The 71,806-nt window shown below is 47.7% G+C and overlaps 1 protein-coding gene across 1 annotated transcript; it reads right to left on the reverse strand.

Annotated features, from left to right (window-relative positions):
• Positions 1-4,544: 4,544 nt before the first annotated feature.
• Positions 4,545-55,683, reverse strand: Hk2 (hexokinase 2). Its single transcript, XM_005078290.4, has 18 exons — positions 55,173-55,683; positions 38,302-38,464; positions 27,891-28,039; positions 23,588-23,707; positions 22,776-22,871; positions 21,971-22,070; positions 21,495-21,678; positions 18,096-18,251; positions 16,785-17,018; positions 14,731-15,035; positions 13,471-13,619; positions 13,089-13,208; positions 11,322-11,417; positions 10,874-10,973; positions 10,593-10,776; positions 9,154-9,309; positions 8,390-8,623; positions 4,545-6,866 (listed from the first exon to the last, which is right to left on the reverse strand). The coding sequence occupies exons 1-18, from the start codon at positions 55,233-55,235 to the stop codon at positions 6,722-6,724; spliced, it is 2,754 nt and encodes a 917-aa protein (XP_005078347.1). The 5' UTR covers positions 55,236-55,683; the 3' UTR covers positions 4,545-6,721.
• Positions 55,684-71,806: the final 16,123 nt, after the last annotated feature.

Below are 71,806 nucleotides of genomic sequence, written 5' to 3' on the forward strand. Positions count from 1 at the left end.
AAACTGCTGTGAGTGTGAGGCTAACTATAACATCAGCAGCTTCCAGCCTGGGATACACAGTGACACCCTGTCTAAACACAACCAATGACCCAGTGTTCTTAAAATCAATTACAGCAAGGCTATGAGAAACAGAATCAATTTACAAAAATGTTTAATATTTCTCCTCAACAGTTGAGTGTTTTTGCCCCTAGAGCATGTTTGACTAATTTAGTGAATAAAAATGATAGACTGGGTTGGGTGACGTTGGTGCATGCCTTTAACCCCAGCACTCAGGAAACAAAGGCAGACGGATCTCTGTGAATTTGGGGCTAGCCTGGTCTACAGAGAGAATTCCAGGGCAGCCAGGGCTACACAGAGAAACCCTGTCTTGAAGAACAACAAAAAAGATAGATGGGGGCGGGGCTGGAGAAATGGGATCTTGACAGCAGGCAAGTATGTTCCTGGTGAACCTTTTGTTAAAAGTTCCCCTTGTGATGAAGTTCTCTGCCCTGCACAGCATCAGAAGAACGGGTTTCTCAAGGGCTTCCATAGGGCCCCAGGGGTTAGAGTCCATCATGCCAGGGACAGCATGGCAGTCAAAGAATGAAGCAGAGATCAGGCTTTCAGACTGTAGTCTCAGTGGCCCAACAAAGGCTGTCTCCACAACTGACAGGCCAACACTCTGACAGTTGTTCAGACCTTGGGACTAAATGTCTCAGTAGCCCCAATCCAACACTGGAGTCCTGGGGGACGCCTGGAGAGTTACTGATCTTCAGTCTACACTGGAATCCTGAAGAAGTTGGTTTAACACTGGCTGCAGCAACAGTCTAGATAAACATGTCAGTAAGAGTGGGACAAGCAGGTCAAAGAAAAGACTCCATCTGTAGAGTCCTTTCATGTGGGGCTTCCTGCTTCAAATAATCTAAGAAAACCCCTCACAGGAGTGCCCACAATCTTGGGGTTTAGTTGTTTCCCGATTCAGCAGAGTTAACGACCAAGATTAGCCATTACAAGGGGCTCAAAGCCAAGGTGTTGGTGTAGTCAGAGTTGAGTCAGTGCTTTTCTAGCCATGAGAAAATAGATGGGAAGCAGGGTGTACACAAAATGAGACGTTTGTAACTACCAGACACATGAAATAGATACAAACACAGCAATGTCTGCGGGCCTTTGAAGAGGCACCTACCTACAACTCTAATGACTTGAGTTTGATCCTGGGAACCAGTTGATGGAAGGAGGAAACTGACTCTAAGTTATTCTCTGATCTCCACATGTACACATACACGATACAAATTAACACACAAATGTAAAAGAACCCTGCTTTGGTGGAAGGTAGACAGAGGCCTTTAGCTAACTGTTGTGTACATTTCTGAAACATCACGAGGGCTGAGGACCTACAGTTTAGTGGTAGAGACCATGCCTAGCATTTGCAGGACCCTGCCTTCCATCCATATCATTAGAAAAAGAAAAAGAAAACTCCTACAGAAATAAGGTGGCATCAAGCAGGGCTAAGGCTGCCAATTGGGAGGAAAGAACAAGGAAGGAGAGGCTTAAAGGGGAATGAGAAAACAGAAAAGCAAGAAGGCTTTGTGGAAAGACTAGAAAGTGCTCCGAGCAGGGGGAGGTCCTATATTTCAGCCTTCTGCACCTGGGGCCCAGCTAAAGAAAACAAAACAACAAAGAGACAGAAAGGGGCTGGGTGGGAGTTGGTGGAGGCTGGGAAAGAAGCTGCTTCCAAGCTGTGAGCAGCTTGAGTGTAGTCTGCTTGCTTGAAGGAAAGTCATTTTCCTGGGGTGGGATGGAGGATGTGGCAATGGGCAGGGAGGCAGAGGGTTGGGGGATGGGGGATGGGGGCAGGTGAGGGTGTGCTATCTGGGACCTTGAGAGCCTCACAGCCTGGAAATCTATCCTAAATTACACTAAAAACCGTCCCTGCTCATCCAGTATCAGGGTCTGGGAGGAGCTGTCTGTGCCTACTCTGGAGCCTCCCCCAAGCCCTGTGGGAAGCAACAAGTGTAGCTTTTCTTTCACATTGCCAGAGATGCCAAAGTAACCTAGGAGAGAGGTGCCCACCCTGCTGAGCAGTGTGGCTGAGATTGCAGACAGGACCAAGCCGGCTGCAACCAAGGGCCCAGAGTGGGAAATTGAAGGGAATCTGCTCTGAAAAGCCAGATAGGCTATGGCCTTTGTTGGAGGAAGTGTTACTGGAGGGGAGGCTTCGAGAGTTTTAAGGACTGACACTATTTCTAGTCCTTACTTTCTGCTTCCAGCTTGAGGTTCTGCTTTTGCTCTCAGTGTGGCGTGTTTTTCCTGCTGTTTGTGGTGTTTTATCACAGAATAGAAAGGTAACACAGTATCTCACCACCTACAGGTGGCACATGCATGGAATTCCAGCCCCGGAGAAGTGCAGGCAGGAGGATCACTTCAAGGTCATCCTCACCACCCTTCAGCCAGTGGGATGCACTCCAGAGAACAAAGCTGGGCAGGAGAACAGGATCCATGTGTCCACAACCTGACTCCATCCCTTTGTATAGGATACAAATGTCCCCTTCCTCGTGTGTGTGTGTGTGTGTGTGTGTGTGAGAGAGAGAGAGAGAGAGAGAGAGAGAGAGAGAGAGAGAGAGAGAGAGAGAGAGAGAGAGAGAGAGAGAGAGAGAGAGAGATCACAGGACAACTTGTAAGAATCAGTTCTCTTCTATGGTGGGTTCCAGGCTTGCATAGCAAGCTTTTTCTGTCTGCAGGTCCACCTGCACACCAGGAGAGGGCATCAGATCCCACTATGAATGGTTGTTAGATGCTGGGACTTGAGCTCAGGACCTCTGGAAGTGCAGCAAGTGTTCAACCATTATGCCATCTCTCCAGTTCCATACCAAACTCTTTTATCCACTGAACTATCCTTGTCAACCTTATTACATTTTTAAGACGATGTTTTCAGAAATGTAAAGGCTAGAAAAAAAAATCACTCACACATGCACGCAATCTTAGTTGCCCACCTTGTTTTCTGAGACAGGGTCTCTTAGTGGTCTGGACCTTGCTGAGTAAGCTAGGCTTGCTGACCAATGAACTCCAAGGATCCACCCACGTCTGCCTCCCCAGCTCCAAGATTACAAGTGCATACCACCTGGATCCAGTCTCCCCATTGCTCAGCTCCTCAGCTCTCATGTCACCTCCCTAATCAAGGTCTCATAGTAGCTCACACCTGTACCCCAAGTTCTTGGAAGGACTCGACAGGTTGATTACCAGCCTCATCTACATAGCAAAGTGCAGGCCATCCTGGGATACATAGTAAGAGCCTGCCTATAAATACACCTACTCGGGAGACTGCAAGATCCAAAGCCTGCTTGGGCTGGAGAGAGTTAAGGCTACATTGAGCAACTTAGTGAGAACCAAGTCTCAAGTATAAGAAGACTGGCTGGGTGTTGGTAGCACACGCCTTTAATCCCAGCACTCGGGAGGCAGAGGCAGGCGGATCTCTGTTGAGTTCCAGGCCAGCCTGGTCTACAAAGCGAGTCCCAGGACTGCCTCCAAAGCTACAGAGAAACCCCGTGTCGAAAAACCAAAAAAAAAAAAAAAAAAATATATATATATATATATATAATATATATATATGAAGACTGGGCCAGGTGTTGTGGCACATGGCAGTAACACCAGCACTCGGGAGGCTAAAGCAGGACCAGGAGTTCAAGACCTGCCTGGGCTACACGAGATCCTATAGCAAAGAAGGGTGGGGAGAACAAGAGTTAGGTGACAGGGTTGCTTGGGTGGCCCTGGGTTCAAGTGCTGGGGCACTTTATATATATGTGAAATATTTTAGAAAAAAAACTAAGCTTGCCCAAAACACGTATAGACTTCTACTGTGTGTATAGTCTCTACACAGTGTAGAACCCAGCCTTTTACAGGCAGTTGTGAGGCACCTGGAGCCAGAGGATATATTAAGTTATAGGCTAGTATGAATTATTTTGTTTTATGTAAGTGAGTTGTGTTTTGAATGAGATGTGCCCCATAACCTCAGGCATTTCAATACTTGGTTCCCATTTAGTGGTGCTGATTAGAAGGGCTTAGGAGCTATGGCCTTGGAGGAAGTGTGTTACTGGGGGGAGGCTTCAAGAGTTTTAAGGACTGACACTATTTCTAGTCCTTACTTTCTGCTTTTGCCCTCAGTGTGGCGTGTGGTGTTCCTGCTGTTTGTGGTGTTTCATCACAGAATAGAAAGGTAACACAGTACCTTTCAGACACAGTAACACAGTAGCATTCCAGAACCCATCTCCATGGATACTGAAAGATAATGTTACATTCCAAATGTATTGATCTCATTAATGATCAAGCAGGCTGACCAGAAAGTGCTAACTTGCCCCAAAGATGACCACACTTTTTTTCCAAGACAGGGTTTCTCTGTGGCTTTGGAGGCTGTCCCGAACTAGTTCTTGTAGACCAGGCTGGTCTCAAACTCACAGAGATCCACCTGCCTCTGCCTCCTAAGTGCTGGGGTTAAAGGCGTGTGCCACCAATGCCCGGTGACCACACACTTACAAATGTCCATTTTTAAAGATCCAAACACACACTGACTATTTTGAAAAAAAAGTTAAAATTTATTAATAATAGTTAACATCACATGGTTAATTTGACTAGTTCTCTACTGTACATGGTGACAACACATTCACTAGACTGAGTGTCCAGGGATTTGAGATGAGCCAAAGGTTCACTGGATATCACACAAAGCAGCGTTAGCAGAAGGCTGTCACCCTAGAGCTGGGAGCAGTCAGCCTCGTGCTACGAACACAGCACACTGCCTCACGCTCTGGATTGAACGCCAACAATTCCTTAACAGCTAGTCACACACGCATCTCCACCAAAAAGTGCCCTCTCTCATAGACAGTGCCTGAAGTTTTTAAAGTTTCAAATTTTAGACTCAAAAATTTAGTCAAAAATCCATCTGCACTCCAGGGCTACCCTCTAGTGGTTCACACATCTACAGGCGGCTTCGGCTTTCAAGCCTGAATCAGGTTGGGGGAACAAGGGTGCTACCCCACACAGGCAGTGCCAGCCTGGAACAAATGAAGATCGAACTTCCCTCTGGGCATTTTTGTACCCCATCTTGCTCAACTGTATCCAGGCTTTGCTCTGCACGATGGAAAAATGCACAAAACTTGGGTGTTAGCAATGGTTAAGTTTCTCTTGGTCTTTCTGTTTTGACTCTGTATCCGTCCTATTAGTGTTACAAGGCTGCCCCCTCTTTATTATGTCGTGACCATGTTTAATGTTGGTGGTCAATTTAACATTTTGAGGACAGAAGTGAGCTTCTGGAGTCAGAGGGGACCGTATGCTCCGAGAGCAGAGGACAGGGCTTTCATGACCCCCTGCTCCTCAGAACAGTCTGAAATAAATAGCTCATATAAAAAAGTGAGTTAGCAGCTCAACACAGCTCGATCTGCCAGAGCTGACAGACAACGCCTCTTTAAAACACAAGACAAACCCGAGGCGGAATCTGCTAGGGGGGCGGAAGGTACAACATCCCTGAGGCTTGGTTTGGTTGTTTCGTTGCTTCATTTGGCTTGCTTTGACAATCGGATATAACTGTAGAAACATTTTTGATGGCTTCCTTTAGCTTGCCAAAACCATTTCTTAAAACAATGACTGACCTACAAATTGAGTTTTTTTTTCCTAAGCAGTGAACATTTGAACAAGTCCTTCGGTTTCCTTTGGCTAACATCCTGGGAGATATCACTCAGGAAAGCGGACAGATTGGCCGGCCAGCTACTGTGGTCTCTTCCATCCAGGGGTTAGCCTCCATGTCCACCCCCGCCCCGCACATGTCTCAGACTGTAGAAGAAGGAGAAGCCCAGAGGCTGGAGCTCTGCCATTCACCCCCCATATCTCTCCTCCTCCCTCAGGTGGAGGACGTGTTCCTGGGAGTCAGTCAGTGCCTCCACCTGATATCCTGGACTACACCAATCTACTAACGAGGCTCAGTCATGAGACCCTGGCCAGCTATGTACAGAACAAAAGAACATATAAATACCTTACTTACAATTAACCATTACACGGATGAAGGAGAGGACCTGCTTCACAAACTAAATAAATTTCAAACATAAATTAAACAAACAAACAAAAAAAGAAACCAGTGTTTCCACTTCTGCAAGGGAAAAAAATTTTTAAAAAGCTACCAAAAGCCACCCTCTACCAAGGTCTGTTGTTCATGGCTGACTCATTTAGCCATGTGAGGTAAAGCCACAAACACTTGAAGGAGGCGTTAAACTCTTGGCTTTGGTTTGGATTCTCTATTCCAGGACAGCAAATGTGAGGACCGGCAGGACGATGCTTATGGTTGAGTTGGAGAGGGTTTCAGCCATACAGCCACCCGGGGATGTCCCTCTGCTCCTCCTCCGCTCTCCCAATGTCTGTCTCTCATAAGAGAAGCAATCAAGGAGATGTTCTCCACCTACAAATGTCACATTTAGCTCGAAGATGAGGCAACCATGTCTTCAAGACTATTTCCATCACATAGGATCGTACAGGAAATAGAATTGGGGAGGGACGATCTCGAGGTGACAGGAACAACTGTGAACAATTCCGTACTTTCTGATTCTCAGGAAGGCCAAGGAGTGGGTGCCAAACTCTACAGTAAATATAGAGGCAAAATCGCGGTCTCACAGGGTCCTCTGCCAGGAAATGCCAAGGGGTCCATCCTCATAATTTAAAGCAGGGAAGTGGCCAGGAAGCAGAGAAGTCCGTCTGGTCTCTGGCTCTACCTCTGCCCGGCCTCCCGGATGCGGCAAGCCACCGCGGTGATGAGAGCTGCTCCCTTCCCGCTGCCGTCCTCGGATTCCAGGAAGGACACATCACACTTCGGAGCCAGGTCTCTCACCGTCTCGTGCATGACTTTGGCAAAGCTGGAAAGTGAGAAAGAAGGGACGTGACTGGTTTGTGTCAAGTGAAGCCAGAAAGAAGAATGAAGATGAGAAGCAAACATTTACTTTACGATGTACTGGGAACCGGAAAACTGAGGCTTGAAGGGGCCAGGACCACACCCAAGTCTTACAACATGGTGGCCAATCAAGAGAGTGGAAGACTCAAGTTGGGCACAAATGTCTTTAAGATGCTGGTGAACGCCGGGCGGTGGTGGCGCACGCCTTTAATTCCAGCACTCGGGAGGCAGGCGGATCTCTATGAGTTCGAGGCCGGGCTGGACCGATAGCCTCCAAAACAATACAGAGAAACCCTGTCTCGTAAAAACCAAAAAAAAAAAAAAAAAAAAAAAAAAAAAGATGCTGGTGAACTTTCTTCCAAATAAATCCTGGGATGTAGTTCAGTTGATAGTGTTTGCCAAGCAACATAAGTGAGGTCATTGGGTTTCATCCCCAGCATCACCTGCACATGGTACCCCTTGTCTGTAATCCCAGCAAACAGGAGGTAGAGGCAAGAGAATCAAAAGTTCAAGGTTATTTGGCTATGTACACAGTTGGAGGCCTGTCTGGAGTACAGGAGACTTAGTGCACACAAGTCTTGCAGAGGACCAGGTTTCAGTTCCCAGCACCCACGTGGTGGTTTACAATGGCCTGTAACTCCAGAGGATTCAATGCCATCTTCTGGCCTCCGTAAGCACTATACCCATGTACACAACTGCCCCACACTTCCCACCTCTACCATATGCAAACAATTAAAATAATTTTCAAGGTAAATTATGGGCGATGAGAGCATTTATTGCTTTCAGGAGACAAATTTAATTGCCAGCATCATGTCGGGCTGCTCACAACTGCCTGTAACTCCAGTTCCAGGGAATCAATCTGCCTCCAAGGACACTTCCACTCGGTATAATACACACCCATACACAATCATATGCGTGCTTCATTGTTGTGGGCTATGTGTCCTCTCCTGACTACCCTGCCATCTGAGTGTGACTAAAGACTCGGGCACAGCTGTGCTCCCATAAAACCTTTATTAACGTAAGCCCCAAGTGGCTACTGTGTGACAATCCCTGGATGCCAGGGAAAATTTTGCCTGAATCAGAGTAAGCCTACCAGAATATTCCCTGTTCATAACAGTCAACACAGATTAAACACAGAAACAGCAGTGATGTGATCACTGGAAAACATGATCTCCTCCCTAGCCAAGTGTGCAAGGGGGCACACCCGTCATCCCACCTCAGCTACATAATGCAGTCAAAGTCAACCTGGCTTACACAAATAAGTCCCTGCTTCAAAAGAAAAATGCTATCCAGCCTTGAAAATTTATCAAACTACAACCAACTACACAAAGACTCTCATCTCAAGCCAGCAAAAGGAACCATCACAAGTAATCTCCAAACCATCACCAGTAATCTCCAAAGCAAGCCATTAAACACTCTTGAGTGGCTGAGAGAAGACCAAGAATAGAAATGTACCAGGAGAAGAGGGAAGACAGGGAAGGTACTCACTGAGGATGGAGTTTGTAGAGAGTCCCGTCTACACCCACTGTCACTTTGAGGCTGTCCAGGCCTCGGTTTTCTCTTATCTTGTCCACCACAGCAGCCATGCCTGCGCCACAGAGCTGGGCTGCACGCCGAGCAACCACGGTGCACACCTCCTTGACGATGATGCTGTCATCACATGTGCTCTCCAGTCCCAGGTGGCGTAGGATAGCCCGGACCTGCAGCAGGGCCAGGCAGTCACTGCAGGGGAGGGAGACAATGGTCAGGTGTGCACAGGAAGACCCAGTGGCCGGCCTGGTTCTGTCCAGGAAGGTTCCAGGGGAATGGGGGAAACAGAGCCATGAACAAATGATCTCTTACTCTATTCCAAGGTAGGACATGGCTACCATAAAACTGATGCCCACAGGTGTGGTGAGTCATGCCTATAATGCCATCTTTCAGGAGGCTGAAGCAGGAGGATTGCAAGTTCAAGGGCAACGTTGGCTACATAGTGAGACCTATCTCAAGAAAACCAAAACCAAACTACACTAAAAACAAAGGAAATTCACGTCCTTGAGCAGCCCTGATATTCAGTCAGTACCAGTTTTCATAACCTTTCCCTCATGCGCAGCATGGTTTTTCTGGAGAATGTCAGTCAGGAGTGGTAGTTCACTCTAACTTGACCTCCGTGAGCTACATTCTGCTATCAGAAGAGCTGTGGAAACCCATTGGCTTGTCTACTTGTGAGGAAAAATGAGAACATGGTCCCACCTTCTTCCCCGCATCCTTACCTCTCGATCTGAGAGAGGAACTTAGTTTCAAAGATCCCCCTTGTCTTGAGGCGCTCTGAGATGCGGCCACGGAAGAGCAGCCCTCTCTTAGTGAAATCGATGAGAATGTTACGCACAATCTCGCCCAAGTACATGCCACTGATCATCTTCTCGAATCTGCAATGTAACAGTGTCCACAGAGGTTAGAAGGGGCAAATGTGTCCAGGCAGAAAAGAAAGCAGGGGTTGGCAAAATCCCCTTGTGTGGAAAAAACCACTCCCCAGTCATGTGTGCAACATCCAGGAGTCGTCTCAAACACTCACCAAAATTAACCACCTGACGTTAGACAGCTCATTAGAAGAAATGCACCCACAAACCCAACACCACTTCCAGGGTAGGATGGCTGGGTCTTCCTCCTTAATTTCCACTGGGCAGCTTACACGCTTTCCCTTGGATCTCAAGTAACTGGTGTTAACAGCAGTACCCGCACACACACTTCTGGACCGACTATGACCATGACATGACTTGATTTGAGAGTCTTTGGACTATGCACAATGCCCTTTTAAAAAGCTAAGGGTCCAGGAAGACACTATCACTGCCCTACCTCATTTTGTAGCCTGCTTCCTTCGTTAATGGTACCTGCCTGGCTTGTGGGGTATTTTAGTCCTGGGACCTATAATTTAGCCCAATCATTTGCAAACTGTATTCTAAAGGACCAAGGTCTTGGACTAACTCAGTCTGGTGGCACTGTAGAGGGCATCTCCCTGAGGCATGAGGCTCTGTGACATTGGGGATGCTCATCCATTCTGACAACAGAGGCACGAGGTGCTGAGTAACTGGAGAAAGGCTTCCCTACTGTCAGAGGCACCAACACCGCTTCTTCACCCTGGGAGCTGTAAGCGCTTCTAGCTCCCACTGGTTTTCCCCAGTCTCAGACCTAGCTTCTAACGCATTCTCCTAGACCTTGATGGGGAGTTTGAGAAGAACCTCTTTGAAGGAGAAACCCACTTGGGTCCTGTTGGGGAAGTCCTGTGCATTTGTCAATAAAGACTGTCTGGCCAATAGGAATCTAGATAGGTGGGGCTAGGAATCCAGGAGGATTCTGGGAAGGAGAAACACAAGAGAGTTCGAGATGTAACGCCATTGGGGTAGGAAGCCCGGAAACCTCTCCAGTAAGAGACATGCATAGATTAACAATTATGGGGTAATTACTTAAGTCAGAGCTAGCCAGTAAGAAACAAGCAAGGCCAACAGCTTCATAATTAATACAGCGTCTTGTGTGTTTATTTGGGGACTACAATCCAGCAGAGCCCAGGAGGCTGGCGGGGGATAAACCAAAGCGGCTAGCAAAAGAAAAAGCTTCTCTTAACAGGGCCCCCAAGAGAACAGGCCATGGTGGAGAGCCCAGCCAATCAAGATCCCATTCGGGGATGTACGCCCCAATGCAGGTGAGTGCTTACCTCTGCTTGCCAGGGTTGAGGGAGAGCTCATCCACAGCGACATCAAACTCTGTGCGCAAGTCATCCAGGCAGCCGTTGTCCCCAAAGGCCCCCCACTCCATGTTGACGCACATGCGTCCCTCCTCTCCATCCACCAGCTCCACGTTTCGCATCTCTTCCATGTAGCAGGCATTGCTCCCAGTACCTGTCAATCAGGAGGCACCAACCCTCACTCAGCGCCAGTCTCCCACCCACCCGAGGCCACGCACCCCCATCTTGGGAAGGATAATCGGCGTCCTTACCAACGATGAGGCCAACTTCACAGTGAGGGTCTTCATAGCCACAAGTCATCATAGTCCCAACCGTGTCATTCACCACAGCAACCACATCCAGGTCAAACTCCTGACGGCAGAAGCAGACATCCACAAATTCCAATATCTTCTGTTTAGATACTTCAACGCATGCACGCACACTGACGTCTCTGCCCACTCCTCTCTGCTCTCCCCATTCAACTTCACTTTTGCTCAAAGCCCTTACAGCAGCACTTGCCACCAGATCGTGGGCTTCCGTTTATAGTAAGACTGTTGTGGTCAGCCCCAGTCCCCATGCCCAGTAGTTAAGCAAATACTGCTGAGTGATAGTTAATTTCCCTCCAACAAAGCATGTGCTATTGCCCTGCCTCTGACTACACCAGCCACCTTGGGCACCAGGGGACCAAATGTACCAGGGGACTTGCACTATGTCACCCACCTCTCGCCGGTGAATTGCTTCTTTCAGCAAGGTGACCACATCCTCGCCCTCACAGCCGGATGCCTTGAAGCCTTTTGTCCACTTGAGGAGGATGCTCTGGAATGAATGAATGAATGACACACAGGTACACACAAGGAGGGATAGAGATGGGATCCTGGTCATTCCTGGAGCCCCATTTTGCAAACAGATGGCCCACAAATGGTCCCGAGCTTGCACCTAAGGTGACTTGCTTGCATCATTTAATTCCCACCACCACTGTGTGTACGTCTTAATTTCCAGACTCCAAAGAACAGTGAGCTGGGGATCAACCTAGGAGAGAAGCCACCAAACTCCTCAGAGTCTTCTACAGACCCTTAGACAGAGAGAGGGAGGGAGGGGATGAGTGGTGTTTTCTGTTCGTGTCTGTGTGGATAAAGCTGTGCTGGCAGCACATATGTGGAGGCCGGAGAGGCTGATTGATAGGAGATGTCTTCCCTGTTTGCTGTCCACCTTGGTTTTTTTTAGTATCTGTCATTAAACCTGGAACTCATTAATTATATTGTCTGGCTGCCCAGGGAGTACCCAGATCTGCCTGGCTCTGCTTCCCCTTTGCTGGTGTTACAGGCACATTACTGCGCCCAGCTTATATGGATGCTGGAGATTTGAACTTTCCGAGCCATCACCCAGCCCTTAGAGCTCCCATTTAGCGTGCTCTTCACGAGCCAGCCGGACACAGATGCCCATTGGCTTTGCACATGGGAGAAAGTTTTGTTCCCCGTTGCTCTTTGTGGCAGCCAGCACAAACCAGCACCCTCAAATTCTTTTCCCAAAAGGCTGGAACCATGGCCACCCACATGCATAGTGTCTCCAAGCCTCACTCATGGGCTATGCCCATCACTTGGGTAGTCTATAAACCTGGATGTGTCATACTGTGATCAGATCAAGAGATTCAGAACAAAACAGCCCCGTGGATCCCTGGCTTTTACACCCACACATAGACAAAGGCATGCTTGTCTCCTCCACCCATCTCTCATCTCCAGGTGAGCTGTGTGCCTCTGGCAAAAAAACGTTCAAAACCTCAGATGGTCATCATAATAAGACAACACTGGGTTTCAACAGCCAGGGAGACTTGCCCAAAGCCAGTGGTGAATAAATGTGGCCAGGGACCTCTCTCTGAGCCTCCAGGTCTCCTTAATGTCTACTGAAGCCTCATCAAAAAGATGATGTCATCAGAGTCAACGGCCACAGCTGGTTCCCACTTTGCCTACTCTCTATTTTTACAATTCTAGACTTAAAACACAAGCCTCACAGAACACAAACAGGAAAATTCAGCAGTTACCTAAGACCTTACAGTCCTGATAGGAGCAGTTAACAGTGTCAGGTTCCTCTGATAAAAGTACAAAGACAGTGTCTACTTAGGTACACAAGAACCTGAGTTTGATATTCACCACCCATGTAAAAAGTGGAGGAGGTGGAGGCTGGAGGAGCCTTTTGTAATTAGTGAGCTCCAGGCTAATGAGACCTCGTCCTCAGAACAAGGTGGATACCCTACTTGAACATACATGTGGCACCCCAACACACAAATTAATTAAATTTCAAAATGAGTTGATATTTTTGATTATCACCACACCGTGGCGATTGAGAGGACATCCATCTGCGGTCCCCATCCCACTAAGGTCTCCCCACCTAAGATGACTCACACCCTTCCCTGCCCAACTTTCTCCCCTGGAAACCGAAGTCAGCCTAAGAGTTGAGGCCCACAGGAGCCCTCCCAGAAGGCAGCGCTACCTGGTCCAGGCTGTTCTGCTGGCAGGGGAAGGAGAAGGTGAAGCCCAGGGGTAGAGACACGCCTTTCATGCCCATGTACTCAAGGAAGTCTGCGATGCATTGCACAATGTGGTCAAACAGCTGCAGGAAGAAGGGTATTAGGGAGACCCTGGCCAGAGGGGGCTGCCCCCAAACATTCCACCCAGGAGAAACCAAGCTTAGGCATCACCTAAGAAGCAACTCTGCCAGGGCCCTGAACCCCAGTCCTCCCCAAGCCAGGGGTGAGCAAGAGAAGGGTGATCTTTGAAATCGGGAAGGCCACTGGATACTCCCAGAAGCTCACCCAATTACGACCTCCCCTCTTCCCCGGTGTCACCTCCTTTTCTTTTGCTCCAAGCCTCACCTCTTCCCCAGTGCCGTGCATGACCTCCTGTGGGATGGAGTAGATCTTGTTATGCATCTCCACGCCCCTCCGCTTCCCGTTACGCACGCGCACCAGCAGGACCCGGAAATTTGTTCCTCCAAGATCCAAGGCCAGAAAGTCTCCTTTCTCTGGAAAATGAACCCAGGATGGTAATGAATTGTGGTGATAGTGTATGAGTCTATACACGGTCCCTTCGTTAGGGAAAATGGAGCGTGAGCGCCACCTAGCAGTTAAAGAAGGAAGAACCTCAGGACCAGATCTGAACGGGCCCACCTGACCCCAGAGGCCGGCTCTTTAGAACAAAGATCGGGCATGCCAATACAGTATGCTTAAAACTGTTAAAACGTCTGAGCCAAGACATACACTCTCTGGAAGAGATAAGGAACAGGTGAGGGATTCCTCAAAGAAAACTAAGTCAGGCAGTGTGGCGTGCCTGGAATCAATCCCAGCACTTAGTATATAGAGGCAGGAGGATCGGGCATCCACAGCCAGCCTCAGCTACACTGAATTTAAAGTCAACCTGGGCTATATGCCCCTGAGGCAACCCAAGCCATTTCATTCCCTCATAGATGATCTTAAAGATGTGATTGAATGGAACAAAGCCACACCACTAGGTGACAACTAGGGAACAAACCCTAGTTTCTTCCTCTGGAGCCTGTGCCAACCTTGAAAGACCATCATGGATCCATCAGTAACTTTTTGTATGAGACCAGGCAGGATATACACGTAGACTCAAACAAACATGGTGTTTGTTCTAGAGATGGCTCTCAACCCCAGATTCCTGGGTTTCAATGTTGCCAACTCTGGTTGTACAAACTTGAGCAAGGTTCCTAACTTATCTCAGCTTCAGTTCTTGGCCAAACAGGATATTTTTAATAAACAAAACTGATACAAGTGTTGGCATACATCAATAACCTTGGCACAGGTATTCAAGGTCGTCCTGAGTCACACATAGGGTTGGAGGCCAGCCTGAGCTACACAACACCCATTTCTAAAAGCACATCAAATGGGGCTGGAGAGATAAGAGACCGGATGTTCTTACAGGTCACGGGGTATTTCCTAGCACTCACATCAGAACTGCCTGCAAGGCCACCTCCAGGGGACTGGACACCCTCTGTGGACTCCACCAACTGATGCATGCACCCAGGCACGAAATTTTAAATAAACCTTAAAGATCATGACTGATGTCAGCAGCAGGACAAACGCCACCAGGTGAACTGAGGGCACCCTGCTACGTACCTGTACCATCTGGGGTGGCACACACGTAAGTGGGCAGCATCTTCACGGGGGCCACAGCGTGTGTCTCCTTGCTCAGACCATGCTCCATTTCCACCTTCATCCTCCTTTTGACCTCCAGCAACTGCTCGTGGCTCAGCTTCAGAGACTCCAGGGTCTTCTGGCGGGCCCGGTGTTGGTCAGCCAGCCGGTAAGCTACCGCGGTCACCATAGCCGCCCCTTTGCCGCTGCCATCTTCAGATCGGAGGAAGCGAACATCACAGTCGGGCACCAGCCTCCTCACTGCCTTGTGAAGACGCTTGGCAAAACTGCGGTGACACACAGAGAGACAGGTGTCCATGGTTACAATGGTACAGACCGCTGCAGAGCAGCTTCCGCCTCAGCCCCGAGCCAGTGGCCCCCACAGAAGCCAACGGCGCCCATGTCTCCTCTCTCCGTTCTTCCCCATCCTGGGGTTACCATATAAAAGCCCGGTATTCAACCGTGACTGCCCTAGCTGGCTCTTCTAAAGCTACCACTCATGCAGTCACATGAGACTCGCTCTTTCTTATGGAACAGGCCACAGTTCCTCTGCTTGACAAATGGAGCCAGCCTCTGCAAGGGCAATCTACTAGAATCAAATGCTTCCAACGCCACCTGCTCCCGAGGTCCGTTTCATCTAGTGCCCCTGGGAAAACACCCAATAACAACAAAACCTAGGAAATCTTCCAGACTCTGGCCTTTGTTTTTTTCACCCCCAATTCCTGCCAATGATCTCAAAGGCACCTGAACAAGTAAGTGGAGTCAGTGGGAATGTTTAGCAAGATGCCCTTGGCTGGGGGGGCCCCTGCGCCACACGGACCACTGACTCACCGGAGGCGTTGGCTGTAAGAGCCACTCTCACCCCAGGCAGAGGCAGAAGGGCCTCTGAACCACTCTCAGGCTGACCGTGTTTGTACTGCCCAGGGTTGGAAAGCAGGGGACCTCAGGGCAGAGCCCTCGGCAGCAACCCGCTCTGTTAAAGGTGCCCTGACTTGGCACAATTACCGTGACGCTCATGGGAATAATTGAAAAGGGGAGGGGGAACCGGCAAGATGAAGGCTGAGCCGATAAAAGCACGAAGCACCAGCCGGGCGTTGGTGGCGCACGCCTTTAATCCCAGCACTCAGGAGGCAGAGGCAGGCGGATCTCTGTGAGTTCGAGGCCAACCTGGTCTACAGAGTGAGTTCCAGAACACTCTCCAAAACAATACAGAGAAATCCTGTCTCGAAAAAAAAAAAAAAAGCACGAAGCACCCAGCCTGCCGCCCTGAGCTCAATGCCTAGAACAGAGGTGGAAAGGAAGGACCGATTCCCCACTGTTGACCTCTGCCCCACCCCCAAACAGTGATAATAAAGAAATGGTGAAAATTTAAAGGGGAATGTTTGAATTGGGAAGAAACTGCTTAAAAGAAAATGATGGTAAGTAAGTGAGCCCTAAAAAGACGTCTTCGAGGTCCCAGTTGACATGTGAACATCTTGGAATATACACCTGAAGGGACATGGATAGGGCAGGGACAATTCAAAACCAAAACCAGTGCAGAGGTGACCAGGGTCGGGGTGGCCACTAGCAGAGGGACATGGCACCCACACAAACCAACCAGAATAATGCAAACACTGAGCGAAACAGAAACTCATAAAAAGGATGGAGGCAGCTGGAGGTGATGCCTGGATGGTAATGTGCTTGCCCTCAATGCTCGCTCACAGCATTCTATTCAACACTGCATAAATAGAGGTGGCACAGGCCTGTAACCCTGAACTTGGAAGACAAGAGACAGAGAATAGGGAGTTTATGTTGATCCATGGCCAATGGAGCTACATGACAGCCTAACTCAAAACAACAACGACAAACAGGGTGGAGGAGAGAAAGGCAAGTCAAGGAGTCAGTAGCCAGTTCTGAACAGAGAGGGCAGCTCCTCAGCTGCTCCACCCATCCCAACGGTGCCCACCGGGGAACACTTATGCTCCATGGAAAGCAATACAGAGCTGGCTCAGTCTCCAGCGAACTCCACCGTTCCCAGCCCCAAGCTGCTCACTCACTGGGGATGCTTCTTGTAGACAGAGCCATCGACACCAATGGTGGAGCGAAGCCGCTCCTCGCCCTTGTTCTCCTTGATGCGCCACAGCACCGCAGCCAGGGTGGCTGCGCACAGGCTGGCAGAACGCGTGGACACGATCTGGCAGATTCGGTGTGTGGCCACACAGTCCTCCTGCAGCGGATTCAGGCCCAGACGCACCAGGATCTGGTAGGCCTTCTGTATTCCGTCCTTCTCCCTGGGAGGCAGACAGGGTGTGAGCAGTGTCTCCCTCACTGTGACTAGTGGGAGGAGCTGTGGGCTGGCTAGGGAGCCCCCCCAGTTCCAAACTCCCCCTTGGAGGGACGGCTGACTCCTTCAGCAGTAGGAAGTATAGCACAATACAGCAATTTCAAAGCTGGTCATTCCTCCCTCCCTCCCTCTCTCTCTCTCTCTCTCTCTCTCTCTCTCTCTCTCTCTCTCTCTCTCTCTCTCTCTCTCTCTCTCTCTCTCTCTCTCTCTCTCTCACACACACACACACACACACACACACACACACACACACACACACACACACACACGCCTGACTTCTTTATGTGCCTTTTATCTTCCACAGGAAGGAACAAGTAGCTCCTCTGTGTGTGTCTTATAAAGAAAAGACCCAGTTGACTGTTGCATATGCCAAGAGAGTGCCAGTTCCTGCTCTCTGTTCCCCTCAAAGCAGCTGAATGGCGAGTCAGCTGCCAGCACCTTTGAGTACTTGAATTGAGTGTGGAGTCCACCTGCCACTCTCTAGAACAGCAAAAGTCAGTCTGTGCCTGGAGCTGGTGTCAAGGAGACCTGAGCAGTCGCATGCCTCTGTAACACAGCCCACGGTGTGTGGTACCTTTCCTGGACAGATGGTCCTGGGTTGAATAAGGAAGCTAGTTGAGCCAGAGCACAAGCCAGCAAGTCCTGGCTGAGGGGATGGCTCAGTGGGTAAAGTGCTTGCTTTGGAAGCATGAGGTCCTAAATTCAATCCCCATGTTAAAAAGTCAGATGATGTGACGGATCTCTAGTCCCAGCATTGAAGAGGGGAAGACAGGTGGATCCTTGGGGACTCACTGACCAATCTGCCTAGCCTACTTGGTAAATTCCAGGCCAGTGAGAAAGTCTATCTTAAGGTAGACTGCCTGCAGAACATGCCAGTAGTGCCCTGTGGGCCACATGTGTACACAGACAGACAGACAGACAGACACACACACACACACAGAGCTCAAAGCCAACTCCCTCATTTTCCTCCCCAGTTCCTGACCAATTCATGGAGACCTGGTGAGCAGAGAGCCCAGAAGCTTACTCTTCAATATCTGACACATCTTTGGTCTCGAAGGAGCCAGTTGTGAGGAGTTCTGGGCTGAGCTTCCCCTGGAACAGTAGCTCCTCCTTAGCCATCTTCACCAGAATGAGCCTGACCAGCTCCCCCATGTACATCCCGCTGATCATCTTCTCGAACCTGCAGAGACAGACCAGTGACGTTCCATCAACAGATGGACTCCATTCCTCCACAGAGACCTCTCAAGACCCCAGCTTCAGAAGTCAATGACTGAGGAGTCGCTTGGACTTACAGTGCACAGCGGTAGAGGCACAAACAACCCAGGAGATAGAAAATACAGAACTAGCCAATCTTTCATCAAAATGAGTGGGCTCATCAAGCCGCCCACTGAAATACAGGTGGTATGGAATATTCTGGAACAGAATCTGGGGTCACTTAAGATACCAAGACAGTGATTACTTAAAATTCAACTCAGAGTCCAGCTGTAATGGCCAGCACTTGGGGGATGGAGGTGAGGGAATCAGAAGTTCAAGGCCAGACTAGGCTACATGAGACCCCATCACAAACAAAACAAAAACAAAAAAACAAACAAAAATCTGCTTTTGTTGGTGGTACAGTTCTGTTACTATTGCTTTGCTTATGAGACAGGCTGGCCTTGAACTCAGGCAATCCTCTTTCCTTAACCTCCCAAGGACTAGGATTACAGGCACATTACACTACATTAAGCAAGAAAATGCTCTTTTAAAATAAAATCTTAAAGCCAGCCTGGTGGCTCATACTGATCAGCACTTAGGGGACTGAGACTGAAGGACTGCCATTGTTGAAGCCAGTGTAGGCTTCATAGCAAGTCTCAACCAGCCTGGTGCAATGATGCTGTCTCAAGAAAAAATATATAGCAGCAATATTTTTTAATAGCCTTATATAGAGTCCCAATAGGAAAGTAAGTGACTAGAATTAGATCTAGGTACAGATCTTCCCCCTCATGCACAGACACTGCCTTCTAAATTTTGTGGGGTGATCACATGGGCAGGTTGGGGTAAAGTTCCAGGGCAAATAGAGAGCTCAAGAATCCATTGAGACCTTCTGGGGTACAAGGGAAGAAGTGACAACGGGAAGAATCAGCTTGGGAACTGAAGGAAGGCCAGTAATTTGATTTTCCACCACTAGGTGACACTGTTTTCTTTAGAGATTACTTTTTTTGCCTAGGGCCCTAGGATCCTGTGACAGAAGACACTGAGCCTGGTGGATTATCTTTTTGGTAAAGAAAGCCCTTTGATGTCTCAGACAGGAACTGCTGTCTAACAGAAAGGAACTAGGATGGGCCACACCACCCAGGAAGCCCAGCAGGGGTTTAACACAGAATAGCGCTTAGCAGAAGCTGAAAGCCAGGTTCTCAACCAGCAAGATGTGACTTGCTCAATCCTCAAACCGGATAAAGCCAAAGGAGAGCTGGCAGTGTAGATCCAGACGCCAGCAATGCCAGCATTTGGGGGGCTGAGGCAAGAGGGTCGAACGTTTCTGACTAGCCTAGGCTACCCCATGAGACCCTGTCTCGAAAGAAAAAAGGAGGGAGGGAGGGAGGAAGGAAAAATAAGGAAATTGGAGCTAAAACAGTTCTGTGGTTAAGAGTGGGTACTGCACCCATGAGTCCATGTAATTCTAATCTCAGGGGGCCCGGCACCCTCTTCTGGCTTCCTCAGTATAGGCATGCATGGACACAAAGAAATCAAAGTCATCCCAGACAGTGAGTTCAAAGACAGCTTGGCTGCATGAGACTGTCCCAAAAACCCAAAGCTCCACAGGTCCCAGCCTGAGTAGCAGCTTGGCCTAAACTCAACACTATAAAATTCAATGTCTATATCACACTGTCAACCAAGTTGGCTCCATGGAAGCTGATGGGGCACTCCTCCATCAAAGGCTCTGCACAACATGGAGTTGTCCAGCATGACTTCAGGGCCACCCCAGCAACAATTTGGAACATGCCCTCCCCATCTTTGTCAGTCATCTATGGATAAGCCAGTACTAGTCACTTTATCTTTAGACATTTCCAAGGACACACAGCTCCAGTGACAGGGGTGTGCCCCACTAAGGGAAGCAGGCACTGAGTGACTGACTGGCTTTTTCATCTAATAAATCTCTCATCACCCACAGGAGACACAACCAGACGTTCCTAAAAAAGTCCAAGTGCACAGACTGTCATTTCAACATGGAGAGAAGCCTGTGACTTGGAGGCTACCCATCTCTGCCCCAGTTTATAGAGCTGGGTTTTCTGGGCTTCCTTTCTAAATAGAGAGAACAGTTTTTTCTAAAACAAACAGCAAGAAGACCACAGAAATGGTACATTGCTCAAAAAGGTTTTGCAACTGGCTTCCAGCCCTTGCAGCAGCCAACTCTGTTTCAAGATCTTCAACAGAGAAGTTTAGCAAATTCAAGAACAAAATAAGGTTGTGTAAGAGGTTAAAAAAAAAAAAGGAGGGTTCGAGAGATGGCTCAGCAGCTAAGAGCACTGGCTGCTCTTCAGGAAGTCCTGGATTCAATTCCCAGCGCCCACATGTGGTTACTCCAGTTCCCGGGGATCCAATGCTCTCTTCTGATCTCTAGTCATCAAATACAAATGTGGCATCTATACACACACACAGGCAAAACACTCACACATAAAATAAAATGAATACATCTAGTTTATAAAGAAGGAGAGGAAAAATATAAAGTCTTTAAAGAAAAAAGTCAAAAGAAACAAAAAGCTACAACTGGAACATATGGGATTGAGGATGCAAAAACGCTGAGCCTCCCTGTCCAACTTTCCCCAGGACACAGCTGGACCAGAGGAATAGCATGAATAAAGGCAGAAAGCTTCGGGACTATGAGCAAGCAACAACACCAGGTAGCACAACCTTAGTCTCAACACTTAAAAAGGAAGCAGAAAGAGGTGCGTTTGTGGGCTTGGGTCCACATAGCCAGCTCCAGGCCAGCCAAGGACTAAGCAGTGAGAGACTGTGTCTCAAACAAAACAAAAACAAATCAAGGCCAGGTATTAACTCAGCTGGGAGAGCATTTGCCTGGGTTCAGTTTCCATCAAATAAAACCAGGTGCTGCAGCCTCATCCCCCAGGCAGTGATGGGCTGAAAGCCACAAACAGTGCCTCTGAAGACCCTCATCCCATATTTCATCTTTTCCCACAGGACTCACCGTCCATAGAAAATAAGCAAGAAGACAAAAAAAAAGTGACCGTCTTGAAGGGCACTGTGTTTTTATCTGCTTCTCTCTATTTTAGCCCTCTTGGTGACTTACAATCATGAACATTCCCATGACTAGTGTGTGCCACCACAACCCTCTGGGGATGGTGCAAAAGCATGGAAACCCTTCACCGTGGCAGCGGCCCCCTCCAACGCCCTACCCACCCACCCAAAGGAAGGCCCCACTTACAGCTGCTTCCCAGGGTTCAGTGAGCCCATGTCGATCTCTCTGTCGAACTCGGTGCGGATGTCATTGAGCGTACCGTCGTCCCCAAAGGCCCCCCACTCCATGTTGATGCACATGCGTCCCTCGTCACCCTCTACCATGTCAATGTGGCGCATCTCCTCCATGTAGCAGGCATTACTGCCAGTACCTGGTCAACGGAAGGAACTGTTTGTCCCGCGCCCACGTGCACTATCCTCTCCCAAGCACCTCCCCCCTCAATGTCGCACGTCTGCATAGGGGCTGAGATTCTTCATTGCACATGAGCCAAGCCTCTAGTACACATTACTGCTTAACTCCACAGGTCCTAGTTTCGCCCCAAGTGGTTGAACCATTATCTTTACAAAGTAGAGAAAACACCCGAGCTAAGGATTCCTTCCTCCCTCTCAGCCCCCATCCCCACCTCCAAACAGCACTGGCTTTCACACCAGGGGCTCACTCACCCACAATGAGACCAATCTCACAGTTATGATCATCATAACCACAGGTCATCATAGTGCCAACTGTGTCATTCACCACAGCCACAATGTCAATGTCAAAGTCCTGCAGAGGAGCAAAGGAACTTCATCATCACAAGGGGGAGACGGGCATAAAGATGGAGAAAGCAAGACATACCATGCAAGTGTGTTACTGACCCAAACCACAGCCAAAGAGGGTTAGAGGTAGAGATTCCCCCAACCCGTTCTCCATCTGTCTTTAATAAGGATGGTTTCCCAGACAGCAGCAAGAATCGAGTCCACCTTCTTGTTTCTCCCTCCTACACACAACCAATAGACCCAGCCCGTCACCTCTCTGCTCCATTCCTTCCCCATTTGTCAATCATGCCAACATTCCAACTTGACAATGAGTCTTTAGGTTAAGGAATTGGGGTATTTCTTGCACCAAGGTCAGAGTTATTGTCCATCAAGTGAATAAATCTCAAAACCCAAAAGGCGCCGGGCAGTGGTGGCGCATGTCTGTGAGTTCGAGACCAGCTTGGTCTACAAGAGCTAGTTCCAGGACAGACTCCAAAACCAGAGAAACCCTGTCTCGAAAAACCAAAACCAAACCAAACAAAACAAACTCCCCCCACAAAAAAAAAAAAAAACCAAAAGGCATCTGATCACATACAAAAATCACTGGGTAACGCAGCAGGAATGCAGAACACTTATCCTTGAGTCCTACAAAACCATCTCGTGCTGAGTCCAAGGACAGACAGGGAAAGATTCAGAGCAGAGCAGACCCGGCGGGGCTCCCACCGCTACTCACCCCTCTGCGCCGGATGGCCTGCCGGATGAGATCCACCACATCTCTACCCTCCACACCACTGGACTTGAACCCCTTGGTCCATGAGACCAAGAAACTCTAGAAGAAGACCAAAGAAAATGATTATTTCCCACAGCTGAAACAGTGACACTCCAACAGTGCTCAACAGAACCCTCTACATCGAGGCTAAAGTCATGTTTAAATTTGCAGCTTCCTGGCTACCCCAGGAAGGAGGAGACTCGGCCCCCCCCCCCAAAATAGGACAGGAGAGCACATACATAAGTTTATCATGATCCCCTGCCCCTAAGAGGTGGAAAGAAGTGTCAAACAGGATAGATACACTGCCTGGTATTTCTGATCTTCCTGAAGGCTGGGCTTACAGTATGCACTACCATGGCCAGTTTATGTAGTTTTGGAGATGGACCCAAGGCACTATGCGTGCTAGGCAAGCACTGTACCAGATGAGTGCATGCCCAGTCTTTTAGGTATCTTTCTCATCGTGGGCCATAGCCCTTTAGATCAAAAGAGATCTTAACTTCTCATTCCTGCTAACCTGAACAGGATAAGGATACCACAAAGCGTGTACAGGGGGCTGGGGGTGACAGAACACCTCTGCCTTTCATAATTCATCACCATCCTCCACACATGACATACATACATACAGGTTCCCAGAAGGACACAAGTCTCAATACTGAAAGCTCATATGCAAAACTCCTCAGCGCCACTGCCACCACAGCTGCAGATGGCTCCAGAGTCCTCCTCCACCCTCACCACCCCAAGTCCAATGCCACTGAAAGCATCTCAGCCTGCCATACCTCATCTAGTTTCGTCTGGTGGCAAGGGAACGAGAAGGTGAAACCCAGCGGGAGCTTCTTGGCTTTGATTTGTAGCTTGTCCATGAAGTTGGCCAGGCACTCAGCAATGTGATCAAACAGCTAAGAACACAAACACGGAATGAGCAGGGAGGCAGGTTAACAGGGGGAAAGACGGACTCGATTGGGATGATATTGATTGTCAACTTGACAGAATCTGGCCAGACCCAGAAGAAGACAAACCCCTAAGCATGCCTGTGAGTGAGGTGGGTTTGCAGAGGTGGGAAGATTTATCCGAAACATGGGTGGCACCCTTCCACAGGCTGGGGGCCTGGACTGAATAAAAAAGTAGTAATTGAGTTGAACACCAGCATCCATCTACCTCTGCTTCCTGACGATGGACACAATGTGACCAGCGCCTCAGGCTCCTGTCCATCCACACTCTTCCTATTGTGATAGACTGTATCCTCCAACCATGAGCCAGACTAAACCCCACCTTTCTAATGTAACTTGTTACAGCAACAAGTAACTTATACAAAAATGACCAAACGGAGAACTCAAGCCATCGTCTGCTCTCTTGTTAAAAGGAAGTGACATCTGGACCCAGTCACCCAGTGTACACAAAGGCACAATGCTAATTAGTGCTCATCAGTTGGAGTCTACCACTTAAGTCTTTTATATGAATCTCGGTCAGAAGGGCTCATAAGTCAGGGGACCTAGCAGTTATCACATATGCCCTGAGGACACAGCATCCCCTGCTGGTCATCATGGAAGTTGGCTTATCTTCCCAGAAGGGAATCCAGCCTACCTCACTGCCAAGAAGTGCTTTGGCCCCCTGTCTCTGCCTTGGAGGAGGAACAGGATACTTTCTGCTGGCTGTCTCTGAACCAACTCAACAAAAATAAGCAACCTTTATATTGTCTCTGTAATAGAAAACTAATTCCCTGGGAGCAATTCAAAGAAGTTATTTCGGTTTTGTTGTTTATCTTATCCTAATTTATTTTTATCTGCGTATGTGTGTGTGTCTGCCCAGGGAGGCCAGAAGAGAGTGTCCCATCTTCATAGAACTATAGTTACAGGTGTTGTGAGTTGCTGGATGAGGATCCTGGGGTCTTGTCCCCTGATAAAACAGCACTTGCTCTCTTAACCACTAAGCCATTTCCACAGCCCCTATTTTGTTTTCTAATTTCAAAATAATAGACAGGGCAGTGACAGCACTGAGCAGAACCCATACACCACTGTGCCTTGTAGAGAGGTGTACTCCCGACAGTCAGGCTTCCAGTCAGGCCAGAGCCACCAACCAAACAGTCCCCTTCTCACCCACTCAGCACCCTCAGAACCAAGCTGGTAGCTCTCATGAGAGACTGAGGCCAGGGGCCGTGTGGTGTTAAAATAGGAAAGAAAGGGCGTGCACGATGCTGAACAGAGTCCAAGGGCCAAAAGGCAAAATCTAAAAGCCAAGGGGACGGGGTGGGAGGATGAAGACAACAAGCACATTCCTTCCTAGAAAGAAGCAAAGGGGAAGGTTAGGTGGCCCGGAGGCTTAAGGCACTCGGTGCCAAGCATGTGACCTGAGTTCAAGCCTTGGGACCCATATGATGGAGAGAAACCGTCTACTCCAGGTTGTCTTCCAGCATTCATGGGAGACCAGCCATCTCTTAAGAAGCCCACTGTGGAATCCTGAAGCAGATTTCAACAATAAGGGATGGGGGTTAACAGGCCTACTGGCTCCCTGATGTCTGGGGTGATGAGCAGGTGTGGAGTCGGGAAGGAAGCCAGCATAATCTACGAGGCGCTGGCCCACACCGAACTCCCACATGGATCCTGTCCATCTGTCCCATCCTGCGCAAGGTTAACCACAGCTGATGCTGAACTTTGAACATCCAATCCAAGGCAAGTGCACAGACAGAACCGGGCTCTGCCCACCAAAAGGGTCACCAGCAGAGACAGGCTATCTTCCCTTGAGCTAGCTGGGATCTTAATGTACAAATTGGCCTTCTAGAGAGAGCGGCAAGCTCTGCTCATATCGGGCATATTAAACAGATTCCCAGGACCCTGTTCCCGATGTTCCTTAGTACACTTTTCCAGTGCTGAAGGCCGGACCTAAGACCCTGTGCATGCTACGTGAGTACTCTGCCACTGAGCTCTTGTCCCAGCTTTTAGGGTGAGACTGTCCATCCAAAGAAAAGTCATGCAAACACCAAGCAATCGTGGGGATTGGAGTGGCCGTTATCTCTGGTGCGAAGCAAGATGTCTACCTAGTCGCCAACCCTGACCACTGTTCCCTCCCCAGCAGCCTTGTCTACATAAGGCAAGAAAAAAGTCCTTGCACTCAGGTGGTTGAGACAGGAGAATGGAGAATTTGGGGTCAGCCTAAGCTAACTCTCCGAGAGCCTGCCATCACACTTTAAATTTGCCATGCGGTGACTCGTGGCTTTGCATGGGGCAAATCCTTGCAAAAAGTCGTGAGTCTATGTGTCAAGACCAAAAACCTACAGGCTTTCTAGAGGGAAAAGAGGAGACGAAGACAAACTCTCTCTTCGGGCTATCCGAGGATCAGGATATGATGCTGGAAAAGTCAACACTTTCCTGCCATAAAAAGGCTCAAAGGGCACAAGCCTGCTGCTAGCCTGTGCTCCAGACGGTTCCTTTTCCTTATTGACTTGAGGACCAGCTCACGCCTCTTCCCGCACACCTCACAGCCCTAGCAGGGTGTGGCAGTGCTGAGATCAGGAGGCTGAGGAGGAAGGGGATGTCAAGATCACTCTGAACCCCAAGTCAGTGACTGGAAGACAGACTTCATCCTAGACAGATAGACTCACAGCAAGTTTGAGGTTTGATGGTTTAGTTTTTATTTAATTAAATAACAAACCATTGCTTTCTTCCCTAATTCCCTAACTTAAACTGGGCTGGTGAGGTAACACTGGCCACCAAGCCTGATGACCCCAGAGTTCGAGCCCCAGAAGCTACATGGTAGAGAGAATTGATTTCCAAATTGTCCTCTGACCTTTACATGCACATGTGCAAATAAATAAATGTAGCTAAAAAGAAAAAGAGTAGAAATGATTTTCTTTATGTCTTCTAACTCAGTAGTTTGAGATGTTTTTATTATTAGATGTCATATCTTAATTATCTTCATTTGGAAACAACAATGTCACACTGTACATAGCCCAGGCTGGTTTTGAACCCTCAGTTCTCCAGGCTCACCTTCTTGAATGCTAGGATTACAGATGTGTACCTGGCCCTGCCAATCTGAGAGATTCAAAGTAAAACTTAACTTCTTGGATTCTGTCAGATTCTTTCTAGGTTGACGGACACTCAGCAACTGTCAACTCCAAGTCCCCAGCCCTAGGCAGGCTCGTGGGGGAAAGTTGCCTGGACCGTTGGGTAGGTACCTGGGCCCTTCATGTGGTTGAAGAGTAAGGAGCCATCCATTAAGATGGGAGAATTGTTCAGCGCATTGTTGGACATCACAAGTCTTTTCCACAACCAGTCAAACTTCTGTTACATTTTTTGACTTTGTCTTATTTGGTTCTCAAATATTTGTCATCTGGGAGCAGGGCCCAGAATGAGAGTCAGATGGAACATGAAGAAAAGGACATTCGTCATGAAGGAGAACAATGCCATTGCTGGCCAGAGACTGAGGACAGGACGGGAAGAAATTTTGAAGAAGAATGAACAAAGGTAAACACCCTGTGCCTGCCATTGTGGCACTAGCCACACCTCCCCTCTGCGCAGCCGCATGACCTAACTATTTATTACCCCACCATCTCTCTCTACAGACTGGGGCACTGGGAGGTGCTATCATTTGTCCAGAATCACACAGCAAGATTGTCCTAATATAGGACCTAATCTTTTAAGCAAACACTCGCCACCGTGCAGGCACAGTGTTCTTCCTGACACCACACAACAGCCATGAGACACCTTTAGCAGAACTAAAATGCCCACAATCCCAGGTATCCAACTTCCAAAGGATGCAGGCTGACCCTCAGGGCCACGACCAAAGACAGTCTGAAAATATCTCCTTCAGCTCACAATCAGAACTCCTTTCCCAGGAGTGACCCAATTGAAGAAGCCCAACTAGACTCTTGAGGGTCCCATCTCTCCCAGCCATCCATTGTGGCCTCCTTTACCACCAAGCACCCTCTGGGCACAGTATGACAGGAATGGTCAGGGCTCTCACCATGGGAAACCTTACATCTGGAACAGTATCCAGGATGTCCTAATGACTGCCCTGTGGTAAGAAGATATAGGATGTCTCACAAGTATTGGTAGCTCTGCTGCTGTCTCAATAGGAAGACAGTACCTGGGTTCCACTGCCCCGCATGATGTCCTCAGGAATGGCATAGATTTGGTTTTCCATCTCCACCTTCTGGAGGCCGTTGTCTGTCACCCTTACTCGAAGCACACGGAAGTTGGTTCCTCCAAGGTCCAGAGCCAAGAACTCTCCATGTTCTGTAGACAAAGGAGGGGTCACTGTCAATATGGGGAAAGATCATACTGCCTCCTGGACACCAGTCAAGACTTCAAGTCTAGAGATCTGCCATGAGCATCAGTCACTCATGGGTGAGAGCCATCAAGTGGCTCACCTTTTTTTCCTTAGAGACAGTCTCACAATATAACCCAGTCTTGCCTCCAGAGTCCTAGGATTTTAGGAATGTCCCATCACACCCAGTTTCATGTTTGGCTTTCTTAATAAGATACTTTTATTACTTGGTAATTTACATCAAGAATGAGGCAATTTCATATTCTAGCTGTCCTGGTTAACTTGTCAACGACTTTAAACTAGTTATTTGGGAAGAAGAGCCTCCTTTGAGAAAACACCTCCAATTAGATTGGCCCAATCTCACCAGGAAACCAGCAGCTGGGATAGGAAGCGCCCAGATACTAGTCAATAACACGGGTAGCTGCAGGGGCACAGAAAGTCCTGAAGAGGCCTGCAATCCACGGGAAGGCCAGGATGGCAGGCCTTGAGAGCCTCTCCCAGCCACCTGCCACCCTCACCTTCTCTGAAGGATGGGTCAACACTAAGCCTCTTATCTGGGAGGGTCAAAGACATGTTCTGACTAAATAAATTAAAGGATTTAATCTTACCAGCTCCCTGAATGCTGTGTCCAGTCTCTAAAATGCAAAGCGGACACTTGGGGTATGCGTCAGTCACCTGAGGGTCCTCAGGACTCACTCCCACATACAAGATGGTGCAGCACTACAGAAGCCCACATTACATATGTGAGAAACCATACCTGGCTACTTTATCGCCTAGAGCCGCCTTTTACCCCAGGCACCTGGAATTTGGTGTCTTGACCTCTGGTCTCTAAAATGGGAGCATCATACTTGCCAGGATTGCCATGAGAGAACTAAGTAATGTTCTTGAATCACCCAGAACTATAGCAAGAACTTAAAAGACACAGTAAACACCAGACTCTAGCAAACTTGGTCTCACACTCAGACCCCAAATGGCAAGGGAGGTGAGACACCTCTCCAGGACAAGTTACTAGCATCAGCGCGGGTGACTTCAGCATTCCTCTCACGGGTACTCATTTTCCATTCCCTGCTGGGCTTTGGAAGGCATCGCCACCACTCACTCCAGACGCCGGTCCACTGAAGGCTCAGTAAAGCAATGCCAGCCTTGTCTGGGGAAAACTGTCTACCCCCCTCCTCGTGGCCTCGGATGACTTTTCTAGACACTAGAGTACTGAACCTCCACCAGCCATGGGGCCTCAGCCAGATTCTAGGAAACGCTACGTGGTGGTTGTCAGGGGGATAAAAGAGAAAAATCAAGGGTGAGCTGCCTCATCAGCACTTTGAGGTCTGGGACACACACGATCCGCTGAATCAGTGACCGTGGGGGACGGAGGTGGCCAGCACTGCCTCTGGTTGGTTATGAAGACCAGCCCAGCTGGATTCAGCCCAGCATGGCTCCATCAGGAATGTGATTCGCTGTAGTTTCTGGTGGACTAACGGGGACTGTAAATAATAGAGCACTGGTAGGAACTGAGGGATGCCTACCATTCTTTCAGAATACACTCTTCTCCTCTCGTCAGCACGTGTTCCACACACATGACCAAGGACCGGACCCTCTCTGAGTTCAGAACATGAGGCAATGACTCCTGTCGTCCTATGATGGCCCCACAGGGCAATGGAGGGACCTAATCTTCTTGGCCCAGTATCTATATGGCTCATGACCATTCCCCACAGAGCAGAGAGAAAGTAACAAACTTCACATACAGTGGCCAGGACTCATGAGTTCCGGCTCAGCGGTGGCCTGGGGCTCTCTGGGCATTGTTCCCTCACCTACAGATCTCACAGCTTGTAGCGCTGACTTCCCACCGTACTTGTGAGGTTGAGGAACTATGGTCTAGGTTATATATGAATGTATGGACAAACAGATAGTGCCAGTATCTTTTCGTTTTCATTCCTTAGACTGAAAGCTCTCCTAACTCTTGTTGGTCACTCTGAATCAACATACTATTAGTTATAGTTCAAGCCCTACCTCCACTGGGATCCTTCCAAGACATTCCAGAATCCCAGAATAGTGTTCATGGAAGTGTGAGATGGATTGCGAATGTGAAAGGAAGGCCAGTGCATCTGTAAGACGGTAGGGCAGTTTCTTAGCCCAGCATGGTGAGGCTCTCCTGTAAGCCCCGATACTTCAGAGGCAGAAACAGGAGCTAGCCAGCCTCAGCTACACAGTGAGTTTCAGTCCCGGTGGTGGAGGAGACTACTTAGATCACAGATCAAGACAGAGCACTGCTCTTCCAGAAAACCTAAGGTTTTTGGCTCCCAACATTCACATTGGCTTGCTCCCCACCACCATCTAAAAACTCCAGTTCTAAAGGATCAGACACTCTCGTCTAGTATCCGCAGGCACTGCATTTACACGATACACATGCATACAAGCAGGTATACAGACAAATGAATAAAAGTAACTTAAGCCAGGCATAGCAGCATACAACTTTAATCTGGAGGCAGAGGCAGGTGGATCTCTGTGAGTTGGAGGATAGCCTGGTCTAAATAGTGAGTTCTGGGACAGCCTGGGTTTCAGAGATACCCTACCTCAAAATAAAATTTTAAAGTAATACCTAATAAAATACACTTTTAAAAGGATACCAAGAAACCACTGGCAAAGAACCGAGTAGAATCTGCTGGTTTTTGAGGCAGCTTACTACACAACACTACTTCACATTGAATTTGTTCACTAAGATGTTTGACTGGCAACTGTACTGTTTTTATGAGATCAGGTCTGGTGACTTTTCGTATTGTTACGCTTGCTGTTATCGCTGGATCATAACTTTCGCTTTTTAAAACAATAAAATGCAAGAGCTGATAAGCAGGCTAACCAGGTAAAGGTCACTGCCACCAAGTCTGACAACCTGAGTTCTATTCCTGGAACCCACAGGATGGAAGGAGAGAACCCATTCCTGCGGGTTCTCCTATGACTTCCGAGGTCCCTTGTGGCATTGGAGCGCACACACGCATGCATTCCAGCACACATACACTCTAGTGCACACACACAATAGACAAATAAGAGTAATAAAAAGTTAAATATGGTGGGAGTAGTTAGCAGCACATGCCTTTTAATCACAGCAAATATTCAGACCCAGGGCTGCCTTGCCTAAGGATTTTTCTACGATGAGTAACAAGGCTGCTCACCGGAAAGTTGTAAACCCTCAAATAGGGAATTTTTCACTTACGATGCCAAGAGTAAAACCTGGAGGCAATAGCACTGGCCCCCTCTACCCCCCCCCCCCCGTTAGACTGGGTGTCAGGAAGTGATGCTTCTAAAGTTGAGTCATTTGGTTAAGGTCACAAAGGGGTGAACCAGAGCTAGAGTTTGACGCCAAGATTTCCAACTCTAAAGCCCGTGCCTGTCCTTTTCAGGACCACACCCTCTCCCCTTCAGTGACTCTCATTCCTGGAAGCCATAGGGTAGCGAGGAAAAAAGTAAAGACACCATTGCTCTACCAGGAGCCCCAGCTCATCCCTCGGAGGCTAGGGCTTCCTTACTGAAGGACGGGGGGCAAGCAGAAGGTAAAGAGTGGCAGGCCCTTGCCTACAGCAGAAACTGAGGAAGCTTGCTGGTGTGGGCTGTGTACTCTTGTATCATACCAAACCCCTGTACCCACCTCACAGGACACTTCAGGTCTCTCTAAGGAAGATGTTTTACATTTAGAAACACCCACACATAAAAAAATAAAATCAGAGCCGGGCGGTGGTGGCGCACGCCTTTAATCCCAGCACTGGGGGGTGGGGGCAGAGGCAGGCGGATCTGAGTTCGAGGCCAGCCTGGTCTCCTGAGTGAGTTCCAGGACAGGCTCCAAGGCAACGCAGAGCCAGGCGTCTGCTGACTCACTTCCAGCCCACACAACCAGCAGCCCACTTTCAGTTTGGCTCTTATCAGATACGTAAGGTCAGTGAGATAAAGGGTTCCAACTTCTCCTGGGAACTCACCTGTCACAGGGAAAGATCAGGCACTGAAATGGCAGTTGGCTAGCCATCTGAACTAGGTAGTCAATGTCACCTGAGGTAACATGACATCGGTAATTGATTTGAGCAACTCATCACTCCAGGGTTGTTTAAAGACTTCTGCCAGGTGATTTGGTACCTGATGACTTCTGGGTTCTTGTTTTGTTTTGTTTTTAAGGTTGAGGGACAGGGGCCAGTTGAACGTTCCAGCAGGGTCTATTTTCAACCATTAGGTACTTGCCACTAATGAAAATAGATCGCCACCTGCTTCTCCCATCAGGAGCTCAGTCCGGGAGGCTCAGCCAGAGCCCTCGCTTTGCAATCAAAAGGTGACTGGCCTTATGTTTCGAAGCTGCTGTGTCTTGGGTCAGGGTTCGGGCTGGAGCATGGTTCCTAAGCCCCAACAGCAGGTGACTAAACAGGCTACTTAGAAATGATGAATTCAGGAGCCCCTTCCAGACAAGGGATACCCCACATAGTTCCCATAGTTCTAGGCATGCTTGAAGGTGGCAAGGTCTGTCTGTGGCGGGGATTAGGGAGAGACATAAATAATAGCTCACCTCTTGAGACTCATCTCCAGTTTTTTTCTCCTGACTGTTTCTGTTTCTTCTGGGGGGTTTTGCACCATACAATTTCATTCAGTTAAATTTAGAACTGAGGGACATTCTCCAAAAATAGAGGTTGGGTCATTTCAAGAAATTTCTGTCCGAGTTCTGTTTTACATGTATTTAAGTTATGTGAATGTGGTCTCTAGAGTCTGCCTATCTTCTCCTTCCAACTACGCCAGCCCCAGGAACCAAACTCAGGTTGTTGAGCTGCCTTAGGTCTATCTCACTGTCCTTCATTGAAATTTTTGATAAGAGGCCTCACTCTAGCCTCAAAATCATGACAATCCTCCTTTTTTAGCACCTCCCCCAGGCCCAGAGAGCTGCGATTACAGATGAGCCACCGTGCCCAGCTGAAAGTCACCACTTTAAGAGTCAAAAAAAGGTGGTGATCACTCAGGCCTCCAATTGAGCATTGGACTCTGCCCATCTTATATAGCCTGTTTACAATGCCTTAGCCTGTTTATAGACCCCCACCCTTGACTTTGTCACTAATTTGGGGCAATGGACAATCATTTTGATACATCGCTAAAGAGAAGGCATCAACTTTGTGTTTTCTACTTTTCACTTTTATTAAAATGACTGTTCAGTAACTTAATTTCAAAGTTAAAAAACAAAAACCTGGGGGCTAGAGAGATGGCTCAGTGGTTAAGGGCAGGTACTGCTTTTCCAAAGAATTTTAAGTTTGATTCCCAGAATCCACACACAATTATTTTAATTTCATCTCCAAGCAATCTGACCTCCCAGGGCATTGACTCATGTCACACTCTATACATATACAAGTGGTACACGCCTTTAATCCCAGTACTCAAGAGGCTGGGCAGAGCTTTGCGAGTTCAGGATCCGCCTGGTCTACATAGTATATCCAGGCCAGTCAGGGCTACTTGATCTTAAAAATAAACACAAAAATTAAATTGAGGGGGGGGAAGGGAGAGAGAGGGAAGGAGAGAGAGGGAAGGAGAGAGAGAGAGAGAGAGAGAGAGAGAGAGAGAGAGAGAGAGAGAGAGAGAGAGAGAGAGAGAGAGAGAGAGAGAGAGAGACAGAGTGAGTTCCATGCTAGAGCAAACTGTGGCTTCTAACCACTACCCGGCCCCTGAACCTGTAAGGCTGCTGGCACTCAAGTGGGAAAAAGAAAAAACTGAATCCATCTGTCAAATATTTCCCTGTCATTAGTTGGTTTAACTGTGAACATTGAAGACAGCTCCTCAAAGCTCCACAGTTGTTCTGACTGAAGACTTCAGCCCAGCTTCTGATCGCAACCCAATCAAGAGAAAGGGTAATAGCATAAAGACAACCAATTCTGTTCATCCAAGGATGCCTTGGGTCAGCAAATGTGAAGTTCATGGCCTGGTCAGGACACGGGCCTGGCATAGCTATATAATGCTAAAATGTGTTGTGTCTATAGCAGCCCCAGCATAGAGCTCATGCGTCGAGGCTACTGGTATCTCACAAATGTCATTGTCAAAGATGCTTCGTTTCCAAGCAGGTCAGATTGTGTTTTTACAAGGCTTGAGTATGAGTAGCACCGAAGGGGATGAGGGTTTTTTGCACCATAAGATTTCATTCAGTTAAATTTAGAACTGAGGGACGACTAGACAGCCCAGCCAAGCAGCAGTGAGGGTCTGTGTTCCAGGGCCAGACAAGGATATCAGCCTCATGTTAGATCACCCAGTGTAGGCAAGTAATGGGATTTTCAGTGGTGAAGCGGGGAAACCCAGACAACTGGATTGCATTGGGTTCACACACAGAGGACCCTTCCTGGCCACCCAAAGCCAGAAGCATAAGGCCATGAACTTCCAAGGTCGCTCACTCAATACACAAATAGACTTCTACATCCAGTTTCTGAATTGGCCTTATAAACAAATTCTACACCCCCAGAAAGGAACCCACCCCTACCTGTCCTATGGTAGTTAAGACCAGTGATCTCTGGGGATTGCTATATATGGCCCTATCTAAAAAACAGCAAAAAAATCAATACAATAAATGACCGGGTGTTTGACCCAGTGCCCAGCATATGTAAATGCCACCCACTGTATGGAGGCACACAATCTCTGCCTAGATTGTCGGCACCGCATAAACCCACTTATTAACTTGCTCGTGCGCTCGCTGTTGACTCAGGCCTCCATTGCATGGATGGCATTTATAATACACGGTAACCAAGGTAAGGGGCTTCAGCGGCTTCCACAACCTATCACCACGCTGGTCTCCCTTTATCACACCTTGTGCTTACATTATATGGCCCAGTTACCACTCTCTTAATTGTCTCATCTGTGGAAGCTTTATCTCCCTGAGGACAATTCTTACTCTTCCAAGGTAGGACACAGGAGTATGGCACACCACTGCCTCACAGATGTCAGAACCTTGGAGGGGACTTTGTGGATCAAACTGAATCAGAGTTCCCAGGATGACGTCCACAGAGAGTAAAGCACACCGTTGGCGGTGTGCTCTGGCTGGGCACTGGCTCCAAGCTGGCCAAGTTGAAATCCCAATGCCACCACCTGCTTGCTATGGGATGAACTTCTGTAGAGTACTACCTGCCATTGAGACCCTGAGAGTGCCATATAACAGGACTATCTGTTATCTGGTACACACAGTCCAGTTCCTGTCTCAATGACTTTGAGATGGATGTGGCCGTACCCAGTACAAGGATGCTTCGAAGGATTTGAGTTTTATTTGTGTACAACGACCAGGGAGTTATGTGTCTTCTGACAACTCATTATGCTGTGAGATCTGCACTTAAAGTATGCTCATTTGTGCAAGCTATTGTGCAGTATTCTTTCAGGCAAAGACACGTTTTCAATATGTTGGCGTTATAAACAACACCGCTAGGAACAGGGGAGCTTATTCAAGGTATACAGTTAGTTGAACTATCATATACACCACTTGTCACCTGCCGGTCACACAGCCTAAACCAACAGCACAACCTTATTATTTCAAAAGCTCTTGAGTTGAGCACTTGCTACATATACAGACCCAGACGCTCACATGCTCACGCTCACACACACCTGGTAACTTAGGCGGCTATTTGACTCCTGGCTCAGCCTGTCATGAATGGTGTGAACTTGGGCAACTTACTTGACCATCCAAGCCTCATATTCTAAGAAAGGCGGATAAAAATCTCTTAGGGTTTGGAGAGATGGCTCAGAAGGTAAAGATACCTAAGTTTCATCCCCAGCACCCATGTTGTAGAAGGAGAACAAACTTCAGCAAGATGTCCTCTATACTCACTCAAGCATGCACATACCAAATAGACATAAAAATAAATAAAAACACACCTTGTAGAATTTTTGTTTATGTAAATGGTTGGAGCTGGAGAGGTGGCTTCAACAATTATGAGCACTTACTGCTCTTATAGAGGACCCAGGTTTAAACCTCAGTGCCCACATGATGGCTCACAGCCTGTAAGTCCAGTTCCAGTGGACCCAATGCCCTCTTCTGACTTCCCAGAGGACCCAACATGCACATGGCATACAGGCATGCAAGCAAAACGCTCAGACATACAAAAACAAATAAATTTTTAAAAAATTAACACGTGTAAATGCTCAGGATTAATCCCTAGCTCATAATAAATACTTCAACATTTTAGATGCTTCCTTAGCAAAATATAGGCTATCCTTGAGAAGTCAATACATTTATCAGAATGTCAAACTTAAACATAGATACAAGCACGCTTTCCGGTCAGAACGAGACAGGAATGGTAAACATTCCAATCTAGAGGGCACAGCAGAACTCCCAAGGCTCCACCCCCACTCCTGACTTCAAGGGGCTTTTTAAAGGCCTGGAAAACACACACATTTAGACAATGACCCTGAACAAGAACACATGCTCAGTGCTGGGACCAGACTGGGTCACAAGGCTTCATCAAATGTACTTATTTTAGGAATTGTACAAAGTCTTGTTAAACCAGATCTCAGTTCCTCAAGGACACATGGTGATCCAAGATCAGGTACCGACACAGACCAGCCTTCCACAGCCTGAACCCTGCATGTCCTGTGGAACTCCAAGAGTACTGGCCACTGGTTGGTTTCTTAAGAGTTGTCTCCTCCCTCGGATTCTTGGAGTCCACTTCTTAATTCTTCCAATGGCTTGGGCTCTCTCCCCAATCCCAAGATAAAGAGCTCACACTAGCACCCCCACCTCTTATGTACCTCAAAGTTCTGGTCTAAAACATAGATGGTTCCTGTGACAAATGAACAAGCTCTGCCAATGCTTGTTCTGCCGCTGCCTCCAGGATTGCTGCCACCAAAGCCACTGTGCAGATTCAAGCTCCTGGCATTCACTTTGGATCTTCTCTCTCCTATCCACCTCAACCCCCCACAAACCACCCCCAGGGACATGACATCTCCCAGACACTCCTACCTGTGCTGATGAACTAACATGGGCATAAAGATTCTGTTCACACCCCTCAGAAATTTCCATCATCGCCATCATGGTCAACAGAAGGAAAACTATATTTTCAGGACCACATGCAAGGCTTTCTAAGAACTAGCCCTCACCCATCTGTTCTGTGGCTATTTCCTTTCATTGAAAAGGTTCCCTCCTAAAGGGGCATTGGAAAGACTCGGAAGCTGGTGGATACAGAAGGCTCAGGAAATTAACTAAACTTAGCAAGACTATCTATAAATTCAGTTCCAGGAGATCTGATACCCTCTTCTGGCCTCTGTGGGCAGACACACATGTGGTATACAAATACACATGCAGGCAAAACACTCATACACATGAAAGTAAAACAAATCTTTTTAAGAACTAGTACTGGGGGGCTGGAGAGATGGCTCAGCAGTTAAGAGCACTGACTGTTCTTCCAGAGGTCCTAAGTTCAATTCTCACCAACCACATGGTGGCTCACAACCACCTTGAATGAGATGTGGTACCCTCTGCTGGCATGCAGGCAGAAAACTGTATGCATACTAAATAAATAAATACAATATTAAAAAAAAAGAACTAATACTTGGATACATACAATGGCTTTCACAATTTTCCCAGTTTACTTGACTTCATAGTACTTTTTTGTGGAGCTCATAAAACAATATAACCACTAAATGGCACTGGATACAGGCTGGCTGGGAAGTGCCCAACCATGGTCCTCAGGGTTAACCATCACCACTGTGTGCTATCTAGATGAGACTGGGAAGCCCAAACTGAGTCAAGAAGACTAGCTCAGCACATGAGCAGAAAGCAAATGGCTGTCAGCAGGACACTGGAAGGGTTGACAAGAAGAGTTCTGACCCTGGCTGTCCAAGCTGCCAGATCATCCCACAGCCTTCTACCCACCTCCCAGTGTTTGAATCAGCCTATGTTGACCTCTAAGGATGAAACCAAGAGCCCTTGACTGGGGTTGTAGAAATGGCTCAGCAGTTAAGAGCACTGGCTGCTCTTTCAAAGGTTGAGTTCAACTCCCAGCACCCCCGCACCCAAATGATGACTCAAAACCATCTGTAATGAGATCTGGCTCCCTCTTCTGGCTTGGCCTTCAGGGATACATGCAGGCAGAACACAGTATACCAAAAAAAAAAAAAAAAAAAAAAAAAACCTGTGACCGAAGTTCTGTGTAAATGGACTCTCACCCTTAGAGCAATCACATGTGCGAGTGTACGTACGTACACACACACACACACACACACACACACACACACACACACACAGTACCTGTCCCATCCGGTGTTGATCTCACAAAGGTAGGCAGCATTTTCACAGCTGCAGTAGGGTGTGTGGTGGCTCCCAGCCCTTTCTCCATCTCCTTCCGGAACCATCTAGAAATTTCCAGAAGGGTCTCATCTGAGAGACGCATGTGGTACAGATATTGGTCAACCTGAAGGGAAGACAATAGATACCAATGGGTTAAATGAACTATAGTATAGATGCATAAGTCAGGCTTGTAACCCAGGCATTCAGGAGCCTGAGGCCGAAGTAGGAGGGCTGCAGTTCCAAGGCAACCTGAGCAGCACGGTGAAAACCTGTCTTTGTTTTTTGAGCTAGCAGTTGAACTCCAGCTAAAATCTGTGGTGGAGCACTTCATAGCAGGTACTGTAGCTGAACCCCACCAAGGCAGCCCAGCAAAACCTACCAGGCCTGGTGCATCCCCAAATTCTAACACTTTGGAGGCAGAGGTAGTAGGATCAGTTCAAAGTCATCATCCTGACACACAAGGTCAACTTAGACTCAAAAAAGGAACCAAAAAATAAAATGAAATAAAAAGCTTAAGTTAATTTCTAGAGAATAAAGAGCTAGAGGAAGACAGTTGGGAAAAGTTATTTTCAAGTAAATTAACTTAAAACAATAGCATCCTACAATGCAAGCTCATGGCCTCCTTCTCTTGCTGCCCAAACTGGCCTCACCCTGTATGACCAGTCCCATAAATTCAATCACCCCCTCACCCAGGGCTAGCAGCCATCACCTCCTCCCTGGTTTTTACACAATCCCAAGTTCTATTTTTAACTCTTCCGCCAGTTTCAACCACCACCTAGACTGTCCTGTTCCTATGTTTAATATGTTAGGGGTTTCCCACTGTGGTGGTTTAAGATAAGAACGGCCCCCATAGGGTCGTATATTGGAATGCTTAGTCACCAGGGAGTGGAACTCTTTCAAAGGATCAGAAAGATTATGAAGTATAACATTGATGGAATAGGTGAGGTCTTGTTGGAGGAAGTCTGTCGCTGGGGGGGGGTGAGCTGAGGTCCCCACCAGGCCCAGTCTCCCCCCATCCCCTCTTCCCTCTCATTAGGATATAGCTCTCAGCTACTGCTCTACCACCATGCCTGACTCCCACCATGATAAGGTGGGAAACTAACCGTAAACCAGCCCCTAGTTAAATGCTTCTTTTTGTATCTTGTTTCCTTCGTCATGGTGTCTCTTCACAGCAATAAAATCGGGACTGAGACAGCCATCAAACATCCTAAGCTCCATATGAGCTAGCCTCTGCCCACTTCCTATCATAGGGAGTCTCTGCTCTTCATACACATTCTATCTGTGGAGTAAGTCCAGGCTGTCCTTCACTGCATTGAGGACCCTAAAACTACATGTGCACCCCCATCATCTCCTGCCGGCCCTGCAGACCTCCCTGGTGCCGGCACTGGGCACTCAGGCTCCGGCTATTTCAAGGACCTGAGCATTTTCTTGCCCCATACCTAACCCATAATTTGGAAATAATGCTCCTGAACTTCCAATTTAGTTACACCCTGATAAACCCTAACTCACTGAACACACAGCTAGGAGGTGGTGCGCTGAAGAGCACTAGCAATTAAAATTCACTCGTGATGAGGGGCTGCCTAGGAGTTATCTTCCCAGAAGGGAGCAGAGCACATAACCTAAGAAACCCCTGACACGCCGGGCGGTGGTGGCGCACACCTTTAATCCCAGCACTCGGGAGGCAGAGGCAGGCGGATCTCTGTGAGTTCGAGGCCAGCCTGGTCTACAAAGTGAGTTCCAGGACAGCCTCCAAAGCCACAGAGAAACCCTGTCTCGAAAAACCAAAAAAAAAAAAAAAAAAAAAAAAAAAAAGAAACCCCTGACACAGGGTAGTCAATCCTTCTCTGGACATTGTCACAAATGTGAAATGTGGCAGAGTCAGAGTCTCTACTATTTCCAGAGGGGGGAGACCCAGAAAGTTCCCAGACACTCCCACTCCACCACTTGCCAAGAAGGTAGATGAAATCACACACAGGAGCCGGGTGTTGGTGGCGCACGCCTTTAATCCCAGCACTGGGGAGGCAGATCCCTGTCTGTGAGTTCGAGGCCAGCCTGGTCTACAGAGCAAGTTCCAGGACGGCCTCCAAAACAATACAGAGAAAACCTCTGCCTCTTCCTCCGTGTAAAGTTATGTCTACAAGAGCAAATTCCATAGCAATCTCTCTTGGCTTATCTTCCAACTTCCTGGGAGGGAGGGAGGGAGGGAGGGAGGGAGGGAGGGAGGGAGGGAGGGAGGGAGGGAGGGGAGGGGAAGGGAGGGGAGGGAGGGAGGGTGTGTGACACTGGGGGATAGAACTCAGGTCCTCATCCTTGCAATGTTTAAGTGCTTTACCAACTGAGCCACCCCCAGCCCCATCTTTGAGGTTTTAATTGCTAATTGTTCTCATTCTTAACTCCAAGAATGGAGTTAAAGGCTTCCCTGTATTTGAGCCTGTTACCCTTTGCTCAGGAGATCATAATCACCTTTCAGTAGCAGATAAAAATGATAATGGCAATGTGGCCACTAGCAGTGGGTAAACATTTCCAGGCTTGCTTACTAGAAGTAACTTAAGGCACCACCTGACCTGGTCACCGTTCTTTGAAAGAACTTCTACAACTTCTATGGGCCTGAGTTACAGATCCTAATGACACAGCTTCCTAAACATGCCACTGGTGCCTGTTCATTCCTTGGTGGGTGCACTGCACTGGATCAAAACAGGTGCAGCCTCCAGAACTGAATGCAGTTTCCAGAATCCTTCCATTTGTCCCCCAGAGGGTCAGGAATATATGCCTGGAGTCATGGAAGATCCCTTTTGGGGTGGGGTGGGTGGACTAGATTTTACTATTACACACAGCATTGGGACACCAACCAGCTAAAACACAAGCTCCCCCAGAAAGGAGAGCCACAGGGTAAGGAACATAAAAGTAGAGTGAACATCTATGTTTGATCACTGTGCCTCTCTTATCCAAGTCCCCAGACTTCAGGCTGAGTGCTTTTAAACCTGCAGCTACTTCCCTCATTCCACAGAGCTTAGAAGCCCTGTCTTCAGTCACAGCTAAATCAGTCTGATAACTTCTGCAGGGTCTCCAAAGGGCCACTTGTGATAAGAGTTCCCAAACTTGGCTGCAGCCCAAAATCACATGAGGAGCTTACAGAAGCCTTTTCTGGTTTTGCAGAGCTGTTGTTTTGTGTGCTTGCTTATTTTGTCTTACTGGTTTTGTGTTTGTTTTGATTTTATTTTGGGAATAGAGAGAGAACAAGCTGGGTAGGTAGGGAGTTGGAGAGGATCTGGGAGGAGTTGAGGAAGGGGGGAAGATGTGATCGAAATGTATCATATGAAAAAGATAATAAATAATAATAGTAGTAGTAGTAATAATAATAAGCTCCAAGTGCAGGTGGCACAGACCTGTGATTCCAGCACTTGGGAGGTGTGGGCAGGAGAAATAAGAGTTCAAAGTCATCCTTGACTACACTGAAAAATTCCAGGATGGCCTAGGCTCTAAACATTTGTTCCAGGATGACCAAATGGACACTTCTAGGCTTGAGGGATCTGATAGCCTCACCCCTGTCTGGAGCAGGTTTCCAGGTGTTAAAATGTGATCATAACTGGCCAGGTTCCTGTAGTCAATGTTGCTTTAGGTCAGTCATTTTCTTCTGTTCTACCAAGTCTTTCAGTGATGCAAGCCTGTTATCCCAGTACTCAGCACTAAGGAGGGCAAAACAAGACTGCAGCAAGTTGGGAAGCTAGCCCCAGCTACAAAATAAGTTCTAGGCCAACCCGGGCTGTAGAGTGAAAGTTTATCTTAAAAAAGAGCAGGTAATGCAGGTTGGGGATAACTCATTTGGAAAAGTTGCCTTGCAAAATGAGGACCTGAATTCCACCCCAAGAATCCATATTTTATAAAGTCAGGGGGCTAGAGAGATGGCTCAGTGGATAAGAGTACTGCTTGCTCTTCCAGAGGACTAGGGTTCAATTCCCAGCACCCACACGGTAATTCACAACCATCTGTAACTCCAGTCTGTAACTTCAGTGCTCTCTTCTGGGCGCCTGTGCACTAGGCACACCCATGGTGCAGACAAAACACCCACACATAAAATAACAGGAAAAAAGCCAGATATAATGGCATACACTTGAAATCCCACCCAGCATTGGAGGTGGAGATAGAATCCAACCTAGCCAAATTGGCACGTCCCAAGTCAAAGGAAAACTTTTAAAAAGCAACCTGCAAGAATGAATGTCCTATGGCCCCCACACACATGTGTACACATTCACATGTGCACAGGCACACACAAGAAAAGGAAGGTGGGTGTTGGTGGCGCATGCCTTTAATCCCAGCACTCGGGAGGCAGAGGCAGGTGGATCTCTGTGAGTTCTGAGCCAGACTGGTCTACAGAGTGAGTTCTAGGACAGGCTCCCCAGCAATACAAAGAAACACCATCTCAGAAAAAGAAAAAAAAGAAAAGCCAGAAGTTGGGACATTAAGCCAAGGGTGAAATAACCCAGTGTTGACTGACCCAGACTTGTGGGATTTGGAAAGATAAAGCTGTCGCTTTCTGGGAAGAGATTTAAGTAGCTGGGACTAGCAAAGTGGAACCATTCAGGCCAGTTTTCCCTGAAGTGAGGACCTCAGCACAAGAAAAACCAGCATGTAAATCCCAGCTGCACCATACACAAAGGTTCACAACATGGGAGGGGTATGACAGTGTCTTCACTATAAAGTGGGGTGAGGAGTCCCCTAGTCAAGACAGAACTGAGGTGCCAAGCGTAAAGCCCTCCCACTGTCCCCTTCCTCTTCTATAATTCTCTTTACCAACTGGTCCCCATAGAGGGCCAAGTACAATTCTCACTTAACCGCACTCAAGGGCTAACAAAGCAGGACCCATTTCCCTAGATAGTTTTCTTTCTGTGTTGGTGGCTCCTGGCCTACGGGTTTGTGTTGGGGGAGGGGGTCCTTCCCTTTAGGTCTCTATCTGAACGGGAGGTGGGAAACAGGATGGGGAGTCACAGGCAGGCCTGAGCAAGGCTGGCTGGGGTCAGAGAAGAAAAGGCTGCCAGGCTACCCAAGGCAAGGGCGTGTCTCAGAGATAGCACTTCGAGCTGATAGCCTCAGCGATGCTGAAGAGATTAGAACTTCCTCATTGGGCAATTTGGGTCAGTTTCATTTCTCCCACAGCTCCAGTCTGACAGACTCCCTCCAGAGTTGGAGGTGGAAACAGGACAAGCTCTAAAGAAAAGCAAATCCTCCTGGCCTGTGGTGGCACACATCTTTAATCACAGCAATAGAAGACAAAGGTGTTGAGACTAGCCTGGTCTACAGAGCAAGTTTGAGGACAGCCAGGGTTACACAGAAAAACCCTGACTCAAAAAAAAAAAAAAAAAAAAAAAAAAAGGAAGGAAAAAAGAAAAGCAAACCTTATCCAGAAAGGAAGCCAGAATCATCCAGCCCTGCCCAATGAGCAGGCATGGTGGCTCACGTCTATAATCCCAGCACTAAGGAGGCTAAGCCAGGAGAATCACAAGTTGAGGCCAGCCTTGGCTACAGAGCAAGACCTTGTCCTATCCAAACAAAACAGAAATCTTAAGGAAGAAACATGAAGACCACTGGAGCACTTTGAAGCATCCATGCTGTTGGCTGGTCCTCCCTTGACCAGTCAATCCCCTGCAGGACACTTGGGTGCCAAATTCACCATGCTTCCTGCTACAGGCCAAAGAGATGAACATCCTGATTCCTGAAGAGCCCTGTCCTTTTGCATTGATTGTCAGGAAGTGATTGTCAGGAAGGACAAAGATCCTCGGTTCAGCTCCTGTTAATTAACGCCTTGGTCAAGAAATCCTGTTACCGAAGCTGACCCAAATCACCAAATTGTTTCAGGAAGCAGATGGAACATAATAATACATGAATGACCAAATGACCAGTCATTTCTGTAAGACACACCTTCCTAGCAGGATAAAAAAGTGACTGCACCAGCTTCAACATATCAGAGCAAAGCTGTGAAGGGAGCCAGGGACATAGCTGACCCCCTGTCTCCAGTCTTTGGATATTTCTGTTAATATTTAGAAGGTTCTCTCCAGTGGTCCTGGAGGAACATTAGCCAGTCCTACTATTCTTTGAGTTCAAGGCCTGCTTGATTGACCAGAGAGTGAGTTCAATCAATGTCAGTCTGGGCAACCCAGCAAAGCCTGTTCCAAAACCAACTGATTTCTTAACACTTAGGTTCTCGTCCTGAAGAAATGACCACGTCCACTGTCTCAGGCCTCAGCTCAGCCTGGCCTCCAACAGGACAGTTAGGAAGGGTCCTGCCTTCTGCAAATGACTGGGTCTTGCTAGTTTGAAATCAACCACGAAGGAAGGTGGGGCAATATCTATCACACAGCATGAGAACACCCCACTGGCGACCATCTACAAGGGCACAGATGGGCCACACCGGACGATCAGTGCAAGCAGGCACAGTAGGGAACAGCCCACCCTGGGAATCCATTCACAAAAGCAGGTCTATTTTGATACAAGTCGTGACAGTTCAAGGTTCAGTGACGCATGCCTGTAATCCCTGCATTAAGAGGTGGAGGCAGGAGGATCAGGGGAATTCAAGGCCATCCTTGGCTTAGGCAAGCCTGGGCTACAGTGAGAAGCTTGCCTGAAGCTGGCCCTTCAGGGTGAGAGATGGGAACTGGTGCCCGAAAATGGGATGACTCCCGGGACACAGGGTGGGTGGCGGTATTATCCTGTATGTATTTAGCTTCTTATGTGTACCATAGTTCAATTTAGAAAGTTAGGAAGCCTGGACCTGATGGCACGGCCTGTAATCAATCACTCACAAGGCCCTGGGTTTGATCTCCAGGATACAAAATTTAAAATAGGTGGCTTAGTGGGTAAAGGAGCTTGCTGCCAAGCCTAATGACCAGGGTATGACCCCAAGAACCCATAAGGTGCAAGTTGTCCTGTGACTTCCACACATGCACCACAGGGCATACACATACACACACTAGATAAATATAACTAAAATTTAAAATACGTACTTGAGCCTGGCAGGGGTGGCACATGCCTTTAATTCCAGCACTTGGGAGGCAGTGGCCAGCCTGATCTACAAAGTAAGTTCCAGGGCAGGCTCCAAAGCTACAGAGAAACCCTGTCTTGAAAAACCAAGTGAATGAATGAATGTATGTATGTGTGTGTATGTATGTATATATGTATGTGTATACATATACGTACTTGATATATATATATATATGTTAATTTTATGTCATTGTTGTATGGCACACATCTGTAATCCCAGCAATTGGGAGGCTTAGACAGGGAGAGTTAGTATACTGGGCTAGCCTGGGCTATATACAAAGACCCTGTGTAAGAAAGTAGGAGAAACAAAAAGCAGGCATCAAGAACTTGCCCCTAGCCGGGCGGTGGTGGCACACACCTTTAATCACAGCACTCGGGAGGCAGAGGCAGTCGGATCTCTGTGAGTTCGAGGCCGGGCTGGACCGACAGCCTCCAAAACAATACAGAGAAATCCTGTCTTGTAAAACCAAAAAAAAAAAAAAAAAAAAAAAAACTTGCCCCTAGCCTACCTACTATGCACAGTCAAAGCACCCAGGAGAGATCAAGAGGGCAGATGAGAGAGGATACCCTACTTTAAACCTAGTCACACACTGCTTGCCAATGACCATGTGCTGACACAGGCTTGCAGCACAATTTCAAACATATATCTATCGTTATTCTTTTGCCAATGTTTTACCACCAGCTTTTGACGAGGAAACGAAGGCTTGGAGAAGCTTCTCTAGACCACAAGCCTAATCCCTGGCAAGGGCCCACAAAGTCAGGTGGTCAGTTCACTGGGCACCCCAACCTGGGGCACAGGTGTGTCTGTCTGTCCTGGGAAAACTGGCAAATGCTATCCATGCCCTCATTAATTATAATGCTCTCAGACTCCTCCCGGCAGAGAACAGTAAATGTATGCTATGAGGTTGTCAAGGGAAGACAGGTGTCTCCTCAAGGACGAAGGGAAGGTCAGGGAAGAAGACACAAGCAGAAGCTACGACCCCTGCTTTCTGGACCCTGATGGAAAATAACAGATCTGCTGAACGCTTCCTTCAAATGGGAGAGCAGGCTCTTGCTGGGGCGGCCCTGCCATCTTGGGGAGACTCCAGCTATGACGCACGGCATGTTCACAAGCCTGAGGCAGTGTGGTTGGTGAACGTGGAAGACTAGGAAGCATTCAGGCCACTCCTCCAAGATCCCGCAGCGCTGTGGTGAATCACAGGTCTTCCTGTTAGTCCAGTTCTCGCTCTCAGCCACATGGAATGAAAGACCAGCAGACAGCACTTGCCAGCGGCCAGGAGATGGGCACTGGGGATACCCAGCCTGGGCCCTCCGGTTCCCAGTTTAGTTATTCCATCCCAGAGGGAGGGAGGGAGGGAGGGGAGGGAGGGAGGGAGGGAGGGAGGGAGGGAGGGAGGGAGGGAGGGAGGGAGGGAGGGAGGGAGAGAAGAGAGAGAGGGAGGGAGGCAAGCAGGCAGGCAGTGGTGCAACGAGTAACAGGTCCCAGGGGTATGTGACAGTGACAATGGCTTGGTTCGTTTACCCATGAACTGTTGAGTACCAGGTCGAATGTGCCAGGGCTGCACATGGAAGACACCAGCAAGAGGCAGATATGCCAAGAAATACTTACAAACCAAAGGTGGGGACAGACAACAGTAGTTTCCCTTGCTATTATAAAAACAGACTTATAAACACTTTCTGTTTTGTTTGTTTGCTTTGCTTGTGTTTTCAGATACAGCCTAGACAATCCCTGTGCCCTGGTCACCCAAGTGCTGGAATGTCAGGTGGATGACACACATTTGGCTTCTTTTAATTTTTTTTTTTAATTTTTATTTTTGGCTGGGCCAGTGTGGCACACACCTTTAGTCCCAGCACCAGGGAGGCAGAGACAGGTGGATCACTGAGTTCAAGGCCAGCTTGGTCTACAGAGTGAGTTCCAGGGCAACACAGAGAAACCCTGTCTTGGAAAAAAAAAAAAAAAAAGAAAGAAAGAAACTAAGTAAAAAAAAAAGAAAGAGAATAAAATGAAGATTTAAAAAAAATCAGTGTATGTTCAATCTAAAAAAAAGATGGGCTGGGAAAGGAGGCCTAGAAAAACTAAGGAAACTATGGAAAGCTTCAAGTGGGGGAAGAGCACATGGTTATCCAGTACCAAGTGGTCAGCCCTAAAAACACAGATATTTATCGACACACACACACACATATACATGCACATACAAATATATGCAACAAGGAAAAGGCTATGAGTTTGAAAGAAAGCAAGATGAGAGACAGAAGGGCTTGGAGGAAGAAAAATCAAAGGAGGAAATCATGCACTATTATCTATAAAAACTGTAAGAAAGAAATGATTGCGGCATCTCCATGCATAAACAGCCATGTCCTTTGTCCATCCCCTCTTGCCCACCCCACTTCTGGTCCCTTCCTGTCACAATAGTTCCCCTTATACTCTATTTTTGTTGCTGTATTTTTTTGCTTTGGTTTTTCGAGACAGGGTTTCTCTGTGTATCCCTGGCCATCCTGTAACTCACTCTGTAGACCAGGTTGGCCTTGAATTCAGAGCTCCCCTGCCTCTCTGCCTCCCAGGTGCTGGGGTTAAAGGTGTGCACCACCACAGCCTGGCTTCATTTTTTTTCTTTTAGTCTAGATTCTGCATATGAGAGAATGCTACATTTATCTTTGAGTCTGGTGTATTTCAAGTCACAAGATCTCTAGTTCCACACATTTTCCTGCACGGACATAATTCTTAATTGCAGAATAAAGATTTCACATAACCACATTTTATTTAGCAATTCATCTGTTAATGGACATCTAAGGTGTCAATAGATTGCGCAGTTGTTGCAACAAACATGAATGTGCAGACATTTGGTTCCAAGCCGACTAGGCATCTGCCCCTCCCATTCTCATTAGTCCCAGAAGACCACAAGCAACAACTAAGTCTTTGTGGCATATTCATGATGCCAGCAGTTCTCAGCACTCAAGATGAGTTGGTACTTGGTTATGGTTACCAACACAGGGCTATGACAACAGGAATATGAAGAGCTAGCCACTCCAGACTGACAGGTGCTCATGCCTGACCCTGCTCTTCAGGCCACTACTCTCACTATGGGATGCTGACACCATTTCCTCCATGTTGATCTGCCTGTCCTGCCTATTATGCTAGGCTCCCTAGGTCCCTTTGCCCTCTCTAGGTAGCTCCAGGCCAGTGACCACAATCTGCCTTGCAGCTCCCTGACCCACACTAGTTTCTACTCATTCTTTCTATAGCCCCTGTCCACCTGCTGAATCAATCTTTCTGGGTCTGTGTCTTTGTTCCATTTACAGACCAGAACAACTACCCAACCTAAGACCACACCTATCACAGGCAAGACACCCTAACAAGCCCATGCCCAAGGCCACCTCAGCTGACACCTGTGGAAATGGCACGGCTATCCACCCACAATGCCTGCTTTTACTCTCAAAGGCAGCCTAGTTGGGCAATAAGTTAGAGTCCCACAGTGACAGACAGCCCACAAAGTAAATAAATCAGACTTTGTTCTAAATGAAACTACAGTCAAGAGCAACATTAAGGGAAACAGGACAGTGATCTGGAAAACTAAGTTCCAGATTTGGGGCTTCTAGGGGAGCTTAGATCAGTCTCCTAGTACAGTGCAGCTGGTTTATTTACCGTAAAAGGGATTGGATGACATCATTCCTAAGGTCCCTTTCCAACTGACACCTGACTCATAACCCAATAAAACAGTCACCCATCTCCACTCGTCCCAGGCTGCTCTGTGCTGGGGGTTAAGTGCATGGGCTCTGTAGTGGGGCTACAGAGTGGGGGTTTGAATTCCACCTTGCCCTCAGGCAAAGTACTGACCTGGTGTGTTTACCTGAATGGCATAACAGTGCCACCTCTGCAATACAGCTAGAGGGTGGTCTGAGATGCATGTATCTGTAAGATCTTTATAGGAGAGCCAGTACAGGTGGCCCACACATACACTATCCCGGGTATCTGGAGGGAGACTAGGGCAGGAGAATTGCTGCCTTTTGATGCCAGCCTGAATTACATAGAGTTCCAACCTGGGCTATGGTATGAGAACTTGTCTCAGCCCACCTTCCAATAAACACCTTTACAGGTGAGAGGAACAGATGAGAATTGAAGGCTTCATGAAAAGCCAGGTGGTGGTGCACACACCTTTAATCCCAGCACTCAGGAGGCAGAGGCAGGCGGATCTCTGTGAGTTTGAGGTCAGCCTGGTCTACAGAGACAGCCTCCAAAACTACATTGAGAGATCCTGTCTTGAAAAAACAAAAGGGAGAGGAAAGGAAATCACTTGAACAAGTAGGAAGAGCCCCTCAACTGGGAAATTAGGTGGTGACAAATGCCCTCACTGAACCCCAGATGTTGTATTTTTCTATCCCTCCCTTTATCAGGGATTCGAGAGGCCTCCAGGGACAGGGATGCTGGACCCCAGGCAGGAACTATGAAGGAAGGTTGTTGGATGGATTGGTCCCTACTCCATCCAATGACTTCTGGAACAGGTTCTGAGACAAGGCATCACAAAGTCAAAGTTATAGAGAAGGAATGTCCAGAGATTACAGATAGAAGCACTAAACATTTATAATCACCCATAAAATTAGAGTCTCTACTCTTCCAGCCAAGACTCCCGATATACAAGGGGTTGAGTAGGTTGGGTCACGTTCCCTCTAAGGTCTGAAAATTCATTATGATGAGTTTGGTACAAACCTAGGCTGCATAGTGAGTTTCAGCCCAGCCTGAACTATAGTATGAGATCTTGATGTCCTCCCCTGCCACACACACAAAGAAAGCAGGGGATGGGATACAGTTAAGTGACAGAGAACTTGCCTAGGCCCCAGAGTTTAACCCTTGGCACCTCAAAAAGTAATAAAGTACTGAAGGGTGAAGACCCTGGGTTCCCTATAGTCCCTGCAGAGACTATTACATTGTGAAGAATTTGGGTCGGTAAGAAGGGAAACACTCAACACCCCAGAGTCTGCATATGGAGGGCAAAACGCCCTGCTGTGGTTCAAGAAGACCCCATCTGATGAACCAAAAGAATGAGGATGTGGCTGTCACCTTTGGTCCCTAAGGGGAACAAGCTGCATGAATCTAGGGCAGCCACACCTCCCAGGGTCGGGTGCTGTGACTTCAGCACAGGTCACCTCCAAGGCTTTCCCCAATGGGAAGCCAGTGTCTGGAGCAGATGACAGGAAACCTAAGTCTGTCCCCAGAGATGCAGGCTTATCACCTGCCCTGGGCACTCTCTGCCCTTTCACTCCTGAGAAAAGCAGTTACTGGAACTCAGCTAGTGCTTCAACCTGGGGAGACGAGAGGAGCTGGGATCTAGCTCAATCTGTAGAGTTTTCCTGTCATGCATGAAACCCTGAGTTGGATTCCAACACCACATAAAACAAAGAGTGTCACATGGGAAGAGGCAGGAGGATCAGAATTTCAAGGTCATCCTCTACTGTAGAGTGGAGGCCAGCCTGAGCTATATATATATCTCAAAAAGGAAAAACCAAATAAAATTAAATGACAAAATGGGATAGCCCCTCATACACAAGATTCTCTAGCTTCAGATGCCTGAGGCACCACAGCTGGAAAGAGGCTAACTGCAGCACCACCTCCAACCCAAGCAAGTGTGTGCTGCTCATGACCTGTGCTGCTGGGACCCACACAGCCAGTAAAACCTGGGGTGACTTGCCATGCCCCATTCCTGATGCTTTGAAATGGCAGAGACCAACTACACAGTGTCAGAAAACAAACCAAACTTGCAGACTTCAAAATTCCAGGATAAAGGGACAGACCCTCTTATGAAGAGCAGGTCTTCAGAAGCCCCGGGGTTCTTAGCTTTGGGGTTTGTTTCAGACATCAGGTCCTGCTCTGGCTACCACCTCTTTAAACTCTGTGGTCTGTTCTCCCCGGAAAACAGCTTAATGTGTTGTCAACTCCTCAAGAAGCAAGGAAAGATCAGCTCTGAAAATCACGCTATCTGCTCATTCCGCCATTGGGAGGTCTGGGCAGGGAGCTCAGGAGTTCAAAGTGATCCTCCCTAACAGAGCTGGCCCGGGCTACTTAAGATCCTTGCTTCCGTGGGGGATGGAGGTAATCTTCCTACTTCCTCAAATCCTCACACAAGGCACCTAAGTTAAGCTGAGCCTATTATAGGACTGGAGTTAAATGTCACCTCTCAGTGTAGTGAGACAGTTTGGCCATGGCTAAGAAAGAGGCACATATTTCATGTCTATAGTTAACTCTGATTCTCATCCCCCCTAAGAAACAAACCTTCTGTTTCTTCATGGACAGGACACAAGGCGACACAACCACTCCCCGTCTCCCCGTCTCCCCGTCTCCCCGTCTCCCCGTCTCCCCGTCTCCCCGTCTCCCCGTCTCCCCGTCTCCCCGTCTCCCCGTCTCCCCGTCTCCCCGTCTCCCCGTCTCCCCGTCTCCCCGTCTCCCCGTCTCCCCGTCTCCCCGTCTCCCCGTCTCCCCGTCTCCCTGTCTCCCCTCCTATCCTTTCCTCCAAGGATTCACACACACACACACACACACACACACACACACACACACACACACACACGATTCTTCCACCAGTGCCCTCCATCCATGACCAGAACCTGGTGACCAACAGGAACAGGCAGGACTGTCCCTGCCTGAGGAAGGATTCCAACTGAAATCCATCCACCTTACCGGAGGGTGGAACTAAACCAATGCCACCAAAGCTCGTGTGCAATGCTGTAGGCAGAGTGGGTGGAAGACAGAAAGCATGAAAGAGGCATGCAGATGGGAGAGGTGCACAGAGAAAAGCCAGACTTCATTCATGATCAGGGCCCCACGAGGGCCAGGGCAGAGAGGCCCAGTGAGAACCGCCTGACAGAGAGGACCCATGGCTTTCAACTTTGGGAAATGAAAAGTTGCAAGGAAAATGAAACTGGGGTGAGGGGTAGCTGTAAGAGTTGTAGAAGGTTCCTGAAATATGCCAGTCTAGCTCCTCGACTAGAATTTGGGAAACTTATGACGTCTGGCAGGAACCCACAGAAGAGGTAAAAAGGAATCCAGGGCCTCGGAGAAGATCCAGTAGGCACCAATGCTATTGTTCAAACCAACACGGGAGCCGGCTACCCGTCTGTCCCACTGGTTGAAAGTGCTCCCGGCACCACAAGTGAACACTACAGTCTAATCTTCCCAGAGCAGACAAGAACAAGATGTTCTTACCATAAAGAGCAAAAATCATCCTGGTGTTCTTGCAAAAGGAAAAAAAGCACCTCAGTGATCTTGAACTTAATCTTGACCTTAGTTCCTTGCCAATACAACAAGGAACACTCAAACTAATCATGCTCATCTCTGGAAGTTATCTGAATATTCATGAGCTAACTTAACCTGTGTCAGGAGCTTAGAACAAACTCTGTTCTCAGTGGATGCTCTGTGTTGAATTCTAGTTTCAATCAGCAACAGTGAGCAGAGACATAAAGTAGTTGTAGCCTGTGAGTTCCTTCACCTTCCAAACCCGGAGACTAGAATGAAATATCAGGAGTTTCAGAAAAGTCCAAGTCAAAGATGGTCCACGCCTTTAATCCAGAGACAAGGACCATAGTGATGGTGTATGCCTTTAATCCCAGCAATTGGGAGGCAGAGGCAGGCGGATCTCTATGTGTTCAAGACCAGTCTGGTCTACACAGGGCAGGCAGGAGTCTGTAGACAGACCTTGTCCCAAACCCCCAAAACTAAAAATCTAAATCAGGCACTTCACAAAGATTCAAACTTTAATCCCAGCACTCAGGAGGCAGAGGCAGGCAGACCTCAGTGAGTTCCAGGTTAGCCACACTATTTCACAGAGAATCCCTGTCTTGAAAAAAAAAAAGAAAGACTCCAAAATTAAACTGGAGTTTCATCTTCCCTAATTCCTCCTCAGCTCAGGGACACTCCCAAGACACCCTGAGTCTCTCTTCTCAAACTGCAGAGGGATCAAACTGCTTTGCGCATCTAAACCAGATCAGAATCTAAACTGGGAGGCTAAATCCCATGCGACACCTGGTTTAAGTTACAGGCCTGATTCGATTCTGCCCCTATTGGTAACTTAGTGGAAATACATACATCCAAGTGTCCTGGGGTAGACCAGTAACGAAATGCCTAAAGGAACAAGATTTTCATATTGTGTCCAGTAAGTCGGGATCCTGCGGTAAATAAGCCGTAAGACAGGAGTTAGAACTCACTTCCAGGCACCCTAGTCAATTCCCTTTCTCCTCCCAGGATCAGATAGGCTCCATAGCACGCCCCTAACTAAGGGTGTCTGTCTGTTGTGTTCGTAAAAAGCCGTATGTCCAGGAGGGAAAGTCATTCTCCCTCGGACTAAGGAGTCTCCCTCTATGTTGTAGGAATTGCCAAGAGATTGTTGTATCTTGAACAGAGAAGACCATCAGAATCAGCAAAATCGTGCCAGCCCCAAAACAAGCTTCTAAATAAACCGAATTAAAGTGCAGGACCACATCCCAAGAGGTTAGAGAGAACCAACCAAGAGAAAAACTCAGCTAAATCAGGTGCCTCTCTCCAGGCTGAGGTTCATCTGCCAGGGCCCCGATACACCATGAGCGATCTACCATCCGCTCCTACGCACTCAGGGCCATGAGGATGGGAGGGAGGCGAGTCCTAGGACGTGGTCAGGGCTCTTCCTAAAATCTGTTCCCACCAGACATGAAATTTCAAGTGTGTAACTGAGCAACGGCTCATATCTCTAACACAACCCTTTGGACAGCACACCTCCCCCGCCCCAATTCTAGACCATTCCCCCTCTCAAATCTTGGACCAGGGCCCAGGACAGGAATGAATCCCGTAATCCTGGGCATTTTAGAAACTCAATTCTCCCGGGAGTTAGAGCGCTTCGAGCCTGGGCTCGGATCCACCCCCCACCTCCCTACCCCGAGGCGGAGAGAGTGAGGCTCCAGGCAGGGCCCGAGGCTCTTTCTCATGTAAATGACCCGCCGTGCGACGCGGAACTCGGGTTCGCCCGGCCTGCAGTGAGGTGGGCACAGGAGGGTGTGAGCGAAGGTTCTCTTTCAAAGGCAAGAAAACAAATCAAAAGAACCCAGGGAATCCTGAAGTGGGAGGGTGAGTTCACTCCGTGTAACTTTTAGTAGCAAACTAAAAAGTTTTATCCAAAATCCGGCCCCAACTCGGAGGCCGGACGCGGGGACGAGGGGCGGGGCGGTCCCCAGGAAGATCTGCTGTGAGGGGGCGCCCCTTTCGAGCCTCAGTTCCGGGCAGTTCAGTTCCGGGGAGGGGGCGCAGCGAGCCAGTCTTTCTGCTCCCGTTCCCGCTCCCTTCTGGGTGACTTCTTTTCTTTTATTTTATCTCCATCCACCTCCAAGGGGCGCCACGAGGAACCGATGGACTCTCCAGCGAGTCCTTAAGTGCCAAACGGCCGGGCCCGGGCTGCCACCCACTGCCACCGTGCCTCCTCCCCTACGCGGGATTCTTCCCCACGTGCTCTTGCCGGAACTCGGGCTGCAGAAGGGGGCTCCTCCCACGTGGGCGCCGCAGTCTCAGACTACGTGCCGGGCGACCCGCCCCTCAAGAAACCAGGGGATCTAAGTGTAGGGAGGGCGCGCGCGGATCGCGGGGAGGAGGGTATCTCGGTGGTGCGCGCCCCAGCCCCGGGGTTGCCTGGCAGACGTGGCTTCTCATGCCCAGGGCTTTCCCAGCTACCCAGACTGGTTCCACGTCCCCAGCCCCGAAGGAGGAGGAAGCAGATCCCCTACGCGCTCCAGAGCACGCAACTCGGTCCAAAGCGAGCCAGCCTCCCCGTCCCGTGCTGACTTACCTTCTGCACTTGGTTTTGGTTGAGCTCGGTGAATAAGCAGGCGATCATATGTGAGGCGATCATCCTGCTGCGACGAGACGGGGCCGGAGTAGAGAAACTGAGGCTCAAGCGCTAGAGGGGGAGCGCACGCTGTACGACCGGCCGCTTTGTACCCAGGCCCGGGCGGCCGGCTGAGATCGAGGATCTCCAGGAGCGGCACAAAGAAGGTTAACAACCACGGAGGCTCACCACCAGCTGGGGGCCTCGAGTCTCCAGAAACAGGTTTCTGGAGTGCCTACGTCTCACTCCTAGCGACGGGTCTAGTTGCCTAGAGTTCAGTCACTAACTACAGTCACAGAGTCACTAAAACTCAACTTGGGAAGAATGACAGTGCTGCTCCACTCCGACGATCGCGCTTCTCACGGTCACTGGTGCGATGCTCCCGCCCTTGGATCTCCTTAGCTGGGCAACGTCGCGTAGCCTGTGGTGTCCTGGAACTCCTGCGCTTGAGTTTGGTGCAACAATGTGGCTTATTGAGGGGCTGCCGGCTCTTTGGGCCGCCCCGGACAGTGACGTGCGCGCGCTCATTGGCTGCGGGAAGAGGGTGTGTGCGCTCTCCGGCTGCCCGCCCGCGATCCACAGCCAATCAGCGCCCAAAGCCCGCGGGCGCGGCCGCTCAGACACCGGAGCAGGCGGCCTGAGAGGCGCGCCGGAGGCTAGGGGCGGAGCCCTGCGCCAGGGATGGGACGTGTGTTCCGTGGCAAGGGCCTGGGACTCTAGGGCGCATGAGCCACCGCCGCGTCAGGCTCCGCTTCGGGTGGGGGGCGCGTGATCGCGGACCCAAGAGATGTTGGGCGACTGGAAAGACAAGTGATTAACACCAACACACGCCCTGGGCGGACAGGGACACAGTCTGGTGTCTGCAGATCATGTGAGGGGCTGCCACTGCCCTGTCACAAGTCTGAAGCATCTTGATTCTCAACTTGATTGTGGCTCACTCGGCGGATCCCTGCATCCCTGAAGCGACGTCAGACAGTTCTTACAAAAGTCAGCCCCTCTTAGCCGTCGTACCAACAGCATAAGGGTTTTACTAACCCCGTTTTACAGATTAAGGAACAGGGTGCTGTGCTATTAATGGGATTTGCCCAAGGTCACATCGCCTAACAAGTGGTAGGTGAAGACAGGAACACGTCTCAGTCTGAAAAGGAATTCTCTTCCCCAGTATATTATCCAGCCTTTCTAGAAACCAGTAAAGCAAAAGGCTGGAGAGAAACCTTGTCAGTAACTAGGACAGATAGGTGGGAGGAGAAAGTGACTAGATGGTGAGTGTGTAACTGCTTGATCCTAGGCTCAAGTGCTGTGGAATGGTTTATAGACGCGGAGAAGAGCCCAAGCCTCCATCCACCTCAGCTCATGCCGGACACAGGCTCCAAGTTTACATACATATGTGAGCAGAGCAGCAGCATTGAAATAGCACCTCAGGTGCTGGGGGAGAACGGTAAGCATAGGACAGGAGGAGCTCAAGCAGCTCCAGCTAACCTCACTCCACAAGCTCTTTCCCCAACCCGAGCAGCATGTGCCACTGCTGGGGATTAGCCTTTTTTTCTGGCTTAAAACCATTAATGGTTTCCAGTCTTCAAGTAGAATTCAAACTCCTAAGAATGACTGTCAAATAATTTTTACAGCCAGGCATGGTGGCTCACACCTTTAATCCCAGCATTAGGGAGGCAGAGGCAGGTAGAGTTCTGAGTTCAAGGCCAGCCTGGTCTACAGAGTGAATTCCAGGACAGCCAAGGCTACACAGAGAAACCCTGTCTCAAATAAATAAATAAAAGATTCTCCTGCCTCAGCCCCCACACCCAAGTGGTGAGATATAAGATATGTGTCACAACACCCAGCTTATTTTTTAAGTGTTATATTCATTCTGTCTTCCCTAGTCCAAACAACAAGAGCCTTCGCCTATTGTTCCTTTACTTTTTTTTTAGATGTTTTTTTTTTTTGCTGTTGTTTTGTTTTGTCTTTTGAGACAGGGTTTCTCTGTGTAGTCCTGACTGTCCTAGCACTCACTCTGTAGACCAAGCTGGCCTTGAACTCACTGAGATCCGCTTGCTTCTGCCTGGAAAGTTGTGGGATTAAAGGTGTGGCACTCCCTTTTGTTTACAGTGCCTAGAATGGAGGCAGCCTGTCACATGGCAAGCACCCATAGATGTTTGTTGTGTAAATTAGTAGACGACTTGTAGTGATGACTGTTATATATGACTATAAGACACAAAAGAGACTTTCGTTTTCCATATTAGCTCTCAAATCCTTCCCACCAAACTGCCCACCACAGTTCGCCAGTATCTTTAATCCAGCTGCAACAGTATCACAACCCAGCTTCCCTCTTTAGACACAGATGAAACGTTTGGAGGCGTCTGCCACAGACTTCACAGACTTGAGAGAGAGAGAGAGAGAGAGAGAGAGAGAGAGAGAGAGAGAGAGAGAGAGAGAGAGCAACAGCCTCACAATCCGGCTTCTGTCTTTAGACACAGATGAACCCGAGGTGTCTGACACAGACTGGGATATACCTGGGAGAGATACTTAAAGCAGAAATGGTCCATCAGATTTGGTTTTATAGGACAATAGCTGTCTTCCACGTGAGTGGGAGGAAGGGATCAGAGAGAGGCCAGAGTGAGAAGAGACAGGAACTCTCAGATAAGATAAAGGCCAGGCCAAGACAAGGGTGAGGCAGGGAGTCTGATTACAGCTTTTAGGTGTTCAGAAATCGGAGGCAGAATTGATGGCATAAGTTAAAGACAGACAGCAAACGGGGGGGGGGGGGGGATATACCAGCTTCCTAGAAACACCCAGGGCCTGGCAAGATGGCTCAGTGGATAAATGTTCTGATTGCCAAACCATGACTACCTGAGTTCGATCCCTAGAACCCACGTGGTAAAAGGAGAGAATCAAAGCCGTAAAACTGCCCTCTGACCTTCATATGTGTGCTGTGGCATGTATGCACCTACATACACTCAGACAGAAAATAATTAATGTAATAAAAAATTTTAGAGACACTTAAAAACCAATAGTTACCCCAGTGTATAAAATTCATTTTCCTGGGCTGGAGAGATGGCTCAGCCATTAAAGGCTAGGCTCACAACCAAAAATATGAGAGTTCAGTTCCCAGTACCCACAGCTGTCTCTCCAGCCACCAAATAAACAAACAAATAAAAATTCATTTTCCTCCAAAAACTAAGATCAAAGTCAGTGGGGTCAGCTCAACCATGATCCTCTCTCTGGACTAATTCTATCTCTCATGTAGCCCCAAATGGCCTCTAACTAAATAAACAGCCAAGGATGACCTTGAACCTCCCATACTCCTGCCTTCACCCCGAATGCTGAGGTTACAGGCATCAGCCACCAAATCTAGTTTACTAGAACTAGTAGAAGAACACCATTTCCAGAGCTCAGCTTCAAACCCAAGGATTCTCCGGTGCTAGACAAGAATTCTATCACCTGGCTTGTATCTCACACACATGCTCACACACACACACTTCAGTACTCTCTCCATTCTCTTTTCTGGTCGCATTTTATGAGGACTAAACCATGGTCACAGGGTGCTTTGTGATGTCTTAACAGCATTCGCAATAACCCCGGGAGGTGGCTGAAATAGGTACTGTGATATTCCCTAACTCTTGAATGCGATGCATCAGGGGACAGCCACCCACACAAGATTGGGGTCTCCAGGTTCCGGCCTAGCGTTTACTATCTCTCCCTCTTCCTATGAGTATGCACAGGCACAGATGTTGAAGACTGTATGTCTGCCATAGAACAGTCGTACAGTTTGCACACCGCATTCCAAGGGAGAAATCAATCGGCACATGTTTACAGCGTGTAGGACACCCTCAGAGAAACACTGAAGAAAACTGGTAGTTCTTGCCCCTAAAAGATTACTGTTTAGCTAAACACATAAAATGAGTACATGGAACAAATATTATAGATTAGGAAAATGTATCAATAAAAGCCAAATGTGTCTGTGTCTTTACGTGTAGTAGAATTTGGGAGTGCCAGCTAAAGGTGGCCCAATGATTATGAATCCCAGTTTTCTGATTTTACATCCAGTTTGTTCTGGTTTGGGCTCTGGCCTTGAACCTGCATAGGGTAGACTTGAGTCTACTTAGGCTGGGGCAACCCTATTTTGCTAAAAGACCTCAATCTGCAAAATGTCCCTATTAAAAAATTAAGATTTAGGGTGGTGGTGGCTCACACCTTTAATCCCAGCACTTGGAAGGAAATCTCTGTGAGTTTGAGGCCACCCTGGTCTACAGAGAGAGTTTCAGGACAGTAAGGGCTGCAGAGAGAACACTCCCCCGGAGGAGGGAGAAAGAGAGAGAAACTGATTTGTTGTTATTTTTTTGAGACAGGGTTTCTCTGTGGCTTTGGAGGCTGTCCTGGAACTCGCTCTTGTAGACCAGGCTGGTTTCAAACTCACAGAGATCTGCCTGCCTCTGCCTCCCGAGTGCTGGGATTAAAGGCGTGTGTCACTACCACACGGCAAGAAGAACTGTTTTTGAAAATTAAGATTTATGCCAGGTGTGGTAACACATGCCTTTAATCTACACACTCAAGAGGCAGGAGGACCACGTGAGTTCTAGGCCAGTTTGGTCTCCACAGCAAGTTCCAGGTAGCCAGAGCTACATAGTGAGACCCTGTGTGCGGGTTAGTTTTTTTTGTTTTGTTTTGTTTTGTTTTGTTTTGTTTTTCAAGACAGGGTTTCTCTGTATTGTTTTGGAGGCTGTCCTGGAACTAGCTCTGTAGACCAGGCTGGCCTCGAACTCACAGGGATCCACCTGTCTCTGCCTCCCGAGTGCTGGGATCAAAGGCGTGTGCCACCAACGCCCGGCGCATGCGGGTTAGTTTTATGTCAATTTGAAATAAGCTGGAGTCATCTGAGAGGAGGGCCCTTCAATTGGAAAATGCCTCTATAGCATCAGGCTGTAGGCAAGAATATAGGCTATCTTCTTAATTAGTGATTGGTGAGGGAAGTTGCCACCCATTGTGAATGGCATCACTCTAGATTGGTGGTCCTGGGTTCTTTTTGTTTGCTTGGTTGGTTTGGGTTTTTTGAGACAGGGTTTCTTTGTGTAACCGATGGTTGTCCTGGTTGCTCTGTAGAGTAGGCTGGCCTTGAACTTAGAGATCTGCCTGCCTCTGCCTCCCAAATGCTGGTATTAAAGGTGTGAACCACTACCATCTTGCCTGGCCCTGGGTCCTATAAGGAAACAGGTTGAGCAGGGCATGAGGAGACCCAGGAAGCAGCACTCCTCCTTGGCTCTGCGCCAGCTCCCACTTCTAGGTTCCTGCCCTGTCTGAGTTGCTTTAGCATCACTTAATGGACCGGTGATTCAGGATGTATAAGCCAAATAAACCCTTTCCTCCCCAAGTTGCTTTTGATTGTGGTGTTTCATCACAAATAATAACTAAGATAGCCCTTCTCAAAAGAAAGGAAGGAAAAGGAGAGAGAGAAAGAATAAAAGGTTTTCCCCCTTTTTTTCTCTTAAATTCTATCTTGTTTTATCGGGGCGGGGGGGGGGGGGAGGGAAATGGGTGGGATTGAGAGGCATGATGTGAAAGAATAAGGTTCCCCCAAAGATGATTGACGCCCCCAGGTCAGCAGGAAGCAGTCTTAAGAACTGAACAACGCCGGGCGGTGGTGGCGCATGCCTTTAATCCCAGCACTCGGGAGGCAGAGGCAGGTGGATCTCTGTGAGTTCGAGGCCAGGCTGGACCGACAACCTCCAAAACAATATAGAGAAACCCTGTCTCATAAAAACCAAAGGAAAAAAAAAAAGAACACAACGTCCTTGATGCCAAACCTGCCACGTCTAACACCCCCACCTCTTTTTAATCATAAATAAAGGTGGGAATAAAAGGTTCAGGCATTAGGCTGGCCTGCCCTGTTACCTGGCAGGATGCACTCAGGCAACACTCTGGCCAGCTCAGAGTTCTGTGAGAACCACTCAGGTGCAAAGGACCCCTTTAAAGGACTGACCCTTGCCCGCTTACGCTCTCTCTTACTCTTGTCTTCCTCTCCATCTCATCCTCTCTCTTACTCTCATCTCTCTCTCTGTCTCTCTCATCTTATCTCTCTCTCAGCTCTGCTTTGGGTTGGTTACCTCTCACCCCCCCCTTTCCCTCCCTGTCTACCAATAAAACTCCATGTGGGATCATTGAAAAAAAAGTAAAGAAAAGGAAAAAAAAAAGAACCCAGGTGTTGGTGGAGCACACCTTTAATCCCAGCACTCAGGAGGCAGAGGCAGGTAGATCTCTGAGTTTGAGGCCAGAGTGTTCTACAGAGTGAGTGCCAGGACTTTGAGGGCTACACAGAGAAGCCCTGTCTCAACACCCACCCCCCATAAAAAGAGAAAAGCAAACCTGGCATGGGGCATAGACCTTTAATCTTAGCAGTTGAGAGGCAGAGGAAGGAGTTCTGTACGTTTGAGGTCAGCCTGGTACATTAGAGAACTCCTGCACAGCTAGAGCTATATGGTAAGACCCTGTCTCAATTTAAAAACAAAAAACAAAAACAAATGAAAGGGAGGGAACAAACTAACAGGAAGTTTGGGGCATAAGTGATGAGATTATGTAAATTTTGTAACCAACTATTTGCAACTCCTTATATCTTGTGATCTCTAGGGAGGAAAAGGAGGAGAAGGAAGCTATTTCAAAAATGGTTTTCATTCGGCAACCCAGACTGGCCTAGAATTCACTATGTAGCCCAAACTGGCCTTAAACTCAAGGAAATCCTCCTGACTCGGCCTCATTAGTGATAGGATTAAAGGCTTGTCCACCATGCCCAGTTGTATCCTGTTGTCTTTAATATCAGGCTTTAATGATCTGGAAACTCTCTTATACTGCATAGTTTAATTATAATATATGAAGTTGAGGGCCTGGAAAGAGGCATTTGAAGTGGTTAAAATAGTGGATATATTGTTATATATAACTCCAGCTCTAAGAGAGGAGGAGACAGGAAGCTGAGTTCAAAGTCATCCTCTGCTACTTACAGAGTTTGAGACCTGCCTGCAATATGAGACCTTGCCTCAAAAAGATAAAATGAACAGGAAGGAAAGAAGGGAGGGAGGGAGGGAGGAAGGGAAGGAGGGAGGGGAGGGGAAGAAAAGGGAAGGAAGGAAGGAAGGAAAAGGAAGCACAATGGTTAAAATATAAAAATGGAAGCCATACCCCATCTTATAATTAGGTACAAACAAAAGTCATTTAGATAGTTTAGTCAGAAAAGGAGTTTATCAAAGAATACAAAGTCCCTTGCTGTATCTTCAAGAAGGCCAGAGAATTCTACTTGGAGACTAAGCCACTGAGAGCCTGGATTATGCTGTTTAGAAATGCCACTGCTATGGCCCTGGTCTTAGCATCTCTGTCCATACTCTTGATGGTGGACATGGGATTCAACAGCTAGGACATGCCACAGCCACCAGCAGCTGGATGATTGTCTCTTGGCATCTCTGATGAGATTTTAGCATAGCACCACTTTTTTCGTATTTGCTTCCAATTTGACCTCTTTCAGCTGGTTATCAGAGTCTGAGTCATGCCCATGCCTTAGCTGCAAGGGAAGCTGGAAAAGCAGACCAGATAGTCAAGAGTCACAATGTAGAGATATCCCAAAACATAAGGCAGATATCCAAATGGCTGTGGAAGTCCCCAAACTGACAAATGTCCCCCATACCTGAGTCACTGGCTGTGCCACACTGTGAAGTTTGAAGTGCCCTTAGACAAACTGACTTTCTAAAATCCAAAATACATCAAAGGAATTGACAAATAGGACATCTGTGATCAATGAGAGTTAAATTAGGTAGACCATAGTCAGTAGGCAAATTGACATCAGGGAACCTGACTATAAATGAGTTGACTCTAAACTGCATGACTTGCCCTCTCCACACAAGCCGTCACACCGCACCTGTCCACAGACATGCACAGTGTCACAGCAGATGTGAGAAATGCCCGAGTTTGAGGGCTAATCTGACTGTTCTCTCATCCTGATGGGCACACAGTCTGAGAAGAGCATTTGGCAGGGAAGGCTGGCATTGGACAGGGTGTGGTCCTGGGCCTTCCTGGGCCCTGTTTTCTCCTCTACAAAGTGAAGATTCTAAGCTGTAATGTGCAGAGCCTATGGTTGGTACCCAAGATCAAGTCCTCCATGCAATAAGAACTCAAGGACTAAGAAAAAAAAAAGTCCATGCAGCAGGAATAGCAAATATGTAGTCTTGGGAATGTGGGAAAGACTGATTAATTACAAATGGGGTTGGGATTACAATGGTCTGGCCTAGAGATATGATTCCAGAGGGAAAGATACAGGACTTGACTGAAGGGAAGAGAACAGACAAAGTAGATGGTGCTTAATACAGATTCTCAGCTGCTTGGCAGGATCTACAATCACCTAGGAGACAAACCTTTGGGCATGTCTGTTAAGTGGGCACACTAGCTAGGGTTTTGTCAACTTGATACACGCTCGACTTGTCTGGAAAGAAAGTACATCATTTGAGACAACGCCTCCATTAGATTGCCCATTGGCAAGCTTCTGGGGGTATTTTCTTGACTAATGATTGATGTGATGTAGGAGGACCCATTGTGGTCACATGGTTCCGAGTTATAAACTGAGCAAGTCGTGGAGAGCAAGCCAGTGAGCAGCACTCCTCCATGGTGTCTCCCTCAGTTTCTGGCTCCAGGTTCCCGCCCTGACTTCACTTTACAATGGAATATAAGCTGTGAGGTGGAATAAACCCCTTCCTCCTTAAATTGCTCTTTGGTCTTAGTGTTTATCACAACATCAGAAAGCAAACTAGCGCAAGACTCTCTAGACTGGGTTACATGAGTGGGTGGGAAGCTCCACCCTCACTGTGGTGGGCGCCTGGAGTCCAGGACTGAATACAGAGGAGAGAGCCTCGTGAACCCCAGCATTTGTCCTTCACTCCTTCCCGCCCGTGGATGTCACGTGACCAGCTGCCCCAAGATCCTGCCAGCGTGCCTTCCCCACCGTGATATACCCTCGACTTGTGAGCCAAAATGACTCCCCTCTCCCGAAGTTGCTTTTGTTGGGTATTTTTGCCACAGCAACAGGAATAACTGAGACTCGGCACCTGAGCTGGAAGCAGCGTGGGCGACAGACAGGTGGGGAATGAGACCAGAGTTCTCGGGGAAGACACAGAAGGCCCCGTATTAGACTCACCGCAGAAGCAGTCAGGGAGCTGAAAGCAGCTAATAAAACACAAAATGCAAGTCTGACAAGGACTGCTTGCTGATGGAGGGAATGCGAAGAGGGAGGAGGGAGCCTCCAAGCAGAGCTCCTCAGCTCTGACTGGCCGGATGCACCGAGGGTCAGGACCAGGGGGGGAGCACCCCTACCCCTCACCCCACCCCCCGCCCCCCATGGAAAGCAGTGAGTGACACCCTCCACAGAGAATGTGGAAGCAACAGGAAACCTTTAACCAGTCTGTTTTGTTCTATTGTCACTGGCAGTTTTAAACAGTGTTGTGATGAAACACTCCCTTCTCAATCACAGCCATTACAGGTCCCTTCCAGCCCTCATAGGCCCATTGTGTCAGGATCACCTGGTGATTTAACAGTCCCAGTGCCCACTTAACACCAGACGTCCACAACATCTCTTCTATCCAATGGTCTAGGCATAGAAGCTATTCTAGGAGCTCGTAGGACGAGAAGAGGGGCTTAACAGTACCTCAGAAAGTTCACTTCCTTTTAGGCGAATCTGTGCCTTTCAAAGTCTCAATACAATTTCAAGCAAGCAGGCCAACCATTACATGAAGAATAAACATTCCCTCAAACATTCAGCAAATCATGGGAAGAAAGGTATTTGCTAGCCGTATTTATGTGTGTGTATGTATGTATGCATACGTGTGTGTGTGTGTGTGTGTGTGTGTGTGTATATGCATCTGCACAGGTGTGTATATACATGTTTTAATTTTTTTTCAGGGAAGTTAACTGTGTACCTCAGGTCCTGCTTCTCAGTAGCCTCCTAATCTTTGCATTTTAAATGCGGGGATTACAGGCCTGCACCTCCACGCATAGCTCTATTTGGGTTTTGGGTTTTTTTTTTTTTGGTTTTGTTTTTTGGGATTTTTTAGTTTTTCGAGACAGGGTTTCTCTGAATTTCTATTTGTTTTTCGCATTTTTATGTTCTTTTTGCTTTTGTTTGTTTGCTTATTTGTTTGCGAAAATATTTAGCTCTGTAGCCCAGGCTGGCCTCAGACCACCTAGTGACCACACTTCAGTCTCAAGTCTCAGCCTCCCAGGTGGTAGGACTAGAGATGTGGAGCAGCACACCTGTGTCTCTTTATCCTTATTACTGTTGGTGATGGTGTGTGTGAGTAAGTGTGTGAGAGAGTGTGTGTGTGTGAGAGAGAGAGAGAGAGTGTGTGTGTGTGTGTGTGTGTGTGTGTGTGTGTGTGTGTGTGTGTGTGTGTGTGACAGGACAACTTGCAGGAAGCGGTTATCTTCCCCTGTGTGAGTTCTGGGACTCAAAGTTAGGTTGTCAGTCTTGTTTGGCAAGTGAACCATTTCACCAGCCCTTAATTTGTAAAGAGAGAGTGATGAAGCCCTGTTTGAGACAGAATTTTTAAAATGCCATAAAAGAAAAGACCCATAGAAGAGTCCCTGTTACATCTAGTTGAAAAACAGCCAATACAAAAATATTCACTGGAGGGGCTAGAGAGATGGCTCAGCAGTCAGGAGCACGCATTGTTCTTGCAAAGAACCTGGGTTCTGTTCCCAATGACCATACCGTGTCTAGTTCCAGGGGACCCAATGCCTCTTTTGATCTCCCAGGGATCCTGCATGTATGTTGTACATGCACATATACTCAGGCACACACAAACACACAAAATAAATCTGTTGCAAAAGGAAATGCAAAATTAGAACCATGAGTGATGGCTCTCACATATTATCCTAGCTTTTAGGAGATCGAGGCAAGAAGATGGTCATGAGTTCAAAGCCAGCCTGGGTTAGAATGAGATTCTGTCTCCAAAAAAAAAAAAAAAAGGAGGAGGAAGAGGAGAAGGAGGGGAACGAGAGAGGGAAGTAGGGAGGGGGAGGGGAAGGAGGAACATGAAGAGAAGGAGGGAGGGAGGAAGGAAAGAGAAAGCAAACTTAAACTATATTGCTATACGACCTGGTTTTGTTCCTCCACTCCCTGGGCAAATATCAAATAAGGGAAATACGTTTACCATGAGGTGAGAGGCCCACTTCAAAGTGAGATAGATGTTTCCGGAAAGAAATGAAACTCAAAGCACCATAAAGCCCTTCTTCCTGTTCTGGTCTCTGAGCCCCACAAACCATCCTCATTCCTAGGCTTTCTGTCTTCGTGTTCAGTGTTGTCAAAGGATGCATTGTTGATGGGAGACGACAGCGCCCGGGAGACAACAATGGAAGTACTGGCCCGGAGATCCCATTCTTCATACCGGTGCACATGTGCTGCGTGAGGGGTCTACACTGCAGAACCATTTGCCATAGGAAAGCAGGGACCAAGCCTAATTGGGGAGATCAGAGCACACTCACCCAGTGGGGTTCCTTGGTTAGCATATGAAAAGTGCAAGGCATTCTCTAAGTATTTGTACGGAATGATCTGTGACGTGTAAGTCAGAAACAAGATGGAACAACGTGCATAGAGAGGCACTGTTGGTAAGCTGGGAATGGTGGTTGGTGCCTGCAATGTGAGCATTCAGGTGGTTGGCCATGAACCCAAGGCTACATAGGACAGTTGGGGGCCGGGGAGATTCTCCCTGATGGCATCTCCCACCACACCTAGATTATACCGGGCACAAGTATATCTGCCCAGATAAAACAGAAATTGACCTGGGAAAAGAACTTCCTGGAATGAAGGCCCACAATCAAGTAGGAAGGATTTGAGTTGGGAGTAATGACATGAGTTTAAAATGTTTTCTGCATTAAAAAATAAAGGTACCCCCCCCAAACACTCCAGTTCAGTTTCATCAGAATCTATGGAACAGGACTCCGGGGGGATTCCCAACTGCCTGCCAAAGGGAAAAATCATGGATCCAAATGAGACTCTGGGTGATCCGGCCCCTGTGCCTGGCAGTTCAGGTAAATCGGCTGGTCTTAGAATCTACGTGCAACTCCTGGACTCGGGTAGAGTGCTTGCCTAGCAAGAGTAAAGGCCTGAGTTTGATCCCCAGCACTGCATAAACTGGGCTTGAGCACACCTGTAATCCAAGCACTAGGGAGATGAAGTTCAAGGTCACCTTTGGATACACAAAAGTTCAAGGCCAGCCTGAAATACAGGAGAGCCTGTCTCAAAAAAAAATTAAATAATAATAAATAACTAGGTACATAAATAAACGAATCTGACTCCTGCACCCCTCAGCACCAGTTGGACCCCTTTACCAGGCTGGCCTTCGTATCGTTTGCTGGCCGAGAAGCACAGCTAACTGATCCTTGCTTCCATGGCTGCCCATTCCCACCCTCTGACAGCAGGCGCCCAGGATTCTTCTTGTGAAGTTGCAAAAACCCCCACGTAGCCTGGCTCACCTCCTGTCACTTCAGTGATGGGAAATGTGCTGCCTATAATTAAGAAGGCACTTGTCCCAGCAGGCATGAGCTGGCCCTGCTCTTGGCAGCTCCTGCAGTCCAACGGTACCTCTCTATGTGCCACACTCTCCCGGTGACTTCACTCAGGATGGTTTCAGATACGAGAAACAAAATACCCTTCCTTCAACAATAAGGAGATTTGTTGTTTGAATTCAAAAGCTCCCCAGTGGTGGGCTGGGCGCCAGGCCCATGCATCAGGGCTGTGCCCAACTTCTCTGAGAATCTCTTGGCTCTGCTTTGACCCCTGAGTTGGCTTCACCTTAAAACTTGTGCTCAGATGACCGAAGTATATCTGGGTTCTGTCCACAAATGAGAGTCAGGGGAAAAGAAAAGAAAAGAAAAAAACGCCCCTCATTTTAGGTGTAGGGGTGTAAGTACATGCTTGATATGTCTATTTGTCTACGGAGGCCAGAGTCTAGCCTCCTTGTCTGTCTCCATTCTCACCCCACTTTCTGTTTTTTTTTTTTTAGACACGGTCTCATTATATAGGTTTGGCTGTCTTAGAACACCAGGCTGGCCCGGAACTCACAGAGATCTACCAGCCTCTGCCTCCTGAAAACTAAAGGCACATTCCAACATGCTCAGCAGGTGTCCTATATGTTTGGTTTGTTTTCTGATAGTGTCTCTCACAGTCAGATCCCTGGACCTGGAATTAAGGATGTTGTGAGCCTCCGGGCACTGGAAACCAAATTCGGTCCTCTGCAAGGGTAGTAAGTGCTCTTACCTGCTAAACCATCTCTCTAGTCCCACCCCGTCTTGTTTGGTTTTGTTTGTTTTTAAAGCACGGTGCCCATATGAAGTCCATACTCCTGTCAAACCTGTGGATATTTTGTCTCCTATAGCCTATCTGCTAGGTTAAGCTTAAGAGGCCCCAGGTCTTGCTCTTCTGACATCAAAAGGAAAATATATCCACAACATTTCCCACTTTTGCCTAATTAAAAAGAGGGGTTCTAACTTTAACATAGTAAAACTATATACAACAAAAACAGTTGTCAAGTAAGAATTACAGTTGCAATATCCAGTCCATTTGTATTTGGCAAAATTAGAGAAAATGCCCTATTATTTATCTTATCTTTGTGAGTCTAAAGTTTTATACCTAATTTACCTTTTATCATAACTAAGGAAAAATTTAAATCTATTTATTTAGTCTTTAATGCCATCAAAGACTCCAGAAGGGTATAATGTTACTTAATGATAGCGACATCTGGCTTCCTGGAACCAAAGTTCTTCTGTAATGTTGGGGCATCCAACTTTGGCCTATAGGTCTAGTATATCTGACAGACATTTTTGAGAAGGAGGGCATTTTGAAGGACTCTCCTACCTTGTCTTGGCAAATTTTGGCTGCTGCTTTCTTTTGTGTCAAGTTGATCCCGTTTGGATGTATACTGTCAGCAATTGAGGCAAGGGAAGTTTCTTTGCCCAAATGGCTAGATTTGCCACAATGAAAGCAAACTCCATATAGAAGTTCTTCAGTGCCCATCATCTTCTTTTGAAGTAATTGATGCTGCCAGGAGCAGACATGTCTCTGTCATAAAAATCCTTAGCTTATTAAATGCCTTAAATGCCATATTCTGTTGGTCTTTGAAGGGTTTGAAGACCATCTGTCTATCTAAACATATCTGTTTAACCTTGAAAACATACCTAATATGACTACAAGTTTGATTATTATAGATGACTAACTCCTAATGTATATTTTAATTATACATTACATTTTAAATGAGTTGCATAAGCATAATACCCCAAACAAGAGTATAGACATCATATAGTATAGCAAAAATAACTTTAAATTTGTATCAATAAACCAAAATCCATACCAATGTAAAATATTTTGAGGTTAATAGTTTTTGGACTAGGGTAGATTCAATAATCTACCTTTTCTTCTATCATTACTATATCATATCCCCCTTTTTCCTTTTGAAAGAGCTCTTTGAATTTAACTCTTTTGTTTATCTTTTTTTTAAATTATGACACAATAACAACTTATAACCAACCCACATTAAATGATGCCAAATATCCATAATCAATCTTTTGGGAATGTGGACATTGTTTTCTCTAGACTGCTTCCTATTGTCAGGAGGCGTTAACATCTTTGGGGGAAAAATCAAGATAATTGTTAAGTCCTGGCTAGAGTAGTCTGGGAGACTGGGCCATCTTAGCCAGTGGCCTTGAAACTCTTCTGGATGCAGAGCTGTGAGGAAACTGCAACAGAGGTGCTCTGAGATGTTGGATGTGCTCTGAGCCACACATTTTTTATTGGTGTCTGGTCCCCTTGCTCTGAAAATACATAAAAATTTAAAGGTAATACACATATCTGTATTGATATAAGTATATACTGTGTGTTGTACATAAGCTAGCCATAGATGATTTCTTGTTTTATGTTTGAGAAGATAAAATACACATTACATGTTTTGTAGTTCTTCTAGGTTTATTTCTTTATGTCTGTAATCAGGATTTTCTGGGAGTCTTTCCTAATCAAACCTGATCTGTATCGACCTAGAATAAATTCACAGCCTCTCATTTCCAGTGGAAATAAAAACATAACCTCTTCCCCAAAGCAACACACCTTTTGATTTTCATTTTGAAGTCAGCATATTTTTAAAATATATAGGTTGGTTTAATCTAGCAGCTTCCATAATTCAGTGTCTTAGCAGCTATTGCTCCTTGATCAGCAGTCAAAAAATTAAAAAACAACACAATAACATACAGGATCCAGACTATCTGTTTATTTCCCAACTCTAAATGGCTTATTATTTTTTTATTATTCCATTCCTTTTTTAAAGTCTTTACTTCATTATTTTTAATTTACTTTTAAAGTATTTTTTAATCTAAGACTGTCAATACCTTTTTTCTTTTCTCTCCCAAGCCTAAGTATATTTTTAAGCACACTGTACCTGTTTAGAGATTTTTCCCAATCTGGATCTGTCTATACTGAGCATCTATATTGTATTGTATTGATTTTGTTTTGTTTTGTTTTTTTCAAGACAGGGTTTCTCTGTGTTGCTTTGGAGGCTGTCCTGGAACTCACTCTGGAGACCAGGGTGGCCTTGAACTCACAAAGATCGGCCTGCCTCTGCCTCTACTGGGATTAAGGCATATGCCACCAATGCCCGCCCTGTATTGTTTTTTGATCACATGAGATGAATCTTAAATTGTGATGTCAGCTGCCAGCATTGTTCAGTTTAGTGAATGCTGCTCATGCATCGCAATTGGTGGCTGCCTCCATCTGGCCGGCAGCTGCTGGGAGATTCATCATTGTGGTGCTGCCAGCCAGAGAGACACCAGACTAGGAAGATGCATTTGACTCCATTTCTATGTATTTAGAACCTTTTATTTTTTTTAAAGTTTTCTCAGGTCTTAAGTGAATATAGGTATCCCATGTTGGAATGCCATTTGTAGGCAGAGTTTTTCTGTCCCTTCCAGTCAGCTTTATCCTGCCAGCCAGTTCTGCAAATAACAAACCAATAGCTTAGGCTTGTTAGTAACTAGCTCTTATGATGTAAATGAACCCGCTTCTATTTATTTGCTTGTTGCCACATGGCTCATGGCTCATTACCTCATTTTGTGCACATCCTGCTTTCTCTGCGCCTGGCTGGTGACTCCTGAGACTCTGCTCTTCTTCACCGTGTCCTCCTAGTCTGGCTCTCCTGTCCAACCTCTTCCTGCCTAGCTATAGGCAGTCAGCTCTTTATTGACCAATAAGATTAAGACATACTCACAGTGTACAAAGACTGCTCCATAGTGCAGACTAGCCATCACAGCCCAGTGTCTCCAGAGCTGACGTTGGGAACCTCTCCTTAGTTGTTGGCTGGATGCCAAACGCTATCAGGTTTTGGGGGGGAGGGAGAATGTGGTAGGCAGTCTCCATACCCACTATGTTACTGCTGCACCCACGATAGAGGCAAGTACCTGCCTCCTGCAGTTATCACGGGTAGGCAATTTAGTAATTGTTGATCTAGGTGAATGTGATGGGTCATGTTATGGGAAGCATGAGACAGGAGGATTGCTATGAACTCAAAATCAGTCTGCGCTTCAAAGTGAGACTC

Source organism: Mesocricetus auratus, unplaced genomic scaffold, assembly GCF_017639785.1.
Source record: "Mesocricetus auratus isolate SY011 unplaced genomic scaffold, BCM_Maur_2.0 Super-Scaffold_100676, whole genome shotgun sequence".
Lineage (NCBI taxonomy): Eukaryota > Metazoa > Chordata > Mammalia > Rodentia > Cricetidae > Mesocricetus > Mesocricetus auratus.

Excerpts from the sequence above, each read along its gene's own strand:
- Hk2 (XM_005078290.4), bottom strand. The coding sequence starts at position 55,235 with ATGATCGCCTCACATATGATCGCCTGCTTATTCACCGAGCTCAACCAA. Across the intron at positions 38,465-55,172 it reads ACCAAAACCAAGTGCAGAAG|GTTGACCAATATCTGTACCA; the intron begins GTAAGTCAGCAC and ends TCTTCCCTTCAG. Across the intron at positions 18,252-21,494 it reads CTGAACCCTGGGAAGCAGCT|GTTCGAGAAGATGATCAGCG; the intron begins GTAAGTGGGGCC and ends CTGTCTCTGCAG.